Below are 72,089 nucleotides of genomic sequence, written 5' to 3'. Positions count from 1 at the left end.
TCCTCTGGCAGTTTGTGATTATGGAACTTTAGGACCAGCACCGGGAGCAAGAGGTAAGTTCATTACTTCTATTTATCTAAACCCCAGCCCAGCGTTTGGAGCTGCTGCATAGGGTTTTACCGTTTTTTATTTGTCCGTTCCTGTCTTTCATGGAAAGTTACACCAATATCACTTTCTTTTTTCTTGACATATTTGTAAATGGAAAGGGCGATACCTTGTTAACCAATAGAATAGATACAAAGTAAAAACAAATATTGTGGCCAACTATAACAATAAAAGATTCCTGAAAAATCATGGCTGAAGAAAAAAACTATAGCTTCCTGCATTATCAGTTAGATTGGGTGATGTTTATAGATATAAAACTACTGACAGCATCCCATTGCGTCTCTTGTTACTTTTCCTCCCCCAGTTTTTCCCCAGTATTTTCCATTTCAGGCTCAGATACAGTCTACAGTGATTCTATAATGTTGCACTCATTAAAACAACACAGGCACAATTATTTTCTTACAAGCATTCTTCCTACAAACAACCTGCAATTACCACAAAATGTGTCACCCTCGTACGGATCGCCTCGTCAAACTCTGAGAGGGCAGGGGCACACACTTGTGAGCACATAGGGTGTGATGCCACGATGAATGCCACTTGCTGCAATCTCCACTCACTCAGAGAACATGGTGCACAGGAAGGAGAGATGGCAGATAAAATACTGTCACACTGTCTAACTCTGTTACTGCATCCATATCACCAATGGCAGGGTATTATGTATTGCAGGCAGCCCCCAACCTTCCTTTGGGATCTTCATCCCACTGGGTGTTCAGAACCGGCTGTTTATTCTGCCCTCGATACTGAATACAAGGTGGAGGTTCGTGTTTCTGCTAGAAAAGTCATAGTTCAGGGTTTGCAGGAGGGGCAGATGTTTTACTGAGAGGAGATGACAGCTGATGAATGGAGAAAACATAAATATTTAACAGGGAAACAAGAAGGATCTGGGATAAGCAGTGATACCAGGGAAAGGCAGCATTAGTAAATATATATATACTCAGCTAACAGAAACATCTGTCTATCTATCTATCTATCTATCTATCTATCTATCTGTCTGTCTATCTATCTATCTATCTATCTATCTATCTGTCTTTCTATCTATCTATCTATCTATCTATCTATCTATCTATCTATCTATCTGTCTATCTATCTATCTATCTATCTATCTGTCTGTCTGTCTGTCTGTCTCTCTATCTATCACCTATCTATCCATTGTACAGCGCTACGGAATTTGCTGGTGCTATATAAATAATAAAATAATAATAATAACAATAATCCGTATATCCGTCTGTCTATCCGTATATTTATTCATCTATCCATCTATCTATCTATTTATCTATCTAGCTATCTGTCTGTCTATTAATCTGTCTAAAATCTACAGTTAATATAGTAAATATTCTGTTATCTTTAAAAGAAACAACCTTTACAGAGATGTTTTATTTTGACAAAAAAAAATATATACAACATACAAGTGTATGGGTACAGAGACTCCACCATTCAGTTCAAGTCTACAGATTATCCAGTAGGTGGCGCAGGCATTCCACTGACTTACATACTCATTTTTCAAAATGCTGTCTGACGTTAGGCGCCTACTGTCTATTCAATATTTACATGCGTGAATGAAACATGGTTCCATAATAACTGAATTACTTATTCTCTTTTTTTTATTCTTACTGTTTGGAAATACTAGAACATGTTTTAAATGATACAGCTAGAATTTTCGTGTGCTTATGTGTCATTTATTTTATAAAACTAGAATTGCAAAAAAACAGACAATTTGCCAATTTTAGGATAAAAAAAGAATGGATTTAAAAAAAAATATTGCCAATCTATTTATTTTATTCCAGCTTTGATATTTTAGTCTCAAGTTTGTAATATCCCTATCAACTCAACAATTCACCCCCGAAGTAGCCTACAATTTTATTTTACAATTTGATTTTGAAAGGGCTTATATTTTAGACATGCGAATTGGGTTTCATAAGGGTCCTTTAGAATTTAGAAAGATTACTGACATCCACTAAGTTTCACTATCAGGGTTATTTACCAAAGTGAAAATTCCAAGTGAATTCCAAGTGAATTTAAAATTTAAGGCCAGAGTAGCCGAACGAGTCGGAGAATTTTCCCAGTCCCAATTATTTTTTTTTAACTTTATATATGAAATTCCCATTTAATTCACTTTGAACTTTCATTTTTAGTAATAAGCCTTTATGTACCGTGAGCTTGCAATGACAGATGTTACCGAACTACTAAGATGCTGGAATTAATCAATGCTCTGCTAAAGAACCATCAGATGGTTAATGGTGGTGGTGGTGGTAGGGGGGAGAAAATATTCCACGTCCTGTGTGTTAGCATCAGGTGAAGTGAAGTTATTGGAAATATGGAGATCTGCCACTCCAGGGAATAGTCTGAAACTAACAATAGACCAAGGAAGGAAGCTTTTAATAAAGACAGAGATTCGGTCTGAAATAACATGTCTTGGAAGCCAGGTGGAACACGAACAGCAAGAAACAGGAAATACAGATTGGACAGCTCAATAATCCGCTCGTTAAAAGGCTTGGTTAATTATTATTGTTTTTTATTTATTTTTGTAAAAAATTTTAATGGGCTTCATTAATAAATTGGGAAAAGAAGAAAATCGACAAGTGAATGGCCAGGATATTAGATACGAAGCATAATAATTTTAGGGCAATTTTCAACATTAATGATTTTTTTCTACAAATTTTTTTAATTCCCTTGTCAGTTCCCCCAAACTAACCTGCTCAGTGAATAAACCACTTTGTGTAATACATTTTTTTTTAAATGTTACCTTTATCGATGATTCTGCCTTTCTTTCACCTCTTTGCTGCCAGTTATACATTCACCTCCATTCTTCAGAGTTTTTTTAAAGTTTGTTCGGCAGAAGGTCTTTCATTAATATTACGATAGTAAAATGAGGAGACAATAATCACTGGTATCTAATTAGCAGCAGTAATGAGGGCATCATGATGACAGATACCAATTTATATTAATCTTTCAGGAAATATAAAACGAAAATAGATTTACAAGGTAAGCATTTGGTTTACTTAGTACTTTACAGTTACAACACAGTCCGTGGCAGAACTAATGTAGAGAGGGCCCTAATACAAGACATTTTGGCCCCCCTTCTAGCACAAAAATGGTTTAAACGTAGATCTCCATCTATCATAACACTCCCACAATGCTATGCGAGCTGTGGATCTACCATTTGCCCATCCTTGCAGGGTTGTATTTGTGAGCAGTGTTTGTGCGTTTGAATGTGAGCATGTTTTTAAATGGAAAGAAGTGGTGTCCGTTGGAAAGAAGTGGTGTACTTGTGTGTAGTGTTTGCGTTTGAATGAAGGGGTGTGTTTGTATGTAGTGTTGTTGTTTTTTCAGTTTAGAAAGGATTTTATTTTTCATTTGTTCAGGAACAAAAGAAAGTACATTTCGTAGTGAAAAATAATAACATTGTAACATTGTAGTGCACAGTACATCTCAGTTATTTAATGACTTCAGTGGTTAACATACATCACATTGTTTTCCATATCGTGTGTCATGCAAAGTAGTGTTGGCTTTTAAGTGCAGGTTTGCTTTTGTGTGTGGTGTTGGTATGTGAATAAAGGGGTGTTTGCATATAATTTTGGCATTTTAATAAAGGTGTCTTTGTACGTACTGTTTGCTTTTGATTGCACGTTGGTGTTGGCATGTAGTTTTGATGTTTGATTGCTGGGATGTATGCACATACGCACATACACTGCCACATACACATTAGCCCTCACATAGATACACACATATAAACACACTGACACAGACATGCACACTGACATATACACATACACACAGATACACACCCTGACACACAGATACACACTTACACAGATACATACAATAACATGTACACACTAACACAAATATAGACACATACACACACTGACACACACATAGATACACACATATATGTCATATTTTTTACATTTTACCCACCCGCCTTTTAACATACTTTTTGTATGCAGGGGCATGGCCTGGATCTGATGAGAGTGTGGATCTGGAGATGCTTCTTCGTGCTTCTCCTGCTTCCTCCGTGCTTCTTCTGCATCCTCGTGTGCCTCACCTACCTCCCATGTGGCTCTCCCTGTAGCTGAGAGGAAGTGAACTGAACTCACTTCCTACCAGCATCGGCAATGTGAAACGTGCTCAGTCGCACCGTTAAAGGACCGGGGCGCCCAACCAGTCCCATGTTTAGCAATATTCATCATGTGGCAATAAGTGCATAGGCTGTCTGTAGCAGGTGTCGTTTCGCCACTGAATATAGTAGAAGAGAAGTGCAGTAAGTGCCGTAGGTATACAGTGTATGTATATTTTATTTATATAGTGCTAACAGGTGTCATACCTCCCAGTTCTTCCCATTTAGGTGGAACCATCCCTATTTTGGGCACAAATCCCTCTGTCCCTCATTTCTATCTTATTCTCACTCTTTTCTAAGAACTCTTTGTTGTGCGTCCTGCACTTAGCATTATACAATCTGCATGTTTATTGGTTATTTTCTGTTTGATTGCATATTTCTACCTTTGACCGAAGTCTGGCTTGCTACCAGCCAGGAATTTTCAAGAATGTTTGGACTTTTTGGACTTATTCGACCCATTATTTGGTGCAAACTGTTTTTGTGTTTTCTATTTTTATGTTGTTTTCTGTGTAGTAAGATGTTGAGGGTACCTCACGTTCAACGTTTGCAACCTATCCTTTTGTATACATAGTTCACTCTCGCTTATCCTACTTTGTCTGCCATACTGTTTATATGCCTGAGTGTAATAATACTCCCAGTAATGTGTCATTAAACTCCATTAAATGTGTTTAAATAAGATATATTGTTCTTGTTATACATTGCATTTTAGTTGTATAAATTGTTATTAGTAAGTCAACTAACATTTCTCAGAACAGCCCCGACCCTGGCCACACCCTGCTTACACCCCAAAAATTAAAGTGCCCCTCTCTGTGAAATTGAAATGTTGGATGTATATTTTCATTTATATAGCCCTGAATGGTGTACTCAGCACTTTACAGGTTACCTTACAGTAGAGGGAGGTACAACAAGCGAAGTAGGGATCATTGAAGTGATCATGGTGCTCAGTGGCGTACACATGACCTATGGGGCCCCGGTGCGAAAATTCTGCGCGGGCCGGGGCCACAACACATGGCAGCGGGCACCTGGTCGCAGGGGTTGCAGGGCTGCCAGGGCCAGCCTCGGGGGGCCCGGAGGTGGCTGGCTCCTGGGCCCCCCAGGAGAAGAGGCTGGCCAAGTGACATACATACCGGGTCGCAGGGGCGGCCGGGCCCCCTGGTGGGCGGGGCCCGGTCGCAGCCGCGACCCCTGCGACCCTGGTATGTACGCCACTGATGGTGCTTGGAGTAACCTTTTTTTTTTTTTTTGCAGTGCATATAGTAATGACAACTGGCTCTAGGTACCCCAACGGCAATCCTTGAGCTGCTTGGCATAGATAACAAGTAGGGTAATTGTTAGACAGTGCACATTTTTAGTATAATAGGTACAGGATAAGGTTACATGCGGGTAACACACTCTGTTTAAAATGTGTAAGCTTTGTATAAAATAAAGAAGCAGGTTCAAGATTTCCCTGTCCCATAGATTTTAACTGTAGGAACATGCTAATACAATTAACGATGTAGGGTCAAAAAAAAAAAAAAAATTACAGGCTACGAATTGAACAAGGCTGAGCTAGTATGTCCCTCTCAAGAAGTGGGGAGTAACAAACTATGCACACCTTATTGACTATGGACTACACCTCAGAGATCGCGCAGTTGCTAACTAGTAAATTAAGGCGGAGTAACCTTTTAAGTGCAGTAGGTATAGACTATGTATTATATTCATATTGCATTTAGTAAACCGGCTAAGAATTACTAAATAAAACTGGCTAAGGATTATAAAAAATGTATCTACTAAATTTGCAATGCCACATTTAGGAATTGCTAGTAGATGGTCAGCCAGAACATAATCACATACATACATACAAACATTATAATAAACACACACATACACTCTCTCTCTCTCTCTCTCTCTTAGTCACAAAGGCCTAGAACAGAAGACAAATGAATTAGTGAGCGTTCCTAGTTATTTGAGCCAGAACAAGAAGAAATGTACTTAACTGAATAAAAACTAAATATACTTATACTACCATAGAAATGGTTACCAAAGAAACAAGAATGCAATCGAAAGCGCTGGTCTTTGTTCACATTTCCATTCACTCTGAAAGCCTCGATCAGTGTATAATGTGTTTTATGGGAGCGTCCGTATTAAATACAGTAAATGGAGAGGACTCAATCGCTGATCCAAATTTAATGGAGTCCTTTAAAGACACAGCAGGCATGTCAAAGGGAATATTTTAAAATGATCTCTTACTGTTATTCACTCTATGGGTCACATTTATAATATTTATTTTAAGTCAGTATAATTTGCACGATTGCATAGCGCTTTGATAAAATAATACACTATTTTATTGTACTTGATATTACAGAGCTTTATTATTTTATATAATTCAAAGCAATGAGTATATCAGCGGCTGTATCCAGATCCAGATTCAAGGATATTTATAATGTAAAGTGTACATTACTGGCTGTATTCAGATATGGATTTAGAGGTTTGTGTAAGGAAAAGCATTGTGTATTTTACTGGCTGTATGTATTATGTAAAGTGCTATGTATCTCACTGCCTGTATTCAGATATGGATTGAGATATTCATAAAATGTAAAGCACTGTGTATCTTACAGGCAGCATCTATACATGGGATTTCTATAATGAAAAGTACTGTATATAGATTACCAGCTGTATCTAGATACTGATCCAGTGATTTGCATTATGTACAGCACTGTGCACATTCCTAGATCTATCCAGATACTGATCCAGTGATTTGCATTATGTACAGCACTGTGCACAATCCTCGATGTATCCAGATACAGATTCCGTGATTTGTACAATGTAAAGCACTGTGCACACTCCTCAATGTATCCAGATACAGATTCAGTGATTTGTACAATGTAAAGCACTGTGCACATTCCTAGATCTATCCAGATACAGATTCAGTGATTTGTACAATGTAAAGCACTGTGCACATTCCTCGATCTATCCAGATACAGATTCAATGATTTGTACAATGTAAAGCACTGTGCACATTCCTAGATCTATCCAGATACAGATTCAGTGATTTGTACAATGTAAAGCACTGTGCACATTCCTCGATGTATCCAGATACAGATTCAGTGATTTGTACAATGTAAAGCACTGTGCACATTCCTCGATCTATCCAGATACAGATTCAATGATTTGTACAATGTAAAGCACTGTGCACATTCCTAGATCTATCCAGATACTGATCCAGTGATTTGCATTATGTACAGCACTGTGCACAATCCTCGATGTATCCAGATACAGATTCCGTGATTTGTACAATGTAAAGCACTGTGCACATTCCTAGATCTATCCAGATACAGATTCAGTGATTTGTACAATGTAAAGCACTGTGCACATTCCTAGATGTATCCAGATACAGATTCAGTGATTTGTACAATGTAAAGCACTGTGCACATTTCTCGATGTATCCAGATACAGATTCAGTGATTTGTACAATGTAAAGCACTGTGCACATTCCTCGATGTATCCAGATACAGATTCAGTGATTTGTACAATGTAAAGCACTGTGCACATTCCTAGATGTATCCAGATACAGATTCAGTGATTTGTACAATGTAAAGCACTGTGCACATTCCTAGATCTATCCAGATACAGATTCAATGATTTGTACAATGTAAAGCACTGTGCACATTCCTAGATGTATCCAGATACAGATTCAGTGATTTGTACAATGTAAAGCACTGTGCACATTCCTCGATGTATCCAGATACAGATTCAGTGATTTGTACAATGTAAAGCACTGTGCACATTCCTCGATGTATCCAGATACGGATCTGGATCTAGATACAGATTCAATTACATGTATAATGACAAGTACTACTGAATCTGTTGGCGCTATATCAATGGCAATATTAATAATAATAAATAATAATCACTGTGCATAAGGCTATATTTTGGTGTGGATTCAATGATTTGTATAATGTCAATACCTGTGTATATTGCTGGCTGTATTCAGATACAGATTAAGTGATTTATATAATGTAAAGCACTGTGTATATTGCTGGCTGTATTCAGAACAGCATTAAGTGATTTGTATAATGTAAAGCACTGTGTATATTGCCGGCTGTATCCAGAACAGCATTAAGCGATTTGTATAATGTAAAGCACTGTGTATATTACTGGTTGTAACCAAATAAGGATCAGGATGTAGATACAGGTTAAATGACATGTATAATGGAGGCACTGTGCATATTGCTGGCTATATTTAGGTACAGGTCCAATGATTTGTACAATGTAAAGCACTGTGTATATTACTGGTTGTATCTACATTTTCTAAATCTTTATTTCTCTCTGTTTTGAGGACAGCACTATCTTACACATGTTTCTTGGCTCTGTGGCTTTCAAGTAACACACTAGTGGAGAAAGGGTTAACTCAGCGAAGCTCTAATTGACTGTAATTTTCGACCATTAAGTCTATTTACATTGTACTCACACAGCCAGTTAGAATCAGTCAAAGATCTCCAATCATGGCATAAAAAGGCATAAAGATGGCAACAATCTAGTTATTATTTATTCCACTTATCCACCAATTGTCCTATTTGGAGCTATTCAGGTTCCCATTGATCCTTGGCTTGTAATACGTTTACCCAGAAAGTGCTAAGTTCTGCACATCATTCACAAATTATCTGTTTATCCTTCAAGGTGCCATTTTTCACCAGTTCTTTCAAAAAACATCTCGGTGTCTGTCAGACTGGAGAGGCTGGAAAACCTCCCTTTACTACAGATTCTACAAATGATCACCATCCAAGAGGAACGTATCAAAAATACACGTTATTGTGAGTAGGGACAAAAAAAATAAAATGTTTATAAAATGTTTATTGAACTTGTCGGTAAAATGACATCACTTATAGCAAAACGAGTTGATACCAGAAAAAAATCTACATTGTATATTTTTTGTACTTTGGGTATATTTTTTTCTTTTGTGTGTATTTTTAACTGTCTCACCACAGTTTTATGTTTTATATCTGACATATTTCCACTGGCAGACTATGAGGATTGAAGAGTTCCATCCACACATGGCATCATGTAAAAATGAAATATTCTTGTTTTTAACTTTTAATATATATATTTTTTAAAGGTTATGGAAGACCCCATTCTATATAAAAAAAATGAATGGAATGTATGTAAAGAAGGAATAAATTCCACATGTGTTTACGGGTGGTTGCTCCAACCCTTTTCCCAACATTCTGTATTTTCATTTAAAATAATCTATTGGGCATTTGTCGATTTGTCCCCGATCCTGTATTTCTTTGCCAAAAACCTGTAAAACAAGCTTAAAACTAACCTCAAGTCCAGGATCAGCATCGTTCTTCCCTATCCTTTCAACACCTCACTTTTCACTCTGTGTCATCTTTTTTAATGAGAGTCATTGTTGGACCTTGGACATAAATTGAATCCAATGCTTCTCTATTAGTATCAGTGAACACTACACTGCACATGTGCACTGTGTGCACATTCCAGAGTGGCAAGATTAGCTTAATGACAGCTCATCTTGCTGTTAAAGCAATCCCACCTAACTATATCAGGAGGGAGTGTGGAGTGGACTGGTGGGCTTGACAAACGGAGGAGAAAAAAACTATATAAAAGATTACATGACGAGGCGTGAAATGCTGTGAGAGATGGAAGGGATAAAGAACCAATTATTTGGACTGTGTGCATGCGTGCTGCATGCGCAATCCTACAGGCTTCCCTGTGCAGATGCTGCCTGCAATGCAAGTAGCTGATTACGTCCACTGCCAGTGTTCAGTGTGTTCTGGCGACAGATGTAGTTTTTGCACAGAACATACATTAGTCAGCCTGGAACAGAGCTCTGGGCTAAGTCACGTGTCCAGGAGGTGTGAATTAAACCCGTCACAAAATCACAGTTTTCGCTGTATGGGCAGTCTTTCGAACCAAGATATTGAGCATACAGATTGTTTGCACCATGATCACTTCAAAAAACAGAAATGGTCATGGAGGTTGGAGTGACCCTTTAAGAATCTGTAGTGGGGGTGTTAACTTGCATTACGTGGGCAGGGCCACATGAGTATGTATAATATATGGTATCATGGAACTGGCCATCCACTGGCTTTCTCATTTATGAGCTTCTGTACTTGGGATGTCATATTTCCAAGGTTGAAGATAGCACTGAAAGTGTATTATCATTCATATGTACTAAGACTTTATCATTCCTAGCAGATTTTCTTTTCTTTAATCTCATTAAGGAATTTTCCTAGTTTGCTGGTTAAAAGACGAATGTGATTTATTTTTTTTCCATTTTTTTCCCCTTTTTTTTCATCACACATAACAACATTTCAATGAATAAAATAGAATATCTTTATTGCGATTAATTACTCATCAGACTTTTTATTTACCCGGCAATAGTTAAATTCCCCTGGAAAAAGACTATTTGTAACTTTGGTGAATAGTTGCATGAATCATGGCCTAAAATTAATACTTACCTTTCTGGTTCTGTGTAATTGTTTCAAATAGAGTTGGCTGCGAATGTAGAGAGGCTTCTTTTCCCACCAGAGATTCCTTCGGCGGTGTGTGGAGCAAATCCTTATTCCTACCTCGTCCTTCTAGGCTGCCAGAACCCATCAATTTCCATTAAAAAGGAGGAGACTTTATGTAGATCCAAACGAAAGCTGTATCTACTGGAATATCAGATGTAAAAGATTTTAAATGTGTATCATTGACTATATCTTGATCCCCAGATGTTTTAGAAATACAACTCTCATGATGCTTTGCATGCCTTAGAATAGCATCATGGAAGCTGTAGTTTTAAAACATCTGGGTATCTACCGTTTGGGCATCCCTGGTCTAAATCATGGACACTGCATTATTCATAAGGGGTGATTGCCCCTTGTTGCTCTATGCTGTGTATTCCCATGGAGGTACCGTTGAGGTCTATTTTAATAATTTATATTTTTCTTGTGCATAGCCTGAACTCAGAAAACGATTCCCGCTGTCAGTCTGATAACTGTACAGTGCGGTGGTTAATTTAATAAAACGAATCGCAGTAAATTATAATTATTCTTCAACAACATTTGTTACGTCATATACTATGTGTTTTTTTACAGCACTCTAATGAAATCATTGATGTCGAATCATAAATATTCGAAGTGATATTAATTATTTCGCCTACTGATGTTACAGGCATTGTGAGTGCCCCCTCCCCAGCCCACGCAATAATCAATACATTGTAAAGAAGTTATGTTAGTGGGAGAGGCACTTCATTCTCAGAATGCAGCCTTGATCTTCGGTCTGTGTAGCTATCAGAGTTCTTTATTCCTGCGTCTGCTGCCAAGCCTTGACATTTCTCGTTGCAGCCGCCAATCATTCATTGTTCATCATGAACCAAAAATTATCAGATATAACGGCAAAGATACAGGTCTTTCCTGGATGAGAGGTGATTTGGAAAAGGAGTAAAATACACTTTATTAGGATTACTTAGATCCTAATAAATAAAATATTTTACCAAGATACATTGAGATTTTTCTCATTTTCAAGTATGTACTGGGTCCACAAACACTGCATTGTTACACTAAGGCACACTAAAATAGCAAAAATAATTAATTTAAAATAGAACCGGTAAAACATATATAATCAATCAATGACAGGTGCATTCTGTTTTGAGATATATAGAGAGGGATCTCTTAAAAGATTTTAGGCTGGGGGAAGATTTGAAAGTGACTGGGAGGTTATTGCATAATTGCGGATATGACATACAATGTGTTCTATCACTAACAGGGTTATACTCTAAAGGGAAACTTATCAGGAATTCAAAGTGAATTTTACATTTAAGGCCAAAGTAGCCAAACTAGATGCATAGATGACATGGATATACTTTCCAGTTTGGCTATTTTGGTCTTAAATGTAAAATGAACATGGAATTCAAGATAATTCTCATGTTAGTGAATACCCCTGTTTACATTGATTAGAATATAAAATGTTGCTGATGTTTCCCCTGCAAGTGTAGCTAAGTGTAGTGTATTAACGCTCAATGTAACCATGACACTCTAAATATATTCTGCGATTTTACTGCTCCGGCACTAACATATAAATCCTTTCCTAGCAGTGACATTTATTGATGGTGCTAGTCCCATAAATCACTGGATATCTATCACTATTTTAGCTTTGCCTTAACATGCCTGTTTGGAATTTAGAGTATACTTGTGGCTTTGATGTATGTGAGGTTGGGGCATGGATTGGGCGGAAAATGCGTTGGGGCAATCATGCACACTGGGTTCCAACTAAAAATGTCAGTTTTATAGGTGGAGGAAAAAGCAATATCTTCTTACTCTATGTGCACCTAATATTAACAGGAAGACTTAATGTATAAAAAACACAAATAAACATGTGTTCTATGTTAAATCATTATTTTTTTTTCATATGTATGTATATATATATATATATATATTCTTTATTAAAATTTTCAGTTTATAAACATACATTAATTGACAAAGAAAAAAAAATAGATAGTTTAAACATAAATAGACAAAGACATACATGAATATGGTGCATCTTCTCGGATATATTACAGTCTATATCTCAGAAATCTAACTGTGTGCAATTACTAGTGATATGTCAGCCATCGTCGTCGTGTTGTCTCCTGCCTTGAGGACCGCTCAGATCTTCAATTAACCAATCCGTTTCTAGGAACGAGAGATACTGACGAAAACATCTGACCGATTAGAGAAAAAAAAAACGAGTTATTTTAAATAATGAGAAAAACCTCACAAAATACACTCTTCAGGACGTGAACGCTCCCTTCTCAGTGTGGTAGTCTAATAGAGTAATATATGGTGCCGATTCTGTTCAGCAATAAACCACACTCATTAACTGTAACACGGATACCCTCATTTCAATTTATGTTCTGTGTTAAATCATTAAGTCCCTATTAAGGACCTGCTCTATCACCATGGCAACATCCATTAGTCACAGGTGCGGTCGTCTGCAAATGCTTTTTTCCAAATTTCAGAGTAGGTTTTGATTTGTGCGTTTAATTATTTATTTATATTCTGACTTTTCGTTCATGGACAGAAACCAATGAGAAAGGTAGATAAAAATATTTCAGTAAAAGCAGTACTTTGCTCTCTCTCTCTCTCTCTCTCTCTCTCTCTGTCTCTCAATATATATTTATATTAAGGAACTACATTCTGCATCAAGAATGATCATGCAATGGAAATAAATGGCAACTGTGATCGTATTCAGGAATGTTCCCATTCTGTATATAATCTAGAACTGTGTGCAAGTATTCTGTACCATACATCCTCTTCTTTCAGTTCTTCATCATTGGTGGTCCCCTTCTGTGATTGATCAAGAGTAAGTGCAGCGATGATGGTGCCTGAAGTGCCCTGGCGCCTTCATTGTAAGATGTCAAACTGTATTAGAATGGTTTGCCTTATTAACTGGGCTGTATCCAATCCCTTCTCAGCCTTGAGGAGAGCTGGAACCTCTTACTCAGGAGTTTATATCAGATAATTTAAGCTAATCCCTGCAATGCTCGGCTAGCTCATTGGCTAAATGCTCTCCAACAATGGTAAATCATGCAGAGCTGTGCTTAGCTTAGGCAGAGAGCGTCCAGCTTGCATGGAGGCTGTTTTGGTGATGGGGAACTGTGCCCAGCCCCCTAGGTAAGAAGTGATATCATTCTAAAATGGTTTGATTACTTACATTGCTAGTTTTAGGCACTGCAAGCTGTAGTGGTTATGGTGCACGGAGTTTTCCTTTAACTCTAACCAATTTCTGTTTCAGGGATGAACCGCTCCTCTGTAAATGATCAGGAGTTACTTTATGTAGCAGGAAAGATCCCAACTGTGTAAATGATCAGGTGCCACATTCTGTTTTTGGAATGACCCCTCCTCTGTGATTAACCAGAAGCCATGGTCTGTTTGATTACCCCCCTGCCAGTGACCTTTTCCAGTCCACTGTTCGAACCCAGACTACTGGCTCTCACCTACAGGATTCCTCATTGGAAATTCAAATCCTGCAGAACAACCTACCTCGTCAGTATCTCTCGTTCCTAGAAACGGATTGGTTAATTGAAGATCTGAGCGGTCCTCAAGGCAGGGGACAACACGACGACGATGGCTGACATATCACTAGTAATTGCACACAGTTAGATTTCTGAGATATAGACTGTAATATATCCGAGAAGATGCACCATATTCATGTATGTCTTTGTCTATTTATGTTTAAACTATCTAAACTATCACATTTTACCCTAGTCTTCAACCCATTGTTAGGGTCTACGGCCTTCCTATGAAACGGTCGTTTTTTAAACCAGTTTTTCCCTTCTCTTGTAGTTCCTTCATCCACTTAATTCTCTTAACGTCCAACATTACTTTTTCATCTCATCCGCTATGCTGTTCCTTTGTTTTAACACCTCCCCTATCTAGACTGTAAGCTCGTTTGAGCAGAGTCCACCAATAACCGCTTATTTCATGCTAACATTTGTAATAGTTTGTTACATCCCCACAGTAAAATTGTAAAGCACTACAAAATCAACAATAATAATAAGAAGAATGTGGCTTTCATTAGTTTTAAGAGCATCCTGTAACATCCTGATGAATATTATTACCCAACTCAATGTACTCATTGTATTGATCTCATAAGGATCTTCAATTAACCAATCCGTTTCTAGGAACGAGAGATACTGACGAAAACATCTGACCGATTAGAGAAAAAAAAAACGAGTTATTTTAAATAATGAGAAAAACCTCACAAAATACACTCTTCAGGACGTGAACGCTCCCTTCTCAGTGTGGTAGTCTAATAGAGTAATATATGGTGCCGATTCTGTTCAGCAATAAACCACACTCATTAACTGTAACACGGATACCCTCATTTCAATTTCTTATTCTTTTATTCTTATATTGTGTGAATGATCATGTTGGTAAATGAGATAGTTCCATAGTTAGTATTTAAACTGCACCATTTCTGGTAGTCTGTTTGGATCTTTCAATTCAGACTTACATCCTTATGAGATCAATACAATGAGTACATTGAGTTGGGTAATAATATTCATCAGGATGTTCCAGGATGCTCTTAAAACTAATGAAAGCCACATTCTTCTTTTTTAAACCAGTTTTTCCCTTCTCTTGTAGTTCCTTCATCCACTTAATTCTCTTAACGTCCAACATTACTTTTTCATCTCATCCGCTATGCTGTTCCTTTGTTTTAACACCTCCCCTATCTAGACTGTAAGCTCGTTTGAGCAGAGTCCACCAATAACCGCTTATTTCATGCTAACATTTGTAATAGTTTGTTACATCCCCACAGTAAAATTGTAAAGCACTACAAAATCAACAATAATAATAAGAAGAATGTGGCTTTCATTAGTTTTAAGAGCCTCCTGTAACATCCTGATGAATATTATTACCCAACTAAAAGTACTCATTGTATTGATCTCATAAGGAGGTAAGTCCGAATTGAAAGATCCAAACAGACTACCAGAAATGGTGCAGTTTAAATACTAACTATGGAACTATCTAATTTACCAACATGATCATTCACACAATATAAGAATAACGGGAAGAAAAAAAAGACACAATATAGTGTAGTATATTTGTATTTTATTTTTTTATTTTTTTTACAAAAAGATAAATATAGCATTTTATTAACACTTTTTTTTTTCACTGACAAAAAAGGGACACTGTCCACACCTTTTCTTAAAACACAGTATTTCACATCACTTTGAAGCACAAAGCAAAAAATTATGTTTTTCATTTTTATTTTAATTTTTAGGCCAGTCTTGTATTTTTTTTTTGCTTTTGTTTTTCTTGAGATTGATATTGCAATAATTGGGCCTCTGTGCACTATCACGATACAATGGGCAGAAAGTCACTAACACACATATAGAAGAATCGGATGTCTGGAGGGGAATGGTTTGTGAAAAGTTTACTCTTACTCAAAAGAAGAGCTTTTTTTTTTACCTTTTATTTAAAGTTTAAAGCCCCAAATTAATTCCATTTCAGTTGATGCCTGTAACCAATTCAGTTGACTTTCTGTGTACTTATTGCTTGTCAGTTAGAACATTTTATTGAATGCAAAGTCTTTCATCTTTCTACCAATACACTGTGATATTTCTGATGGCTTGTGCATTCTTTTCAGATATATCACAAATAGTTAAGTGCTAACTATCTATGTATATTGTACACTCTTAGAGTAAGTCCTACTTATAATTCTTAAGCGCCATAATAAAAAAAATACTTTTGACATTTTTTAAAATAAATATTAACAATGTTATTCCAGAAATGTGTATTTTAGGGAATTAGATTAAAATGGGAACATTTGGGCTGAAATACCAAAAGTGTGTCTACAGCTGACCTAGAGAATTTGAACAAATCAGCTCTTTTACCCATTTTGCCATTAGATGTAATTCAGAAAAGAGGTTAGTGAATAACTAATTCTGCAATATTCTAATATTCAGATTTCATGCTTTAACTATATGTTCCATTATAACTCACATCCAGCCCAAACCATCACCCTAGGAATATTAAAGCACCTTTGACTTTCAGCCAATCCAAATTCTACTAATTATTTAAAGATATTATAGGACCATTCTAGCACGTTAACAACTTGATCGTAATTAAGTTGCTATGGTGCCAGGAAGTCCTAGATGCCAGGTTACCTTACGGGTTAAACTACTAACAAAAAGTTTAACCCTAAAGTCTTCTGTCCAGTATCTGTCAGCTCTACAACTTACACATCCATCGAAACAAGAAGACTCGGACTGGGTGCCGATGACAGGCTGAGACCATCAGCTGATGCTCTCAGCCTAGCAGTATCTCCACATTCACAAAATACCATGTTTCTTAAGCCAATCAGCAGCACCCGGTATGAGGCTTTCTATTTCAAGCATCAGACTTAAACGAATGTGGGGGAGGGGGCAGAGATGAACAGCGCCAGACTTTAGGGTTAAACCAATGGTTATTAGTTCATTCCAATGAAGTTGTTATGGTGCCAGGAGTGTTCTTTTAATTTAACCAGTTCTTGTTATGTGAATCCTTATTGAAAATATAATACAGATTTTTGTCTGTGTTTCATTACTTCCAACTCGGGAACATATAGCACATATAATTCTACAACCAGCTAAAATGCACTTTTTTTTAATGTAACGCCATGTGTATCTATCTAAAACACACTTTCTCCTCATTGACAGTGAACATAATACAAATCACAGGAGAAAGGCATAGACATTTTGGTACTGTTCGAAGGTTGGTGGTCATTAGCTTATATGAATATCAATATGATTTGATTGGCTCTTCATAATGTTGAGTTGTACAGACAGAAGCCTAATGCCACCATTATATGAAAATGTAAAGGCAAATAAATGGAATCAAATAATCATCATATAGAAAAGGTTTCTGTTGAAGGAAAGGCAAATTATATGGCAAACAGTGATTATTGTGTTTGTTTCTACTTCAGTGATAACATGTTAGATTTAGTTTAGAGTATAACATTCTCAATTTATCTATAAATAGGCTAAGAAGGAAATAATATGTATTATGACATTAAATAATTACTCTTTGAAAAAAAAAATCAATTTCTAGGTATTTTGTGTCCTTCCTGTACATGTACTATAAATAGATATTTGTTAGATTTATCTTATTTTAAACTATTCTTTAAATATCTAATGAGAATGTATTTATGAGATTATGCTCATACAGCTAGTTTTCTATAAATTCTTATTTGCAGTGTGTTACTAAAAATATTCCATACGAGACTATCTACAAAATGTCCCTGATCCACTCCACTGATGGGAACACTTTTGCAATGCATATTGTAGATTTGGCAGATTGAGTTTGGTGCTTGGCATGAAATGTTAGATTCTTTTTGATAGTTAATACAATTTCTAGTTCCATGGGGCAAAAGCCCAATCTTCACAGATCACTTAAGTAGCACTTCAGATGTCCACAGGCCATTACAGATGTTCACAGATCATTACTGCACTACACAGGCCACTACCAATGTCCACCGATCACTATTGATTTCCTCAAGTCACTACCGATGTCCACAGATAACTACTGATCTCCTCAGGTCACTACTGATGACCACATATTGCTATTGATCTACTCAGGTCACTACTGATGTCCACAGATAACTACTGATGTCCTCAGGGCACTACTGGTGTCCACAGATTGCTATTGATCTCCTCAGGTCACTACTGATGTCCACAGATAACTACTGATCTCGACAGGGCACTACAGATCACTATCATGATCCACAGACCAGTACTGATATCCACATACCATTCCCGAAATCCACAGCTCAACATTGAATGTATCTGCACAGCAGTTTGTAGATTTGGAATGTCTTTGTCCATGTGTGCTATTGAGTTAAACTCATGGTACTTTATTTACGGTTCTTACGGTAAACGTTTTCGGTAATACATCTAGAACCATTTCGACCTATAAATATTTTGTTATAATATCCCTTCAATAATCTAAGAACAATGTTGACATTTCTTCTCTTTACATGTCACATATCATTCAGTATCTTTCCTACAAAATAAATCCTTTAAGACTATCCCATGCATGACTTACTATCGGTAATTGTGCTTTCACAGAGGAGCATCCTCCATTGTGATGGTTTGTAAACTTTAATGTTCATTGTTTTAGAATGAAGATGACCCAATGGAATCCATGAATGGAATCTCACAACTCATACATATGGGGCTTTCCTTCAAGGCAAGATCTGCGTTGAAGATATGTGAAACACGTGTCACCACATATGTGCAAACAATCACAATGAAATTCATCACAGACACTACAAAAATATCTAGTTATGTGGAGTAATGTTAAGAATCCTTTCCTTCATCTGCACAATGGTACGAATCCTGATTTTCCTGCACAAACTCTTCTCTTTTATCCCAGCCATTTGGCCAGCCACTGTTAACCTGCGTTGTGGCTCCATACGACTTTGTGGTGCCATAATTTATGTAGTTTTGAGAAATGTCTCCACTTTCTTCAGCAAGTTCATCCTCATTGATAAAGCCACATTTCTCCTCACTGGTTTGTTCAGGGTCTGCCCACGGTTGTTTCTCACCAGAAGCAAATATTCCATAGAATATAACTCCACCGTAATGAACAAGTGCCGCAATCAGGAAGACATACTGCCATTCTTCACGTGACTGTGGAGGGAACATTTTTAGACAGTTACTTCACAGATGGTGCAACATTATGAGAACAAAATGCAGTATGAGGAAGGTTTAAGCAGTGAGAGGCTGAAAGCATCAGCTGAGCCTCTCAGTCTATCACTGGGCAGCCGTTAAGAGAAAGAGAAAAACAACTCCAGCCCCCAATCACAACTTAAAAGGACACTATAGACACTAAAACAATTTTAGCTTAATGAAGCAGTTTTGGTGTATAGATCATGCCACTGCACTCTCACTGCTTAATTCTCTGCCATTTAGGAGTTTAATCACTTTTTTAATGCAGCCCTAGGCACACTTCCCTGCATGTGACTTACACAGCCTTCCTAAACACTTCCTGAAAAGAATCATCTAATGTTTACACTTCCTTTATTGCAAATTCTGTTTCATTTAGAATTTATTATCTCCTGCTCTGTTAATTGCTTGCTAGACCCTGCAGGAGCCTCCTGTATGTAATTAAAGCTCAATTTACTGAGCAGGAGATAAACTATTTTAGAGAAAGTTACATCTGGCCATTTTGTTTACATGCAGGCTGTATCAGTCACAGATAAGGGAGGTGTGGCTAGGGCTGCATAAACAGAAACAAAACTGATTTAACTCCTAAGTGGCAGTGAATTGACCAGGGAAACGTTAGAGGCATGACACATACACCAAAACTGCTTCATTAAGCTAAAGTTGTTTTGGTGACTATAGTGTCCCTTTAAACAAGATTGGGTTGTTATGGGGTTAGGAGTATTCCTTTAATAGTAATTCATGGCACTGTATCCTGATCAGTCATTAAGATATCTTAGAGGTCCAACGAGAAAGTGAAACTTCTTTCCCTAAGCCATGCAATAACCTAGTATTTTGTACAATACAGGCAAACAATAAGTCTTGCTATAAGTCATACAATAAGCCATATAAAGTGCTGTACATTATGCCATACAACAGGCCAAACAATAAAGTCATATAACATGCCATATAATAAGCGATTTAATATGCTGTGCAATATGCCATGTAATAAGCCATACAATAAACCATATAGGTCATAGAATAAACCATGTAATATTCTGTACAATAAGGCATATAATAGGCTGTACAATAAGCGATAGATTAAGCAGTACAATAAGCTGTGCAATTAACTGTATAATATGCTGTAATACTATAAGCTGTAATGGTTAGAGCATTTGGCGCATCACGTTACGGTTGTCCGGGACAATAAAGCAGTCATTTTTTTTTTCCTTCAGATAATAAAGAATTTTGTACCCAAAGTTCACATTATGGCCTCTATTTAAGAAGCTTTCCAAATTATTCAGTAATGCTAGAAAAAGTTTCCAAAAGATTTTTCTACAAATATTACCGTAAACTTTAATGGCGACGTCTGTGGATAAATAATTTTCCAAATTTTTTGACAATATTGAATTGTTTGGAAAGCTTTTTAAATCGAGGCTGATGTGTGTTATATTTACTATTTGTTTAATAGACCAGTAAACTGGACAAGTTATTCTTCAGTCCACTACAACCCACTAAATATATAAAAATGATATACTTTGTTCTTTGTCATTGCGCCAACAATTAGAGGGCAAACCATCCCAGATAATGTGCCAACGCCATTCGATATTCCCATCAATATGCTGGCATAACGAGGAGCGATGTCTAGATGATTCACATTGAATCCTGGGGACAAAACAGAAACAATCTTTGAGAGCAGTGGAAGAGAGATATTTCGCGCAGCAAGGGTGGAGGGAAGTAAGATTTAAAATACATTTTAAAAGGCTTTTGTGCATATACTTTCTGTATGGGATTAGTGTAGGCTAGAGTAAGTGTCAAAATATTTAATTATTCTGTCTATAGAAATTATTAATATTTGACATGCTGAAAATATTTTCATTTTGTCTCTGGAACATCACCAAAATAACGAATGAATTCTCTTTTCTTTCCGTCATTTTTCTTTAAATCAGTTTAATATACTGCACAGCGATTAAGAACATGTTCATCATAAAAGATCCATGTTTGAGAAAAAAAATCTAAACATATATTCCGCAATTCAATGTTTTTGAAAATAGGGATAAGGTAAACGGTTAAAACATACCGAACGCTGTTAAATATCATCGGCCTCAATTTAACATTGTCCCCAACCTAATATTGTTTGATAAGATTTTTGGATAAACTTTTAAAATGATTCAATATAATGAAAAATATTAGAATGTTTTAACATTCGGATATTCTTAATATCTTTATATAACTTTTTATATATGATATATTTGTGATATTTTAATATTTTGAAAAAATGAGTTTCGAAGCTTACATAAAAATAATACGTTATTTGGAAAGATTTTACAACAATACTGAATTGAGACCGTAGTTTGCAGAGAATGAAGAAATATTTCAAGTACAAATGACTAAAAAAAAAAATTACCAGATATAGCAAATCCACTGAATCCAACGGCTAAGATAAGGAATGATATAGCCACTCCTTTACTATGAGAATATCCAACCACCAACAGAAGAGTTGCTTCCATACCAAATCCTAGAATGCGATAGAAAAAGTGCATTTGAATATGTGACATATTTACCAATCTAGAAGGCTTCTCATTTTGTAGATTTTGCTTTTAAAATATTAAGATTAACACAGTTTTCAGATGTTTAAAGGCTGTCTCTTTTTATGCATATTAAAATTAATAATTCAGAAAAAAAAAATCAAACACGATGGGGTACATTCACTAAACAGTAAAATGTAGCAAATTAAAACCCGAATTGCAAAACGCAGCCTAACATATATAAATCAGCACCTTTTGCTTACATTTAGCAATTTTATTTTTAATTCACTACTATTTCAGTGCTTAGTAAATACATTCAATAGTCATGTCTAGTAGACGTTCCCATTTTTTTTTTTACTTTCAAGCTAATTTACCGGGAATATCGTATTTTTCATATTATTCTTAAAATAAAAATATTAAACCAATGGCTGTGATTGGTTGATGTGATTAGATAATGCAGATGATCTGGTTTGATTTAATGAGGTGGTTGGATGACATTTTAGGTTTTGTGTTTAAATTTAAAGGGGGTTGTTAAGGGTATCGGGTGATTTGGTTTGATTTAATGGGGATATTTGGGTGATATACTAGACATGTTAAGATATAAAAGGGCTTGTTGTTCGATGTTAGATTAGATTAAAAGTGCGTGGTTTCTGTAATGTATTAAGGGTGTCTCGTGAGCTATTTAGATGAAAAAGGAATGGATTCATTAATATTGTCATCTAGTAATCTCACCTCCACAATTCATAATTTTCCTCACAGTCGTTGTCGATAGAATCTGCTTACTTCGCAGAAAATCAGCAATTTGTCCTCCAATAGGCACAATAATTGTCATGACCAAGTGTGGAACAGCAGACAGCAATCCCACCTAACACAATGCACACAGATTTTGGGCTAATAATAAATAAAAGTACCAGGAACATGCATTAGACATGTCTATAATAAAATATGAAACAATTGCAATAATGTAATTACCTTGCCGATTTCAAATCCAAAGACTTCTTTAAAGTATGCTGGCTGGCTAATTAGCAGCAGATAAAATGTCCAACTTCTGCAAAAGTTTGCCACAATAATTGCATAGACAGGCATCGAGGTAAAGAATTTTTTCCAAGGAGTCTTGAATTTCTGAAACATTGAGAAGGAGAGATGATTCATGGGTTTAAACATTTACAGAGTGATCTAGCATGTCCTAGAAGCATGATTAAACATGGAGATAATTATATCCTTTACTCAATAGTTTCATGAAAATAGCACAAATGTTTAATCCACTTTTTAACCATGAGTGACTCTTCCTGTGTCTGACGAGTACAGGTTACAATTATTTGGCCCAGGTTGATAGGTCAATATAAAATAAATCCAATATTACATTTAGTAATAAATAAGTGTTTCATGCCAAAGGCAATGTGCAATATATTTTAAAGAAACAAATGTAAAACTTATTACCAAAATATGTATTATCTTAGAATGGGAACTTTTACAAGTAAGTAAACACACTTGAGTTCTAGGGAAATGATTCCCAAATCCAGTCTGGAAGACACCACAGGATTTAGGCTTTTCCCTTATCTGTCTGAAAGATCGGAGGCCGATCATATGAAATATACACAAGACCAAATAATCTCCTACCTCTAAAGGACCCATAAGATTAGCACTTTCTCCGATGCTTTCCTCGATATAGATACGTTCTTCATCAGTTATGGTCGGATGCTTTGCTGGACTTTCATAGGATACCAGAATCCAAAACATGTACCAAACCAGACCAAAACTACCTACATAAAAATGTGAAGAGAGTCTCACAACTGATCAGCAGATCTCTATATTGGTTTTAGTATTAGTATTAATATACAAATTCCCCCCCTTCATACAATGCCCTCCAATAATACCTTGGCAAGTATGAGCAAAGAAGGCTGTGGAAAATTGTCTATATTGTTTAACCTTTTGATCTTTTGTTCAAAAAAATACACAACAATACGCTGCTCTCATGGATATCAAACAATTACAAACACAACAAAGGTTTATAATATATATACATATTAAATATATGTGTGACACAATTACTGGCACCCATTTAGTCAATACTTTGTAAACCCTCCCTTTGCCAAGATAACAGCTCTGAATCTTCTCCTATAATGCCTGATGAGGTTTGAAAATACATAGCAAGGGATCTGAGAGCATTCCTCCACACATAATCTCTCCTGATCCTTCAGGATTTAAATTTGAAGTCGACACTGGTAGACTCTCCTCTTCAGTGCACCCCGAAGATTTTCTATGTGGTTTAAGGTGAGGGACTGAAAAGGCCAAGGCAAGAACTTAATTTTGTGAGCAATAAAATATTCCTTCGTTGATTTTGAGGTATGCTTTAGATTGTCTTGCTGGATCCAACTACGGTCCATTTTAAGCTTTCAGGTAGAGGCAGTCAGGTGTTCATTTAATATCTGTTGATATTTAATAGAGTACATGATGCCATGTATCCTAAATTTTTTTTGAAATCCTCTGTCAGAAAAACAGCCTTAAAACATCAAAGAGCCACCACTCTATTTAACATCGGCATAAGGCACTTTTCCATATGGCTACCTTTCTGTGTGCACCAAAATGCTCTATTTTGGTTTCATCTGACCATAGAACCCAATCCCATTTGAAGTTCCACTTGTGATGTCAATGAGAGTATTTTGAATGAGAGTGGAGGCTTTTTTCTTAAAACCCTTTCAAAAACTTGTGGTGATGTACGTTATGTCGGATTGTAGTTTTGAATACTTTCTGACCCCAAGACGCAACTAACTTCTGCAATTTTCCTTGGAGTTTTTTTGGCCACTCAAGCCATCCTCTTCACAGTGCATTAAGACAACACAAACTCTTCCATGTTGATTCATAAAATTTCCAGTTGACTGGAACTTCTTAATTATTACCATGCTGCTATTTTCATACAGCCACCTCCTATTTTTGAAGCTCAGCAATCTTTTGCCGCACATCATTGTGATGAATAATTGATATTTATACCCTTGTGAAACAGGAAGTCGTGGTTGAACAATTTCCTATTCCTTGTCATCCAGGTGTACTAAAAATGTAGAATATCAATGGCAGTATACTTCAAATATTTTTTTCTCAAATGAATTAATAGGGGTGCCAATAAGTGTGCCACATATATATTTAACAAAGATTTTTTTTTTCTAAACCTGTGTTGTGTTTGCAATTGTTTGATATCTGTAGGAGCAGAGTTTTTTGTGTATTTGTTGACCAAGATCAAAAGGTTAAAGATTACATAGATTTTTTTCACAGCCTTCTTTGCTCATATTGCTCATATTTACCAAGGGTGCAAATAGTAGTGAAGAACACTGTATATATTAAGTGATAAGGATCATAGATGAAACAAGCAAAAGTTGGAAATTTAGATCAAACTGGTAAAAAAAAAAGAGAAAAGAAGCGGACTAGTAGAGCCACATTAGATACACACAAGGGTGGGGGGTAACCCCAAATAGATATAGAAAGAACAAGAGATGATGTATCTAATGTTTAACGTAAAGTATATACATCCAAGGGATGACAATATGGCCAGCGGAAAACTTATTGAGTATGCCCGTTGAAAATAGTATATTCATCCAAAGGATAACAATATGGCCAACGGGAAACTTATTGAGTATACCAGTTGTTATCAAATAAGCAAAAAAATAAAGTTTTATTAGACATTACTAAATAATAAAGGAAAAAATCGATCAGTGCCATACAATAAACCTCAAAAAATTGTGAATTAAAAATCTGGTACAAGATCAGTGCCAGTGTAATTAATGAATGCAAACCAATATAGCCAACAAATAGCTGTCAGTAGTGGCAGGTGGGTAATGCTATCGGACTAAAGAGGAACAGATACCAATCAAATAGCTCAGTGATTGATTAGTCAGTCTGTCTCATCGGATATCGGTTGATCACTGCAAAAAGTCTTATGCAGACCGGCCACATTAATGCCTTAGTAAATTATTCTGACATTAAATGCTGGGTCTGTCTAATAACAGTGTGATACTTAATGTATTTAAATATCCTCTATATTCTTTCTAAGATCAGTGTGACCGGCAACTGTCAGCAAATCGCTAAACTGTTGGTTACCCCAAGGACGAAAGAACCGTCACTATTCCGGGGTTAATCGAAAAAATAATAATATTAGTCTGGTAGCTTGATAATCTGTAAGGTAGTCCTGTTCAAAACGGCAGTCTAATATTTAATAAGTTGGACATAACCTCCATGTTACTGCCACATATCGATTTGGTAGGTAGATATAAAAATAGATAGTAGCAAGGAAGTGATACACAAAGTGATTGGACTGGCGTCTGAACTGACATACAAAGCGTTAGATAAGTATACCATACATCTGCCAACAGTAAAAACTGATAGTTATACAAATAGTGTGCAGCTAGACGATACAAGGGAAGGGGAGGGGGACAGAGTCTCAGTAGACAAAGATACAAAGTGTCCGTAAGCAATAACACTCTATGTGTTCTGAAGGCTGTTGACAATCTAACAACCCTCGTTGATAATGTGTCCCGTGCCTTCAAGGGCACCTAACCCCAACCACCAGAATATCTATCACTAAAATCAGTAGGTATCGTGAATTGGAAATGAAAGTAAAATGAAAATTATTGGTTGCAAATAGTTAGGTTAAATCGAAGAGCGCGGTCGCCGATCTGCGCGCTACACAATGGATCCAAAAGTGTAGTGCACCCTAATCCTCTGACGCGCGCGTTTCGCTACTCCTAGCTCGTCAGAGAGGAAACGATTGGTGCATTAGCACCGAGTTTAAAAATATACCGAAGACACTTGATTGGTCCGGTCATGGCAGTTCCTGATTGGTTAGTCAAGTGTGACGTGACGGAGACTATGGACGGAAACCGAAAAAGACCGTTCCACAGATTTGTTAACCATTCATGACCGGGTTTGAGTCCCAATATTAATTGGGAGAAAGAGCTAAATAGCTGCACCAATGTTATTCATGGCGGCATATAGAATATTGCATGTGTTTAGACTAAAAACGAAGGGTCCAAACAGATATATTTAGGGTAGAAATGCAATCTGTTGGGATGGATGCTACATTCTTGTTTCAAAGGTCCTTGTTAAAGAAGGAAGACAGAAGGTTTGTTTCATAAAGGGGGTACCTCAAGATTGAGCACTAAACCATAGTAGAATGGGATAGTTGCCATAAGCAATCAATGGGTTAGATAGAATCGCACGTTATATATTAGTTACTTAATAAAAAGTAGCATTATAACAACATACTGTATAATGAGTGGTACCCAAGGTCAGATGGTGGTATAGTATTGGAATCCTACTAATGATTTGAGGAAGATACTAAAGGTCCCACTGATCTTACATATTTGTCCGAGATAGTTTAGAGTGTATAAATTTTGAGTAGCAAATTTACTGGATTCTGCACTACAATAGTCTGAGTGGAGATCTTAAAAAAGGACAGTAGTAAGTTCAATTGAGGGGACAGATTCATCTGCCATTGAAAAGGAAAGGAAGAGATATAAACACCCAAAATGATCCATGATGACCATGGATATGAGTACACATATTCTGCAGGTATCTGAGACACTGCACCTATTACTGATTATGAATGTATGAAAGGGGTAAAATTGAATTCTTCATTCAGACCGTCTGGTGACAGTGTCTTTAGAGTGTATATCCATTTGGACTCTTTCATGAGTAGTATTTTATTGAAATTCCCCTTCCCAGTGTTTAGTGTAAGTTTTTCCAGAGCTTGGAAAGTTAGTTTGGTAGGGTCTGCTTCGTGATAGTTTCGCACATGATTGGCTACTGGGGTTGAGGTGTTCAGATTGGTAATAGAGCAGATATGTTGAAGTATCCTCCGTTTAAATTGCTGGTAGGTCTTCCCTACGTATTGTATACCGCAGCAGCAGGTGATTATGTATATCACCCGTGTGGAGCTGCAGTTGATGAACTCCTTTACCGTATATTCGTTTTTTGTTTTAGAACTCGTAATAATTTTTGTCGGTTTTATAAACTGGCATGCTTTGCAGTGCCCGCAGCGAAAAACTCCAGTGGTTTGTTTTAGCCATGTAGATTGAGATGGCTTTATAGGTTCCATATGACTGTGGACAAGAATATCTTTCAAATTTCTTGCTCTGCGGGCAGTCATCTGTGGAAATTTTTCAATGCTGTCACTCAAATCAATGTCATGTTGGAGGATGGGCCAGTTATGGGAGATTATTTTTCGTACTTCGTCCCAATAAAGGTCATACGTGCCAATACATCGGGTTGTTTTTGTTTCTGTCTTCGGTCTAATGTTTCTGAGGCTATCGCTTCTGTTGGTTAGTAGGGCCCGTTGGTAGGCTCGTTTGAGAACCCTATTGGGGTAACCCTTCTGTTTGAACATTGACCTTAGTTTATTGGCCTCCAGCTGAAAGGTTAGTTTGTTAGAGCAATTGCGTCTCGCACGGAGATAATACACGAATGGTATTCCGGATTTCAGTTTTGTTGGGTGATTACTTGTCCAATTTAATAGACTATTGGTCGCTGTATCTTTTCTGAAAAGTATAGTTTCAATTTTACCATCCTCTAGGATCTGGATATCTAAATCCAAAAAAACAAAATGCTCAGAGTCTATGACATGAGTGAGTTTAAGACCAATGTTATTGGTATTGAGTATAGTCACCAAATCTTGGAATTGTTGGACTGATCCTAACCAGAAGACCAGTATGTCATCAATGTATCTATGCCAACTATAGATACACGTGTCATACTGGTCCTTGGTGACAGCTGGTAGAATGGTCTCTTCCCACCAGCCTAAATATAGGTTTGCATAGCTCGGGGCACAAGCCGTGCCCATAGCTGTGCCCTTCAGTTGTAGGTAGTATCGGCCGTTAAATACAAAAAAATTATGAGTAAGAATATACTCCAATAGTTTGATGATAAAGTTGCTCTGTGCAGGTGTGAACTCCAATGATTTATTTAGAAAGTAAGAGGTAGCTTGTATGCCTATAGTATGTGGGATGTTGTTATAAAGGGCTACAACATCCAGACTGCCTAATAGGCAATATGGGGGAACCTCCAAATTTTCCACAAGTATCAGTGTCTGTTTTGTGTCCTGGAGGTAGGACTTTAGGTTCACCACTAGTGGATGTAATAGCTTTTCAAGAAATTTGCTGCCTCTCTCTGTAATTGACCCATTGTCCGACACTATTGGTCTTCCCGGTGGTTTTTCTAGATTTTTGTGAATTTTGGGAAGGCAGTAGAAGGTAATGCACCAATCGTTTCCTCTCTGACGAGCTAGGAGTAGCGAAGCGCGCGCGTCAGAGGATTAGGGTGCACTACACTTTTGGATCCATGGTGTAGCGCACAGATCGGCGACCGCGCTCTTCGATTTAACCTAACTATTTGCAACCAATAATTTTCATTTTACTTTCATTTCCAATTCACGATACCTACTGATTTTAGTGATAGATATTCTGGTGGTTGGGGTTAGGTGCCCTTGAAGGCACGGGACACATTATCAACGAGGGTTGTTAGATTGTCAACAGCCTTCAGAACACATAGAGTGTTATTGCTTACGGACACTTTGTATCTTTGTCTACTGAGACTCTGTCCCCCTCCCCTTCCCTTGTATCGTCTAGCTGCACACTATTTGTATAACTATCAGTTTTTACTGTTGGCAGATGTATGGTATACTTATCTAACGCTTTGTATGTCAGTTCAGACACCAGTCCAATCACTTTGTGTATCACTTCCCTGCTACTATCTATTTTTATATCTACCTACCAAATCGATATGTGGCAGTAACATGGAGGTTATGTCCAACGTATTAAATATTAGACTGCCGTTTTGAACAGGACTACCTTACAGATTATCAAGCTACCAGACTAATATTATTATTTTTTCGATTAACCCCGGAATAGTGACGGTTCTTTCGTCCTTAGGGTAACCAACAGTTTAGCGATTTGCTGACAGTTGCCGGTCCCACTGATCTTAGAAAGAATATAGAGGATATTTAAATACATTAAGTATCACACTGTTATTAGACAGACCCAGCATTTAATGTCAGAATAATTTACTAAGGCATTAATGTGGCCGGTCTGCATAAGATTTTTTGCAGTGATCAACCGATATCCGATGAGACAGACTGACTAATCAATCACTGAGCTATTTGATTGGTATCTGTTCCTCTTTAGTCCGATAGCATTACCCACCTGCCACTACTGACAGCTATTTGTTGGCTATATTGGTTTGCATTCATTAATTACACTGGCACTGATCTTGTACCAGATTTTTAATTCACAATTTTTTGAGGTTTATTGTATAGCACTGATCGATTTTTTCCTTTATTATTTAGTAATGTCTAATAAAATTTTATTATTTTTGCTTATTTGATAACAACTGGTATACTCAAAAGGTTTCCATATGGCAATATTGTTATCCTTTGGATGAATATACTATTTTCAACGGGCATACTCAATAAGTTTTCCGCTGGCCATATTGTCATCCCTTGGATGTATATACTTTACGTTAAACATTAGATACATCATCTCTTGGGTAAAAAAAAAAAATTCTCCTCAATCTCAGTTAATGGGAAATACCCAATAAAACCTTTCCTGATTTAGAACCTGTAAATTACATAAACCCTTCTACTTGAACCTGCCCTGCAGACGTTTAGATTCCTCTATCTGATAGCTGGGGAAACTTTCCATTCTAGTTTAGTTCCTAGACTTTAGTATACTCTTGAACTATGAGGAGCAGGCATTATATTTTAGACATTAGATATATAGTGATGTCGCGAACATAACATTTTCGGTTCGCGGGCTGCGAACGTGAATTTCCGCAAATGTTCGTGTACCGGGCGAACCGGGCGAACCGCCATAGACTTCAATAGGCAGGCGAATTTTAAAACCCACAGGGACTCTTTCTGGCCATAATAGCGATTGATAGGGGGGGGGGATCTACTCTCCTTCCCCCCCCCTGGCCCCCACCACTGGGCGGCGGGTGGGGCCCATAAAGATAATGAGGGCGGGGACCTACTGTCCTCCCCCTGGCCCCCACCCCTGGGCGGCGGGTGGGGGCCATAAAGATAATGAGGGGGGGACCTACTGTCCTCCCCCTCTCCGGCCCTCACCCCTGGGAGGCGGGTGGGGGCCATAATGATAATGAGGGGGGGGACCTACTGTCCTCCCCCCCAGCCACCACCCCTGGGCGGTGGGTGGGGGCCATAAAGATAATGAGGGGGTGATCTACTATCCTCCCCCTCTCCGGCCCCCACCCCTTGTGCGGCAGGTGGGGGCCCTAAAAAAAAACAATAAGATTTTTTGCAGTGATCAACCGATATCCGATGAGACAGACTGACTAATCAATCACTGAGCTATTTGATTGGTATCTGTTCCTCTTTAGTCCGATAGCATTACCCACCTGCCACTACTGACAGGTGGGTAATGCTATCTGACCTACTGTCCCCCCCCGGTCCCCACCCCTGAGCGGTGAGTGGGGGCCCTAAAAAAAACAATAAGGGGGGGACCTACTGTCTCCCCCCCAGCCCCCACCCCTGAGCGGTGGGTGGGGGCCCTAAAAATAACAATAAGGGGGGACCTACTGTCCCCCTCCGGCCCCCACCCCTGAGCAGTGGGTGGGGGCCCTAAAAAAAACAAAAGGGGGACCTACTGTCCCCCTCTGGCCCCCACCCCTGAGCGGTGGGTGGGGGCCCTAAATACTAATAAGGAGGGGGACCTAATATCCTACCCCTTGGCCCCTACCCCTGAGCGGTGGGTGGGGGCCCTAAATACAAATGGGGGGGCCCTAGTCACCCCCTCCCCCCAAAAACAAATTATCACCCTACCTACCCCCCTCACCCTAAAAATAATAAGGGGGGCCTTTAACTAAGAACCTGTAAAAAAAAAAAAAAAAAACTTATTTTTTTTGGAGGGTGAGGGGGTGACTAGGGTCCTCCCATTTGTATTTAGGGCCCCCACCCGCCACTCAGGGGTGGGGGCCAGGGTGGGAAAGCAGGTCCCCCCTTATTGTTTTTTTTAGGACCCCACCATCGCTCAGGGGTGGGGGCTGGGGGGGGAAAGTAGGTCCCTCCCATTGTGATTTATGGCCCCCACCCACCGCTCAGGGGTGGGGGCCAGGGGGGAGGACAGTAGGTCCCCCCCTCATTATTTTTATGGCCCCCACGCACCACGCAGGGGTGGGGGGGAGGACAGTAGGTCCCCCCATTGTGATTTATGGCCCCCACCCACCGCGCAAGGGTGAGGGCCGGGGGGGAGGACAGTAGGTCCCCGGGGCGGATCGAACATCGCATGTGTTCGCCCACGGTGGCGAACGCGAACATGCTATGTTCGCCAGGAACTATTCGCTGGCGAATAGTTCGGGACATCACTATAGATATATATTTTTTAAACATATCATTTTCATTGTACCCCTACCTGATCTTTAAGGTCTGGTGCACTCCACATTTTTATTATTATTAATTTTACTTTAATTTTCAGTGTCTCGGGGGAGAACACACATTATACTGTTCTGTATGTACATGTTTTGGTGCCACTCATTTCTTTACTGGTATTTTATTTAGTTTCGATTGGTTCAGTGTCTATCCTTGACAAATGATTTTAGTTCTTTGCTGAATGTGTATACTTGATATAATTTCTGGCTTTTAATTAATGTTTACCCCTTTAAGAGCTATTCTTATTCATCAAGACGTCATGATCTAACGTAATTGACATTCCTGAGTGATGGAACATATACTGAACTTGTACCCATTAGTCTTGATAAATTCTGAACTAAAGACGAAACGCAGAGACCACGGGTTCATTGCCTATCTGTACTCCTACTCCAGTGCAATCTCTTCGACCCTGTTCACGGTTCCCTGTTATCAGAACTTTAGGCTGAGGTGGGCTGACGCACGTTTTATTTTTGGCGGGTCCATTGGTGTGCTCCCTCAGCTTGGCGTGTGGTGTGGCGAACAGGGTAAATTGCTCCTGGCTACTCTCAGAGGTTTTCCAACTTGGGAGCCCCCGTGCAGCACCCTTAGCCCAGTCATATTAGCCTGGTGGGTTTTAGAGCTCCATGTCCCTTTTGCTTCACGTGCCCATTTATCTCCGTTTACCATCACGGACATTCTAGCTGTTCTATTTTTTATATTTGTGATTACTCCAGTGAAGGGGCCCCTCACTGGAGATATATATAGATATAAATGCTTTTTATCCAATATATTGAGTTTTGATTGTTGATTTAATACTTTTATGTTTTAGACTTATTTATTGTTTTTACAAACTATATTCCTGCTTTTTTGATTGATGTTTCTACACATGACATATTGTTGTGTTGTCTCTTGCAGGATTATACTCTGAGACGTATACCTTCTTATATTTTATAAATAAAAGGCACCTTGTATTTTGCCAAATACAGTTTAGTGGATTGTGCTTCTACTTGTGTTTTTGCACTTAGCTCTTATAAATATCAGGGACCTTTTTATGTTCATCATTAGACCTAAGAGTCTTTTATGTAATTTCTCTAATTGGAGCGCTTACACACCTATATATTTTTTATGTACCATTTATTGACCAGTCGCTCTAATTCGTTGTGAAGCAGCCCATTTTATGGATAGGGATATCTGATTCTTATAGATAAAAATAATGATTTCTTCCTTATTCAGCTACCCATTAGATGTTTATTTATTTTCACTAATTTAATGAGACCATATGTGTTGTCTCACTAGATGTAGCATTTATGCCATAAAGAATGTTGACGTTTTTTTTCAGCCTGTTAAACTGTGACACCACTTGCTAAATAGTAAATGGTGTTGCAGTTTCAGTAGTTACCTAATGGGAGCTTGGTAGAATCATTTTACAAATTAGCGGAACAGCAAAGTTACATCAATTAGTAAATTGCATTTTTTATATAACATTGCTGAGAAGCTAATTAGTACAGCATTGGGTGCGAGTGAATTAACATGGATGTTTAGAAAAATAAAAGAGGATACTATTACATTGCTTTGTTAAATAATTACGTATACCTTAATTTCAAACTGCGGTAAATTTAGTGAAATACTGGCAGCTGCTCTGTGACCCAATGATACTGGGGGATCAATCGTTTATGTATTTTTAATGTATAGGGAATTTTGATTAGCATCTAATCTAGTCATTAATTATCTTTCAGGTCCTCATCAATGTTAAATTAAGCTGCAGTACTTATGGAATTATATATCAATAACAATGTTGGTCTAGAGTTCTAAAAGTAGTTCAGTGAACAGAAACATTCTATGGGTTTCCATAGTGATTGCTCAACTTGTAGAATTTTGATCCATAACTCTTTTTAAGACACCCCCTTACTAATGGAATAATTTGATAAATATCTTTCTTTTTTTAGTTTGGATAAGTATACATTCTAAAAAAAGGATCTCCCAATATGAATACCTCTCCATACTATTGCTGATATAAGGGTCAATAAATCTAAGTATTTCCATGGAAATGTAGCAGACGCTATCAATTATTGAGTGATTACACTGTCATCTTTTTAGTTAAAATGCACTCTTTGATTATTGTGCAAAAAGCAGCCCTGTGTTTAGTTTTTGGTTGTTTTTCTCAACCCAATTGCCAACTGAAAATAACACACATAAGATATTACAGGTTACAGCAGAAAATAAATTCTGATCAGATGAGTGATGTGAAGCACTGTACTAAACCAATTACCTGGTGCAACTGTCTAAAAAGGAAGGCAGCCCGGAGGTGCCAAAGTAGTATAAAATGTTTAACCCCTTAAGGACCAAACTTCTGGAATAAAAGGGAATCATGACATGTCACACATGTCATGTGTCCTTAAGGCGTTAAAGACCAACATTAATCCTCTCAATACTATAAAGACATAGAATAAAGTAGCAGTAAATATATTTACCAGCCTAGCAACACATGCTAAGTTTGTGTAAAATTACAGTGTCTCAAATTAAAATAAAATCGATATCACTGGAAAACGTTAAAGTCGATACAAGTAAAGAAAATTGGCGAGTTACACATATTTTGAATTGTAAGACCTTATCAACAACCCACAAATAAACCTCTATCTTCCACTCTCCAGTCACAATCACTATCCTTAATGGCTTGATGAAGCAAGATATCCAGCTTTATACAGATGACCGATTACCCAAGTTTAATATGTGTATAAACTCTGCATTTTCTCATGAGTTACTCTTTCGATGACCACATTGACCATGACTGACCACACGTATCATGTCCTGTTCAGAGCTAATATAGGCCTCTGTCTAATATTTCTGGATAAACTTTTCCAACTATTTAATATTTTTGGATAAACTTTTAAAATAATTAAATATTTTGAAAATGTTTATAATTTTAATATTTGTTTTTTTAAGTTTATATATTTTTTTATATATGATATATTTTTGATATTTTAAAGGGACACTATAGTCACCATAACAACTACAGCTTATTGAATTTGTTCTGGTGAGTAGAATCATTACCTTCAGGCTTTTTGCTGTATACACTGTCTTTTCAGAGAAAATGCAGTGTTTTCATCACAGCCTAGTGATAACTTCACTAGCCACTCCTAAGATTGCTGTTAGAGATGCTTCCTGGGTTATGGCTGCCTAAAATGCATCCAAACAGTCAGTGTCTCCACCATCTGCATGCAGACACTGAACATTCCTCATAGAGATTCATTGATTCAATTTATCTCTATGAGGAGATGCTGATTGGCCAGGGCTGTGTTTGAATTGTGCTGGCTCTGCCCCTGATCTGCCTCTTTGTCAGTCTCAGCCAATCCTATGGGTAAGCACTGTGATTGGATCAGGCTACCACTTCTGATGATGTCAGCAGACTGCTTGTTTTTTTTAGGCAAACAGCATGCAGAGTTACAGCTTCTGGCTTGAATACAGTAAGATTTTGCTATATTTATGGAGGCATGAGGGGCCCAGGGGGGCTAGATGGTGGTTTTAACACTATAGGGTCAGGAATACATGTTTATGTTCCTGACCCTATAGTGATCCTTTAATATTTTGGAAAAATCATTATCTAAAAACATTAAATAATTTGAAAAACCTATTCAAAAATATTAAATCGAGGACATGATTGTTGAGTTAACGTTTGACATTTAAAAATTGAACTTACAAAATGTCTACATTTTTAATAGAGCTGACCCTAAAATTGTTCCTGCTTCCCCTGAAATCATGACTGTTCTGCTAGAGACCACTGCATATAGTGACAAAATATCCATGAGTCTTACTCACCATACACATAAAAAACAGATGACCATCCTGTGTATTGCACTAAAATCCCTGCGAGAGGCATTGCGACAACTGCTCCTGCATAGGACCCTGAAAACAAGAGGATAAAATGAGGTTATGATGGCCACAACTTCTGGATTAATGAACTAGTAACATTTTAATTACCGCAAAAAGAGGTGGTTGCCAGTCTACTTCTTTCTAACGGTGGCGCCCACTTGCTCCATATGCCATGGCACGCAGGATAAGTCACACCCTGGAATAATTTAATATAGTTATAGAAAAGGAAGAGTTACTAACATTATATATCGCAAACAGTTTAGAACAGCAAATGCCAGAATTTAGATATTAGTTATCCTTCCTCTTAATTTAGGTCGTTGTATTTGCTAATTTGTGATGACAGGTGTTTCTTCATATTTATCTTTAAATCTATTTTAGAAAATTCCATTTTTATTTAAATGTTTTTACTGATGTTTATTGTCTTCTTATACGACAAGACCAAAACCAGGGGTGTCAAAAAAAGGTAGATCGCCCAGATGTTTAAAAAAACCACAACTGCCACAATGCTTTGTCATTCTAAAGGCAAAGCATGCATAGCATCATGTGTGTTGCAGTTGTACAACATCCAGGGATCTACCTTTTGGGCACCCCCTGACCTAAACAAATTACTAGTACTAACATCATCATTTCAAGTATGAATTCCCAAAACTTATAACGTGTTCTGGGAATTGATACTGCAAATTATTTGTGAGATTTCCCTTCATATTCCACAATGATGGACATGAGGCACTCAGCAGGATCTCAAACGTACTTCAAAATTTACAGGTTCAAAAACTTTTATCATCTAATAAAATCAAAACGTTCATCATACAATAAAATAAAACCCTTCATCATGCAATAAAATATGCATCACTTGCTGATATTTGCATTCATTTTTTATTTGTGCTTGATTTTTTGTGCCTTCTAATTAAATATATACTATTCTAATTAAAACAATGTTTCCAATGTTAGTCCTAGTGTAAGTATTTTGCTTCTTTCTTTTTTCCCTTCCTAGCCTGGGAATACATTGTGTATATTTACCCAAACCTATATTGATATAAACTATACATTTAATATTCCCATTCAATCACAGTCTATTTTAGCTGATAATATCGTCCACATTTTATCTTTTTATTTTATGACTTCTGAAGGAAATTATTAAAACATACACAGGGTTATTTACTAACATTGTATAGGATCCAGAAAATTTACAATGTGCCAATGTTAAAATAAATTGAGACAAAATACATCCAGTAGGATGCATGTTTGCAAATTTTGGTTCATTCGGTTTTTCTGAAATTGAATAATAATTTGAAGTACTATTTGCCTGCCTGCAAAGCCAGCAGACAAACGATAAAAAAAAAACACGTGTTTGTTAGCCTAAAATAAGAGAAACACAGGCAGCACTCCATGATGTAGAAGGTAAATTTATTTGTGGGTTCACCACCTCACCAAAATAAGTGAGGCGCTTCGGCTCCTCAGAGCCTAAATCATGCATGATATGTATTTTGGTGAGGTGGTGAACCCACGAATAAATTTACCTTCTATATCCTGGAGTTTTGCTTGTGCTTCTCTTCTTTGATACTACATTGGTGGATTCAGCGGTGTCCATCCTACACACAGAACGCCCTTTGGTGGAAGGCCAGAGCATATATGTGGAAAGTGAGTGCAGGGTATGCTGTTTTTGCTGGAGTGTTTGTTAGCCAGCCACCACACTAAAATACAAAACACTTTTTTAAAAGCCTAGTAGAATATTTCCTTTTTACCCCCACCTACCATGCCACAGGTAGGAGCATGCCTACTAAAATGTGAGCAGCCAGTGGCTGCTCACTGTAATTAAATCTAGTAGGGATGTGCATGGGCAAAAATATTTGGTTCGGTTCGGCACTTCCGAAAGTCAGGACTTCAGCAATTCAGGACTTCGGCAATTCGGCACGGCACTTCCGAAAATCGTGACTTCGGCAATTCGGCACTTCCGAAATTCGGGACTTTGGCAATTTGGGAATTCTGCAGTTTGGGACTTCGGTACTTTGGGAACTCTGGACTTTTGGCTATTCCTTGACTACACGTTTTCTACCTATATTAAACCCGACCATTCTAAGGTTCGGTAATAGGTGCTTGGGTTTTCTGTGGGTTTACATACTGCATGTTCGGTTATCACACGACCGTGACAGCCCCATAGCAAAAATACACAGCAGTCCTTCTTTTCTCACCCAATCTCTAAATATACAGGGTATGGAGGGTCTATAAAGGATTCTAGTGGATCCTTATCCCATTCATTGTTAGGGATGTAATTGCAACCTAATTTAAAAAATATATTCAGACGTTTTTGCAATTACATGGATTACAACTACTGGAGGGAGATAAAAAGTGAGGACAGTAATCCTGGCATTTGACATACTATGATTGTTTGGCTGCTCACTGTAACGTATAATATGTTTTCTTTGGTTTAATAGATACATGTTTGGGGGAATAAAATTTAATGATTTGTTTTTTATGTTGCAGAAGCGCAAAAAGAAAGAGTGAAGAATAGCTTGATGCCCTTTCCAAGATCTCTGATTGTCCATAAACATTACAATCTCTAAACATACATACAATCACAGACACAAAAACACACATACAAACATATACACACAGAAACGCTCATTCTTACAGACAGACACATATACACACAGACTTAAACATGCAGAGAAATACAAACATATGCATACACAGACATATGTGCACAAACACATGCTCAAATACACCTCAAGACATACACAAACACTCACACCTACATAGGAAAAACACACAGACATGCAAACATGCACACACTCCACTGGATTTTAGCCTGAAGTTTTGCAAATCCTTTGACAGTTAACTTTCCTTTGTATGTATTCATCCATTTGTACTAAACTAAGAACTGGGCATAACTTAAAAAGAATCACAAAAATTAGGCTCGTAATATGAGTTTTAAAAAGATCTCTAAAGAAAACTCTCCATCTTCATTCTGTCTCAAACTCAGCTGCCTTTTTTAAAAAAAAAAAAAATGTATTTCTTGAGAATAAATTAAGCACCCCCACAATGCTCTCAGTTCATTTAAATTATGCTTTAGCGAAGAAAGCACATATTTAGGACTATCTGCTCCGCATGTATTTTAAATATGTTATATTTTCAAACAGAGGGTCATTGTCATGACAACAAGAATCTCTGAAGACCAGAACAAAGGTAAGATAAATTCATTCCTACCTCAACAAGCCCTTGTAAAATCCTCACAAATATTACACAGCCGTAGTGTACCCGGGCTGCAGACGGAATGAGCATGTTCAGAGTAGAAGTCAGGACAATGGCCGCACCAAAGACCCTACAATATCAACCAAAAACATGTTTTTAGCCAGAAGGTTTCCACAAAGTATTCAGGATTTCTCAACAAACAAAACTATTATTAGGAGAAATAATTTAAGATTGATTGGATTTATTCTGAATATTTTAACAAAAGAAAAACTGAAAAGAAAAACTGTTAAGTAAACATATCATAATTTGATCAATATCAAAGTAAAATTATCATTATTATCATAATAAACACATTGTATAAAAGTACTTGCTTCCCAGAACATAGAATTAAAATATAGCACGACGTGTTAAATACACATTCCAGAGATTAATGTTTTAGACAATTTAATGAAATTATTTAATTCTTCAGATACAGTGCGTGTTACAAATGTAGAAATTAATCATAGGTAAAATTACATGCAGAGTAATAAGTAACAAGATAAACACATACAATGGATTAAGGAACCTAGTCCCTGGGCTTTCATCTAATATTTGCTACCCTTTTCAGTAAAGTTTGAAATTTTTAGGCAAAAAAATCCAAAATGATGACTTTTAAAATTGTAATTTCCATTTGAATTTCTGGCGCTTCAGCCAGTGAAGTGTTATGTGAGGAGGCCTGTGAACTTGAAATTATTGAGATATCTTTTCTATGTAGATTCCTATCACGTTGATTAACAATCCTCCCAACAGTCATGGATTGAGTAGGACAGTCCTGATTCATGAATCCAGTCTACCCATACTGTGTTTTTCTCCTTTATTCCTCTTCGTGAAATAACAGAGGAAGGCCCCCAAACAGTGCTTTGTGATGCCTAATGTTTGCACCTTTTCTGTATGAGGTCATTACGGAACATTTTGACCTGTGCAAGGGCATCGGCTCTGTGCTTCGTCAGCCTGGCTAATTAGCAGATCCTCCCATCATGGTGTGTGCGTTTGCCACTTTATCTCACCAGTTCCATCCATACACTGTTTCCCATGCACTACCCCACCCTAGTCTCTCATACCACTAAATGTGTTTACATGAGATGTGCCAGTTTGTCATCATTTATCACATTTTGTAGGAGAGTCAGTTGTAATTAACATTATCACAGAAATACTGAGAAAACAGCTATTTATTTGCTAAATAAATTCACAAACCTATAGCGACAACCTTTTAAAGAGATACTTTGTCTGCCTCCACCCCGCTCCCCCTTTCAAGAGTTTACAAGGTACATCTTACTTACTTTACATCCTGCAGAACACTGGTCTATGTGCGGGTTCTCCACCTCCCTGGATTACTCACGTCTAACAGGGAAGCTAGTTTGCATGTGCAGCAAAACACAGCCCTCTGACAATCAAACACTCTCAATGAGAGTCATTTGAACTATAACTGAGTTAAACTTGATTAGAGATCCAGAAGTGCTTCCTGGCAACCATATGGGGGAGTTAACCCTGCAAAAAAAACATTGCCTTTCTGGCGAAACGGTAATATTGTCAGTTGCAGGGTTAAACGGACGAGGACATAGTACCCAGAACACTTAATTGTGATAAAATGGCCTGGGTGCTTGTAAAGTCCCTTAAAGTGCCTCAAGGCTGTCTTATGTACACCATGGTGGAAACCTGGACCACCACCTGCAGTGATCTGAGTTTAGACCACCTTTCTTTTAAAAGGGAACTGAGACTTCTCAGGATTTTTAATATTATGTTTACTTATCTTATATTATTTATATTTACTTATGCCAAATACGTATTTGTGAGGTGTAAAAAAAATATAACTAAATGTAAAACCTATTTGTCCTCTTAAAATTGCTATAAGTTCTGTCCTTTGCACTTGGCAGTCAGTATAGAAAGAACATACAGAGAAGAGGAGAAATTAAACGTTTCTTCACTGCATGCCCTGGCTTTACTAGTCTGAACTGGATTGTGATATTACTTGCTTAATTTTTAATGTGAATGTAAAAGAAAAGGAACATCCCATGAAAAAAACATTCACAAGTTAGAGGTGATTTTCAAAGTTTTATTCAATGGTGTAAATTCGGGGAAGCGACATTTGCCTTTTAAACACTGTATCAGGGAGATGCTAAGTTCATTTAGTATATAGCACAGAATAAGCCTCAATCTTCCATAAATTAGAAACAAATAAATGTATAAATTACATGTTCCTGGCTAGATCCATGATGGCGCCACAATAGGGATAGCTCCCCCCACTTGGCTGTGTAGGACAGGAAGTAAAAGCTACAAATACTACTCCTACCAGATAGGCTCTCCGGACTTTTTTTTCCTGTCCAACTGGCTGTGGACAGGTTCTCCTTTTTTAAGCTTTACTGTTCTATTTTATGATCACCAGGTCCCTTTTTTTTTTTTTTTTTTTTAAAAAGGCCCAGCCAGGAGAGAGCCAGTGCATGCTGGATAGGATGGAGGGGTCTGACCTAGACTCCATCCTGAAGGAGATGACAATGGTCTATGGGGTTATGCAGTTATGCACAAGGAAGCCTCTAGATTAAGTACATTAGATTTTCAGGTTTTCAAAACCCCATTTGCCAGTGGAACATAGACCTGCAGTGTTTAATTTATCTCAGCTGCTAAGTTTATTTTTGTCATTTTTCAGGTAAGTGTATCAATAATGTAGATTACTGGCTAATATAAGTATGGAGGTCTACTGTTATTTCAGTTAATCATGTTACCTAGTATGTGGTTTCCTTATTACAAGTGGGTCACATTTAGGAGGTTTATTGATGATCATCTAGGTAAGGTTTATACGCCTTATGTTGGCATTCTAGAAAATAATGCTGTTGATGGCTGTCCTGACTATATAGAGTCTGCCTGTATTCTACAGTCAGGTACATCTTCAGAAGTCTGATACTACATCCACGCTGGCCCTTGTTTGTAACACGATATGTGGTATTGATTATTAGTATCTATTCATTTTAGCATATAAACAGGCCTTGCTTCATGAGGATATCCTATTTATTTTGTGACAGAATTAATGGTTCTGAGGGCGTCACAGGAATTAAGGTTTCATGCCCTCTGCTATGAACTAGGCTTTAAATGTTACTTGCCACTGCAAGACTGGAAGGTCAATGGCACATTCACAAGAGTCAAATTTCTCCATGCCAGAGCTAAATATTCACTCTCTAGTGGCAAGTGGGAACTTTGAACCTTGAGTTAATAATTTGTTTTCTAGTAAAGCATTCACATTGATATTCCTATTTCATTTTCTGTTAAGAAGTTCATCATAGTCATACATAGGATCCCTTATTGTATAAAACAAAGTGATATTTTATCAGTACTGCCCGTTTTACTGACTGTTTTGTAATTTACTAGCGGTATTATCCTGTTGGGCGAACCCATATCACATACCCATAGCACATACCGTACGAATGTCTGTATTCCAGGTATAGGAGATCCAACATCATAGTATCTCGAATATAATGTCTAGAGAAGTATCCAACTAAAAGTTCTTGATATGTACAGTATCTGATAGAATTATGTATCTGTTGTCTATGCACTTGGTATTGGGATTTATTATGTCTCACACCAATACATGTTACCACTGTTTTGATGATCTTCTCGTTGTTTTAAGAATTCACTATCTATATCACCTTCTACCTATTACAATACAATAATACTGTGATGTTACTGTTTAATTATGTTTCCTATAGCTACCAGTCAGTATCTCAGAGCCAGAGAGAATGTTTTAATTAAATTAGCTATATTCCTTTAGGGAAGTTCTATTCCAGTCTCCAGAACTCTGAGAAGCATGGATATTTAGCAGTTTCATAGGCTGATATCTATTCCTGTTTTAGCTGTTATTTTCACTCCCTGTTGGTCAGTTCCACTGCTTTGCTACCATTTTACATATGCACCCTCTATAATGAACTTAAAAGAAAATTATCGGGTCAGGAACATGTATTTCTGACCCTATAGTGTTAAAAACATGTTAAACCCCTCACCCCCCTTAAATAACTTAAAAAACTCACCTTATTTCTAATGCCGCATGTGTCTGCCAGCTATAGCTCTGCCCCTGATCTGCCTCCTTGGCTGACATCATCAGAATTGATGATCTCATCTAATCACAATACTTTCCCAATGCATCTTTATGGGGTCTCCACTGAACATTAGTGGCCATCTGGGGAGTGGCCGTCAGAGGTGTTCGTTGGCTGTTATTTAAACGTCTTTTCTCTGCAGGGAAAGGCTATAAACATGAGAACAACTTCAATAAGCCGCAGTTGTTTTGGTGACTATAGTGTCCCTTTAACACACAGGTTGCAGTTTCAAGGATGTCAATATTTTCTTTGGGTTAGAGAATGCATTCGCCTGTTGTCCTTGCCTACATTTATTTTCTTTTTTTGAGACCAAAAATACTTAAACGTGTTAACCACGTACTATGTTGTAGCATTACTGTCATTTTAAGTCTGTTATTCTCTTTTATAATTCTTCTCCCATTCCTTCTGTTGAGCACCATTTTGGGCAACTTCCGCAGTAGACTGGGATTGGATGGAGGTTTATCTTTTAATACCTTGACATCTTTTCATACAGTGAATGATATGGTGAAATTAGTTTTCTAACCTGGTTATCATGGGCTATTTATCCTGCTCTTTGTTTGGCTTATCTTTCAGGCCTGTATAATTGAGTGCTATGGTCTTGCCCAGGAGTGGATGAGTGTTGGATTCCTAGGTGTTGTAGAGTTGCTGCTTTGCCATTCTAAAAGCTGGTAACTTATTCTTTAGCGGCTATGGTTTTGCGGCATCTAGGGTCCTACTGTTTACACAACCTTGATCTAGATATTTTTTGAGAGCACTACATAGTTGTAACAGATATTTTTTTCCCTAGTCACATATCTCACGATTTGTATACACTATGATTTAAGCCTTATTGTCCATTTAGGAAAGTTTCCATACATTATACAGGACAGAGGCTGTCTTTCCTTTCTGATTTACTAAATATTCATGGTTGCTTGTCATATTTCCCTCTAATCGGATGTTTAGCGTGGGTATTACCTTATTGTGATGCTGCCATGGATTAGCAAGGAACCAGAAACAATGTATCCATACTTACCGTAATTTTATTTTCCTGGATATATCCATGGCAGCATGGCATCCCTCTCTTATTTATTATTTATTTTTAGGAGCTTTGTACATAGATGGGAGATCCTATCTAGTAGGAGTGGTATTTATAGCTTTTATTTCCTGTCCTAAACATCTAAGTGGTGTCACATTTTATTTAAAGTGATTTTAAGGGATTCCACAGGACACACACAAAAAAATATATATAGATTTAGTAGATACAACCCCAATGAAAAACATATATACATTTAATGATGCATTCTGTCTGCCATCTTTGCCTGCTCAGACATTGTGGATGTCCATTGCAGCTCAATGAGAAGTCTTTGCAAGGCAGGTGTTCTGGGTAATTACTGCCTCTTGAGTTTAGCTCCACTGAGCTAACCAAACCAGGAAGTAACAGGACCTGTTATCTGATTGACAGCCATGGACGTGCAACAAAGTTAATTTGTAAAAGTGTACATTTCTATTGCATTTTGCACGTTTTGTAAAATCTAAAAAGAGGACACACTCTTCACACATAAAGCACCCAAGCAATCTGTAGTGTTTTGTGGATCTGGACATCTCATAATTTGTGTTTCATTTAATTTTCATTGAATTTTGTGTGACTAACTTTTTCTGGAGGAAACATTAGTTTAATAAACTATGTAATTAATTGTTGTGCACTGAGTGCTATGATTAATTATATAGAAATTTAGAATAATTATTATTTTGTTAACGGAACACCATACTTTAAAGATAAGCAAATAAGATTAAAAGGCTGGTATTAATCTTTTCACTAAACTCACAATTTTAGCAAATTGAAATCCCAATTGCAAAATTTAGTGAAAAAAGGCCCTAGATTTAATAATTTTTGGATTCACTTTCCAAATAATTTAATATTTTTCAATGAACTTTTCAAATGTATTTTTAAAAATATTCAAATGTACAAAAATATAAATCATATATAAAAAAATATTAAAATATTGGAAACATTTTTTTTAAATATAAAATCATTTTAAATGTTCATCCAAAAATATAAAAGCATTTGAAAAGCTTATTCAATAATATTAAATCGAGGCCAATATCAGAATTTTTGGTAAAATGTTATTCACAATTCAAGTAGCCACAATTCAGAATTTAGCAAATAAAAAACCCTTTGAATTACAAGTAGTTAAGTCTTTTGGATCAAATTTCACTCACATGAAAGCAAGATTTGTGTTTATAGGATATCTAGCCAACTCTTTACCCAGTCATTAATAACTGAAATTGTCCCACTTGATTGGATAATTGCAGATGTTGTGACACTTCATAAAATAGCTTCTAACAAGGTAATTAGAGGCTGGTGAGCCTCACGTGTATAGTGACAAAACTAATAGTATTGCTGCTGAGAAAAGGAATAATGTTCTACCTTTAGAATTTATTTAGTATTTTTTTTAATACACTGTGTCCCTACAATTTAATGGTGTTTAGTGAATATATGATATCTACATTTAAATACATATTTTATAATCTTAGGGCTATTTACTAAACAGGTCTATGTACTGAAGTGTAAATTTGAAATTTTAGGCTAACATAACAGATTTGGAAGAATTTTCCACCTGCACTGTGAATGTTTACATGGTGTGTTCAATAAAAACATGGCAACATTTCATTCTTTGTGTTTTATTAGTTTAAGCAGACTGTGATTGTCTATTGTTGTGACTTGAGATGATGATCAGATCACATTTTATGACCAATTTGTGCAGAAATCCATATAATTCCAAAGGGTTCACATACTTTTTCTTGCAACTGTACTACACAGAAGCTTTTTGCTTTCCTCTGTTTTATTGTTGCCATTTTTTTTATCTACCCAAATTAAAGACAAGAGGAAGGATAGGGTCACCATAAAACACAACTGCTGAAGTGATCTGAGCCTATCCCATTTGGCTCTACACTTGTGAGTGAGACACCACTTATCACTTTGTCAGATTTTAGTCTTAAGACCTTATTGCACCATATAGTGCTCTCTTTTGTATTATAGTTATTTATCTGGCATCCCTTATTGTATAAGGGTAAGTGTACTGGTATTTATATCACTTTAGCGCTCCACTATATGCACTGGTGGTCGTATAACCACTTAGTTCATTTGTTCATATTATCTTATGCTGTGTGTAGTTTGGGAGGAACTCACATAAGTGCGGTAGCAGCTTGTACATTTATATTATTCATCCTAAGCACAAGAATAGACAGATTTACCTTTTTTAAATCTTTCATTGCTTTGCTTGAGATAATCTGTTTGAGGCTTTTATGGTGCTTTTCAAAGCTAACTTCTACAAGCCTTGCGGGGGCCTCAATCCTGGTCTTCATTCCCCCCTTTGGCCATTTGGGGGTTACCTGCCCATTTTGTCTTGTTTACACTGACTAGCTCCATAGTCTACCTACCTAGTGGTTAACTCTAAATTCTCCCCTGGGCTGATCACACAAACATTTGTCCTCTGAGTCTGATTCCATGGTGGTGGAAATTGATCAACCCAATAATTTCCTTGCACATTACACAGCGCACCATTGTGATGTCAATAAACCCCTTATCCTACCTGAACTGTCTGAGAGATTGCTACCTGTGGCTGGCCGGGAGAACCACGGAGGGAGTAATTGAAGACACAAAATGCTAAAAGTGTTACTTCATTTGGTTTTACATTACTCTAGATCTCAGTAACCCGAAAGGATCATTTTCAGCACAGATATATAGCTCAACAAGAAATCAAACCAGAGACTCCAAGGACTTAAAGTGCTACACAACTTGAGAAATGGGTTCCTACTTCCTACCTAAATTAAAACACGGTGCCGCATGGCGCTGAAACTATGTAGAAATCAAAAACAATGAGAGTACTTGCTGGATTTAGTGAAAAATAAAATATGTATAAATTCAACCGTTTCGACCAGAAAAGGTCTTTATCGAGACGCTGAAATCAATCAAGTGCAATATACTTACAAGAAAAGATTCTTGCTCACTTATTTTTCTGATGTTTTGGGTCACCGTGACAATAGGACGCCATTCACTCTGGTGTGTCCTGACACCTTATGCGATCACGTTTGCACATCATCACGCACGCAAGGGTTTCCTGATCAGTAGATCGAAGTGAGGGACTGGAGGCTTGTAGAATCACCGGTACCTGGTAAGCCTTTTTACATTATTTACAAATATATTGCACTTGATTGATTTCAGCATCTTGACTGAATTTATGAAAATTTGAATACACAGATTTGATTTTCTTCACTATATCCAGTGAGTTCTCTCCTGTTTTTTGATACATATATATATATATAAAATTAAAAACTTTCCTCCCAGATCCTGAAATTGCACACATTCAAGAAGCAGAATGAAATCAAACAAGCAGACTCCTCCCTCACTAAGAAGAGACTCTACCAATCAGGAGCTTTGCATTCAAGTCTATGCGGTCTATTCTTATGGTATTCCCTTATAGCAGGGGTTTATGGGATCAACTATATATCCTCCAGTAACAGTTCCACTCATCACATAGGAGTTTGTTTTTTCTAGAAGCCGTTAGCAGCCATGAAGCATGTGCATGGTCGCTGCTCAGCTCTTTGGCGTTGAGTTAACATTTTTGCATACGATTTTTGGATGATTTCATATTTTTGATAAACTTTTTTTTTTAAAAAAGCATTTTTCAAAATATTAAAATAAAAAGATATAATATATATATTTTAAAAAAATCAGTTTATAAAAAAAAAAAAATTGTTCAATTATTAAAATATGTTTTAAAGTATTAAACCATTTTAAAAGCTTATTCAAACATATTAAATCATTTGGAAGGTTTCTCCGAAGTTTTAAATCACGGCTTTTAGTAGGCACCACTATTATTTCACCTGATACAAATTTTATTGTAGTATTTTCAGGCTCCCATGATATGTATTAAGGGTGCTTACTGGCTTTTCTATATCAAGGTTTAAAGATTAAAAAATACAAATGTAAATGACAATCTGAAGCCTATTTGGCTGTTTGTAATGATTACCCGGTAAGTTTTTTTTTTTTTTATTGCTATTTCATCCCCATTAATTATATAATTACCTTACAGCTGACGCCCGCTACCCCTGGGACTGCGCTGATTGTCATGTTATCCTCCCCAAAGTGAGGTGGGTTAAATGAACATACAATATTGCTAAATATTGCTAAATGCTAAATATTGCTAAATGAGTCAAATGTCAGTTGTAGGGGTTTATTTACTAACCATAAATTGTAGTGAGTATACAAGTTGAAAATTGAGTCTCGATAACAAGAAAGAGACTCTAAACTGGTTTTACAATACAATTAATAGGACAATTAATAATTGTGGTGACCACATCAGAAGGCACTGTTCCATTTAGACCTAAAAAATGCATCCGATGGTATATAGCATGATATAAAGAATTACATAGCTCCAAAAAATGGCTCAATAAAAATAAAAATTACTTTATTGGTAAATAAACAGGAGAGAGGACACTTTAGATGGAGTGTAAATAAATAAGGCTAAATACAATATATCAATATAGAGGCTAAATACCACTGTGCAAAAAGAAGGTAATTAACAGTTTAGCAGAGGAGCAATCCCCAGAGTATTCAAAGGCGGCTCAATCTACTAACTCCTAGATAGGGAGCCCCAGGAAATAACCCTGTTGAATCTTAATTTTCTGGACCTCACGTTGATTCCAAGCACAAAAGGCACCATTAAAACTGACCTCTTCAGAAAAAATACGGCTACCAATAGCCTACTTAACTGGGGAAGTCACCACCCTACCCCTCTGAAGAAAGGGATACCAACTGGACAGTATTTACGCCTTAGACGTAACTGCTCTGATGTTCAAGATTTTAAAGTGAGAGCCAGTGAATTGCGCGCGATGTTTCGAGCCAAGGGTTACCCACATAAATGTCTTAAACGGGCTTACCATAGAGCCCTCATGACTGATCGGAAAGATTTAATTAAAGATGCATCGGTATCCCCAAGTAAAAACACGTTCAACTCCAAACACTTAAGAGTAATTGCTACATTTGACGCAGGTTGGGAGCAAGTCAAATCTATTTTAAATAGATACTGGCCCCTACTTAAACAAGATGAACATCTTAAAGAAGTCCTCCCTGCAAATGTGGCCCTTATAGCACGAAGGGGTAGGAATATCAAAGACACCCTTGTACATAGCCACTTCAAACAGTCTAAAAAGACTACCACTCATTGGCTATCTAACAAACTGCTAGGGACCTACAAATGCGGCAGATGTAAAGCCTGTAATTTCATCTGCAAAGACTCTAAGAGTTTCCCAAACAGTATACAGTCTGATACCTTCTATCCCAATTCATTTTTTAATTGTAATTCTAAGGGTCTGGTCTACTTGATAAAATGCCAATGCAACAAATTATATGTGGGCAAGACCTTCAGACAATTTAAAAGACGGATTTTGGAACATATAAATTCTATCAAAAGCAGTAGACATATTGAAACCACAGTATCCAGACATGTTAAGAATTTTCACCAAGGTGACCACACTGTACTCCAATTTTTGGGTATAGAATTGGTCAAACTTGATAAAAGGAAGGGGAATTTGGACAAAATCCTTAGGAGGCGAGAGTGTTTTTGGATTTATCGCCTTAATACACTGTCCCCTAAGGGATTGAATGAAGGTTTTTCCTACTCCCCCTTCATTAGTGATCTCTGATTATAATAACATCATCTATACTTTTATAGGATTTCCACTTAATAAATTTCATGACACTTTAATCACACCATTTCTAATCATCACTATTTGTCACCACGTTTATTACCTTTTAATATTACCTCTAGAATTCAATGTGGAATCATCTCCTATTTCAGTCACATCACATGGAAATCAAAGTTAATTCTAGATTCCTATGACCACATATGACATACATATGAAATATGTGAAGTATGGGTTCACCCTTTGTCTCAAATAAGAATATTTGGTTAATCACCATCTGCTACAGAGATTCAGTTTAACCCTCACAATATACTTTCTTTACATATCTGTATGCAGCATTTTAGCCCTGGATATATGACACTTTGTCTATAAGGGCTAAATATCTGACTCTGGGTGTATATACTTTTATCTATTCCGCATTCATGATTCCTTGGATTGACGCTTTGAACTCTCGGCATAATATATTGTAATTTGCCAGAGTCTTTCATATCGGTATTTTGGTCCCCACCTCCCCCCGTACGCCCATTACTTCGGCACACTCGAGCCGGATTGGAGTAAGGGAGGAGCGAACCCTTCCTTTCGCCGCCCCTAGCTCCGCCCTTGGATACCCACGTGGGTTGTGACGCTCACTTCGGCGTACTGTTCATCAGAGGTAACTGATGACGGCCGTTTGCTCCTCCCACAATACGCTCCGTGCATACACCGGCTGATACTTACGGGGTGATGGGACTGCGCATATGATTGGCCATTTAGGATTTAAAAGCTTCCACACTAACAGAGGTATTTTTAGCCCCTGACGAAGGTGCAGTAGACGCACCGAAACGCGCGTCGGGTTTAATCTTATCACGCTTTCTACACTAATGGTAGCACTAGCTGTTTGATTTATTTTTTGAAAGCACTGTTCTATTTACTTTAAAGGTGATTTCAGCTGCAGTCAGTCTGCCTTTTTTTCTCCGTTCTCCCATGTAGGGACAGCACAGAACACCCTTGAAGGTGTTTTATTTAGGAGCTACAGGGATACCAGTTCTTTTTATTTATTTTCCTCTGTGGCAGACTGTCTTGCTTTACTGGAGCTATGGGGTTATCTCCTTAGGCTCTCTACTTAGGAGTTATTTGGTGGAGCTGCTTGTGTCAATCTCCTTTCTGTTTTCTCATATAGGGACAGTATAGAACACCCTCGAAGGTGTTTCTAGGAGTTACAGGGATTATTGCTCTTTATATTTACTCTACTCCTGTCACTGGCTGCCTTGCTTCATCTGGGGACTTCTCTCCCCCATTATATAGCAACAAGGGCAGCTTAGCGCACCCTGGAAGGTGCCGTACATAGGAGCCAACAGGGTTATTTCCTGGGGCTCCCTATCTAGGAGTTAGTAGATTGAGCCGCCTTTGAATACTCTGGGGATTGCTCCTCTGCTAAACTGTTAATTACCTTCTTTTTGCACAGTGGTATTTAGCCTCTATATTGATATATTGTATTTAGCCTTATTTATTTACACTCCATCTAAAGTGTCCTCTCTCCTGTTTATTTACCAATAAAGTAATTTTTATTTTTATTGAGCCATTTTTTGGAGCTATGTAATTCTTTATATCATGCTATATACCATCGGATGCATTTTTCAGGTCTAAATGGAACAGTGCCTTCTGATGTGGTCACCACAATTATTAATTGTCCTATTAATTGTATTGTAAAACCAGTTTAGAGTCTCTTTCTTGTTATCGAGACTCAATTTTTTTTTTCTTTTTTCAAATACTTTAATCCGGGTAAAAGCCCTTTATTGGTGGATCTGGAACCACCACTCTGACCCTGGGTGTTTCAACACTCTCACTTTTAGTGGGAGTCATTGATACACTCTTATGTTTTTCTCGAGTATACAAGTTATATCTTGGAATAAGTAATGTTTGAGAAAAATTACTAATACAACTGGAGAGAGAGTATTTTCAAAGCTCAGTTATTTCCTTTAATTTTCTGAGTAGCTTGTCAAAGCACTAAAGATCGTACTCCCTTCAATTTGATATGAGTTGTGAACTTCAGCAATTCTGAACTGTGCAAATTACGACATATAGTATAGTCTACATCAGGTGTTTGCAACCTTCAGCACTCTACATGTTTTGGACTACATATCTCCTGATGCTTTGCCAGCATTATGGCTATAGGGTAGAGAATCATAGGAGATGTAGTTCACAACACCTGGAATGCCGAATGTTGCCTAACCTTGGTCTACGTCATCTTCGTCATCTAACAGTATGTCCCTAATAACCCTAATATCTCCCCTACCAATGTTCCCTCAAACCCTCTACTCAAACCTGTCATGTGTTCCCGTTATACCATAATGGAAGGTACATAAAGTCCTGCCTGAAAATCATTTTTAACAGTGCACACCTATGTGCCAATACATGCACCCATCTCACTGCACATGCATCCATCAAATTACCCATTCAGATTTGGGAACTGTTATTTCTTTTGGATTGTATTTGTTACTTTCTGACTGTTTGATGCTTTTCAATTAAAGGAACACTATAGTGTCAGGAATACAAACATATATTTCAGATACTACCGGTGTAAAATACCATTAAGCTCTCTGGCCCTCCTTCCCCCCAATAAAAAAAAGTAGTTTACTTACCATTTTCCAGCACCACGTGGGTCTCGTAGCCGCTGGTTTTGCCCCTGATCTGCCTCTTTGTTTAAGATCATCAAAATTGACAATCTCAGTCAATTGGATGCTTTCCCATAGGAAAACATTGGTAGGCTAATTCGCACGCGCATCAAGATGCAGTGGTGCACCAATCAGCATCTCCTCATTGAGATGCATTGAATCCATGCATTTCTATGAGGAACATTCATGCAGTGTGTGGAGATGCTGTACATCATCACTGACCCAGGAAGCACCTCTAGTGGCTGTCTGAATGACTGCCACTAGAGGTGTTCCAAGGCAGTAATGTAAACACTGCATTTTCTTTGAATTGGCAGTGCTTACATTAACATATCTGCAGGGACAGGCTATAGATACCATAACCACTTCATTAAGTTGTAGTTGTCCTGGTGACCATAGCGTCCCTTTAAGCATTACAATCAAAATTGTATATACACCTTAACACTCAAACACAATGCAATATTGCTTTGGTGGCTACATAAAATATCAGGCTTGAACAAAAACCATATACAAGCAACCTGGGTGGTGTTATATAAAACTTATAAAACGTTTACAGAATAAGTTAACAAGTTTCACATCACACTGTACCTTTCTTGGCAGGTCAACTTGCTACTGAGTTTGAGAGCAAATATGTATATATATATATATATATATATATATATATATATATATATATATATATATTATTTTTTTATTTTTTTATATTATTTTTCTTTTCTATCAATTTTTTTTTCGTTGGATTGCCTGAAAGAAAGAAACCTGCATCACTAGACACAAGAGCCACAACATAACTGCAAGTTATCCCAAGTTAAGGGTTCAATATAATTGTATTTCATGGTTAAAATCCAAGTAGCTGCATATCATTAAATTCATACATTACAACTCTAGTACCATTCTATTCTAAGAAAATGTGCCCAGGAAATTACACTAATTTCTTCATACCATTTCTTTCTATTTGACGCAACTCCATATGATTAATTCCCAATGTACATCTCTATAACCATACACTAAGCATGAATGGGGCTTCAGTAAATCAGTGATATTTAATGTTCTTCTCATAATATAACTGTTGAAAGAACTAGGAGTTTCGTTATTCACTACTACTGGATAAGAAGTTATATATTCAAATGTCTTCCATGTACTGTGCTAGGCGTAAATTATTTAAATAACAGAGAAATGTCCACCTTCCATCAGTCTGTGCTAACCAACACCAATTCTTGGCATTAAAAAAAACAAACATAGAAATTCCCAAATAATCTTTTTAACCAAAAAGTACAGCTAGAGCCACCAGGAAACATAGGAATCTTCCATTTCCCTGGTCACGGTTCAAGTGCTGGTGGCACCACAATTTCAGCCAGTTCCCCATAAATTTTTTTTTTTTTTTAATACACATTAACATTTCCTCCTGGACTATTCTCCAAAAAATTAACTCCCCTTGTCCTCAGGGAAATGGAAACTCTCTTCAAAGTCTCTCTTCCTATCTCTTCCTCCTTACCAGTTTCTCTCATTGATAAACCCATGCCTCCCTTTTTCTCTCAGTCACCATTTTTTGCCTATCTATCCTTGTCTCATTCTACAGTTGACTCTGTTCATAACTCTTTGTGACAAACTCCCCTTTCCAAGTAAGTTTGCCATGAGTTCCTGGAGGAGCCTGCTTGCCAGCCTCCTGCCCACAGACTATGGACCCTGTAAAATGTGATGTAAAAGTCTCTGTTCGTGTATTTGGACTATGTGCTTCGGGAACCGAACAGCCGCATGAACTGGAGATCACCCTGGAACTTCTTAAGCCTTATTGATGCTTTGTAGCAATTTCCACCGCAGTGTTCTAAGCGTTCGTCTGGGTGGAAGCATTTCCTATGGACGACCACAAGGTGGCAGCCATCTTGTTCGCATGAACACAGGCAGCAGTGTTTTGTCGTCGAGTTCATGGAACTATTTTCGGACATTGAAACTCCCAAACACCGCTGGACTTCCATGATCACCTGTGTTAGTTTCTAAAACACTTAGAAAGACACTGTTCAGTGGAAATGTTCCCACAAACAAGGGAAACAAGCTCCAGGATAAGAACATTGACTATGTCCGGTAGTTTGTTGGGTTTTTAACTACCGAACTAGACCGGCCGCAAGCCCTGATTCTCTGGAACTGTTTTGGGCATGGGACCATGCGTGTGGTCGGTCAAATAATGACTCTCAGGAAATTCCTGAATCCCTGAACTGATCTGAGTGATTTTTGGATATGTTGGCCACGCAGATCGGGGCTATCAGGTGATGTAACTTTTGTGGGGTTTTATGTATTTTTAAGGTACTTTTGGGGTGTTTGGGAAATGTTTACTTTTTCTACCTGGAGATAATTGAGTTTAATTCAGTGCAATTATCTCCCAGGCACAGGTGAGGGATTATCTTGTTTTGCATGGGAGTGTCCTGGACCTGAGAGCCAATGTAATTGTGTGTATGTTTTTACTGTAGTCTACTCTCAGGTCCATTGGGGGGTTGCCCCTTGCATGGGCACCTGCATATAAAGCCAGTTGTGGCTGCCAATAAACATATTCCAGCTTTTACTCTAAAAACTATGTGTCGTCTGGTTACTGGGAGGGGGAAGGGCTATTCTTTAATTACTGTTCCAGTGTGGAGGATTCAACAGGGAAAGTCATTGTAAGGACTAGAGCTACCAGGACTGAGTGTCGTCCAGTGCCTGGGAGTGTCTAGAGCAAATTCCCCATTAGGTTCCAGGAGGGAGCGGTTCCAGGAACCCAGTCAAGCCACGGCAACTGTGAGCAGAAGTGCTGTGGTTTGTCCCCTGATAGAACTAGGAAGCGGTCTTGGTGGAGGTACCCAGCCGGGGTACAGGGAGCTCTGTTACACTCTTCATGAGAATTTTTTACTTTGTTCTCTCCATCAATCTCTGTTTGTCAACCTTTAAATCCTAGTTTAATTTGACCATCTTTTTGTCCTCTAATTCTCGGTTGTTTTGATACTAATGGCCCCTAAAATAACATACCACTAGCATTTTCCTGTCTGCCCATCAATTTTGTTTCTCTCACCAGCCACAATATTTCCCCATTTTTGTTTATCTTTTCTCTGTATCGACAATCATCTTTTCTTTCTTCTTCTCTACAGCCTATTGTCTTACCTAGTCTTATCCATGTTGCACTCTCTCCAGTCTATTTTTATTGTCTCTCCATCAGCTCCCCAACCAGTCTCTACTTTGCCTATTCATTATTCTTCAGCATGTCCTAGTATCTCTATCCCATGGTCACATCCCTTGCTCCCTTTGATAACCAGTCTCTTGCGTCCATTCTTTTATGGACTTTCTCATCCTCTACCTCTCCTGTTTTGTGTGTCTTCCGCATATGTCTCCCTACTTCCTAAATCTTTCCTAATTCTTTTTTTTGCCACTTGTGTTGAACATAGCTTTTACTATTCTTGACTATTCTGACTTAAGTTTTGCTGTTTTGCTTACAGTATACCACAACCACTGTTAAGTGAATATACCCCAGAATATTTTCCTTTCCAGCTGCCAACTAATACTGCAAGATTTAACCAGTCATCTTTGAGATGTGGTATTAGATATAAAAAATTTAATAACAGAACTGTATGGAGAGACAACATGAATGAAAAATGTATCACTAGATGCTAATACTCTCAGGCACTCCCTCAGTGCCCCAACAATACTAAATATAACAAAATGCAATTGCACACTAGAACCACTACTAAGAGTTATAGAAATGCTTTAATTAAACCAAAAAAGATAAATATAAAGCAAAAGGTACAGTGACAACACTTAGGCAAATAAGTTAACAATAATAATTACCACAATTTTCACAAGCCTACTATGGCAGAAACACGAGCCACTAATACCCAACGTTTCAGCACCTCCTGACTTCCTTTCTCATTATTGTTATTACAATAACATGTTATTGTATAAAAATCCAATCCTGTATATTTTTCTTTTCAAGGGTGCTTTGGTGTGGATCCTTTTGACATAATATTAACAATGTTAATATTAATTAATTATTGACTACTCATTATTAGGGGTGTCAGTTTGTTTAGCACTGAGCTACAATTATCATGCTAACTTAAAATCTTTCTTTTTGTGCAATGAAACTAATTTTCAAATTGTCTAAATTTTCTGACATATTTTCTGCTTAGGCTATTTTGACCTAAAATTTGCAATTTTCTTGTCCATTCTACCCAATTCCTGTTTTATACAATAAAGTCAGTGCGGTTTATCCATCAAATAGTGAATTGTGGAGAATTGAAAATAAAATTGCAAAATTCAGGTCAAAATACACAGGGTTAGGAAATTCTATAGCCCAGCTTGGCTATTTTAATTGGACTAAAAGTCCACTTTTAGTGAATAAACCCTTATATATCTATATTTGACCATTTTTTGAGATGCGAGCATATTTTAGCAAAGGGAACGAATGGATTAGCTGCATAAACTTTGTTTTTAAGGCTCCGGAGATCTGCACTTTGTTCTCGTAGATTCATTATTCAGAATAGAGACGTGTGTCAGGAGTGGTGTGAGATTTTATCTGCTAAAGCGTGGCTTATCTATTTATCTATCATGTAATCATCCCTATCCCTTCCTTCATCCTGGAGTGTTAATATGCTAAAACAGATCTTTGGCCTTCCAATCTAATAATAAAAAAATACAAAAAACAACCTTTCAGTCATTATAGAAAAACATCTGAGGCTCACTTATATTAGACACAATTCCTGGGTGAATCATTAAATTGTGGAAATGTCTATATTACTAGACAGACAATGAATCTGGTGCGGAGCATATGGTAAATAGAAGTCTGGGAGTCTGCTTCCAAGCTCGTGTTAATCCCATAAAACGGAAGCCCTTTCTCTTGCTGCTCGCTCAGGACAAAGCAATCGCCTTCACGGTCATCGCAGCTGAAGAGACGGCTATTCAAAGGGGTTGTTTATTGATCAGTCAGTTTACTTAGCTTGTATTGAGGACTGCATTATTCTGGAGTAACTGCAAATTCCTTCTTCAAACAGACTTTTATTAACCAGATGAAAATTAGTGACAGAACTGATTTGCATTCCAGGAGGTTTAAGCTTTAATGAATCGTGTGCGGTGGATGGTGTTATACTACCTTCCTGTGATCTGGGGGACATTTAGCCTGATATGATGAGCAAACTACTTAAACTGGGTTCTCCAAACACCATAACAACGTCATCTTACTAAATTAAAAATATTTCATTCCTGAGAATTAAATAACTTTATTTCTGTATGTAGGGCAGCCTCCTTGGGCTGTCAATCATCCAACTGGAATGCTCACTTCCTGACTACAAGTATGAGGTGTGTGTAATGTTTGTGTCTGGTGTCAGCACACACAGCATGCTATGAAACCCAGTTTTATCAGGCTGTCCATGGTTGGGTGAGTTACACAAGGTGTTATAGATCCTACTGCCTGTCTCTCACTTAATATGAATTTCCTTGATAATGTTAAAAAAAACAACGTATATTGGTTCTCATTTTATACTTCGGCTCTAGTCTAGATATCAGAGAAAAAAAACTATGACTAGTTGAACATGGTTAGAAAACGGACACATTAAAATTAAAGGTTTCATATAAAAATCAAACTTTGGACGCTTTGGATTGGAGATTTTTTTGTATTAGTTCTTCTGAGGAGTATTTGATTGGACAATGCCATGCACTAACAAAAACATAAATTCTGGGTTAAAATGGGGTGAATCTACGTTAACTGCAGAAGCCAAATCTGCAGTTTACAATATGTATGTTTTAAGGTTTTAGAAATATTTGTGTAAGTTTTGGTAAATGGATATTTTTCTACAATTATTAATTATATGCATTGAAAAACATATGCACTTTTGACAATACCCTAATGTCTCTTCATCCCTCTATTTGCCCATCGTTCCTTGTATCTGCCCCAATCTCACATCTTTTGTGAGGGAGATTTATTAAAATAAATGGTAGAAACAAAGGTTCATTGCTTGTTCTATGTTTAAAAATAATCTAGCAATGGCTTATTCCATTTTAGACTTTTGCATTGTTTGAAATAAAATATTCACTCACATCTCTAACCCTGGAGTCAGACTCACTACATCAATAAAAAATAATAATGATATAGAGATGAGTTGAAAAGGAAGGGGGTTAATGCTACCCTTGCCGATTCTAAAACCCAAGATGTTATAATATGACCCGGGACCTACAAGCAATGTTATTGTGTATATAAGCAGGTGCGTGACAAGTACATTTGTGTGGCGCGTAATTTAATTTGTTCTACCTCCTTAATCCTGACTCGTGGTTATTGGCCAAAGTCACACCCCCTGTGACAATATTACGAGACACCCATTTATTATCAGCTGATGCAACGTCTGCTGCCAATATCTCATGGTTAGTAATTAAACTCCGTCCTTGCAACATTTACATAATTCTCATGTTAAATTCACCAATGTGTTCCACTCATCCCCTAGAGAAACAGGGAATATGGGTCAGAAACAAAATTACATTTCGTTATTCCTCAGGGAAAATACAGCAAAAAGGCTATCAAACATGGAATACAAAAACATTTTACTCAATAAAATTGTTGTTTTTTTATTTTTGTTTTTTGTTTTTTACAAACATCTAAAATGCAATATACCACAACATATACAAATATATACACTTGAATAACTTGAGTCTGTGAAAAAATTGCATTTTACAAAAAACTTTTTTTTTTTACAACAATGAATTAAAATCTAAATAATCAGTATATTTAAGAAGGATGAGTTGTGTAATGTAGTTGAAAAATATATTATTATTCTGCAGGTTGGATAAATGAATATTCCTACTTAACTCATATATTCTCATATATTCTTCTGCTTTGATTTTGAAGGTTGAGAAGACTTTTTCAGTCCGATATAGTTTTAGATCTTTTGCTAAACGTATTTAAAGGCGAATTATTATTGTTATTAACATTAATTTATTCTAGTTATTGTTATGATAGTACAAGAACAAATCCCTGCAGTGCTAGATAAGTTGAATTAATATATATCATTATTATTATTATTATTATTATTATTATTGGTTGCAATAATTAAACATTAGGAATTTTTTCAACAAAATGTCCTATTTCTACATCTCCTCATAATCAGACTGAAATTATATCTTAAAGCTGAAAATACTCGGAGCGTATGACAATCATGGAGAAAAAAGAGAAAGAATGATACAGGATAATTCAGATATTTTTTTCTCTATCCATAGTAATATGTTTTATTGGCTATGAATTAAAATAAAGAAAATAAGGTGAATACAGTGCAATAGAAATATTTACAATTCTAAAAACATAGAGAGACTTGTTTAGAAAAACGTATTTTTATTTCTCTGATCCCCATCCCATAGTAAATAGTGATTCTAAGATCAATAAACGAAATTCGGGACAAATGGATTCATTAGCTGAATACTCTTGGCAAAGATCTCAAGACATGGATACAAAACAACATTGGTGCTCTATGACCAGATTGAAATGGGGCCCGGATATTACTAGACAGACCAAAAATACAGTGATGGTGGAAAGACAACTATCTATTACTAGATAGACCAATAAAACTCTGATCATGGGTGAAGGACCAGATATTCTTAGATAGACCAATAAATACACTGAGAATGGATAAAGGACCAGCTATTACTTAATGTATCAACTGTATTCTTATAATGGATAAAGGGCCACCTATTATTAGATACACCAATAATACACAGAGCATAGACCTGCTATTAATAATTAGTCCAATAATACCCAGAGAATAGACCAGCTATTACTAGACAGTCCAATAATACACAGAGCATAGACCAGCTATTACTAGATAGTCCAATAATACCCAGAGCATAGACCAGCTATTACTAGATAGTCCAATAATACCCAGAGCATAGACCAGCTATTACTAGATAGTCCAATAATACCCAGAGAATAGACCAGCTATTACTAGATAGTCCAATAATACCCAGAGAATAGACCCGCTATTACTAGATAGTCCAATAATACACAGAGCATAGACCAGCTATTACTAGATAGTCCAATAATACCCAGAGCATAGACCAGCTATTACCAGATAGTCCAATAATACCCAGAGAATAGACCAGCTATTACTAGATAGTCCAATAATACCCAGAGAATAGACCAGCTATTACTAGATAGTCCAATAATACACAGAGCATAGACCAGCTATTACTAGATAGTCCAATAATACCCAGAGCATAGACCAGCTATTACTAGATAGTCCAATAATACCCAGAGAAAAGGCCAGCTATTACTAGATAGTCCAATAATAGCCAGAGAATAGACCAGCTATTACTAGATAGTCCAATAATACCCAAAGAATAGACCAGCTATTACCAGATAGTCCAATAATACCCAGAGAATAGACCAGCTATTACTAGACAGTCCAATAATACACAGAGCATAGACCAGCTATTACTAGATAGTCCAATAATACACAGAGAATATACCAGCTATTACCAGATAGTCCAATAATACCCAGAGAATAGACCAGCTATTACTAGACAGTCCAATAATACCCAGAGCATAGACCAGCTATTACTAGATAGTCCAATAATACCCAGAGCATAGACCAGCTATTACTAGATAGTCCAATAATACCCAGAGAATAGACCAGCTATTACCAGATAGTCCAATAATACCCAGAGAATAGGCCAGCTATTACTAGATAGTCCAATAATACCCAGAGAATAGACCAGCTATTACCAGATAGTCCAATAATACCCAGAGAATAGGCCAGCTATTACTAGATAGTCCAATAATAGCCAGAGAATAGACCAGCTATTACTAGATAGTCCAATAATACCCAGAGAATAGACCAGCTATTACCAGATAGTCCAATAATACCCAGAGAATAGGCCAGCTATTACTAGATAGTCCAATAATAGCCAGAGAATAGACCAGCTATTACTAGATAGTCCAATAATACCCAAAGAATAGACCAGCTATTACCAGATAGTCCAATAATACCCAGAGAATAGACCAGCTGTTACTAAATAGTCCAATAATACACAGAGCATAGACCAGCTATTACTAGATAGTCCAATAATACCCAGAGAATAGACCAGCTATTACTAAATAGTCCAATAATAAACCCGAGAATAGACCAGCTATTACCAGATAATCCAATAATACATTTAGAATAGACCAGATATTAGTAGATAGGCTAATAATACCCTGAGGATAGGCCAGCTATTACCAGATAGTTCAATAATACCATGAGAATACACCAGTAATAATTATATAGTTCAATTTAATGCCCTGAAAACAGACCAGCTGTTGCCAGATAATACCCCAAGATTTGACCACCTATTCCTAGATAGTCCAATAATACAATGAGAATAGATCTATTACTAGTTTGTCGAAAAATACAATGAAAATATGCCAGATATGATTAGGTGGTCCAATATAATACCCTGAAAACAGACCAGTTGTTGCTCCATAGACCAATAATACACTGATAATAGACGAGATATTACTAGATTGCCCAAAATACCACGAGAATCGAGCAGCTATTACAATATTGATCAATAATACCCCAAGAATAGACCAGCTATTACCAGATAGTCCAATAATACCCAGAGAATAGACCAGCTGTTACTAAATAGTCCAATAATACACAGAGCATAGACCAGCTATTACTAGATAGTCCAATAATACCCAGAGAATAGACCAGCTATTACTAAATAGTCCAATAATAAACCCGAGAATAGACCAGCTATTACCAGATAATCCAATAATACATTTAGAATAGACCAGATATTAGTAGATAGGCTAATAATACCCTGAGGATAGGCCAGCTATTACCAGATAGTTCAATAATACCATGAGAATACACCAGTAATAATTATATAGTTCAATTTAATGCCCTGAAAACAGACCAGCTGTTGCCAGATAATACCCCAAGATTTGACCACCTATTCCTAGATAGTCCAATAATACAATGAGAATAGATCTATTACTAGTTTGTCGAAAAATACAATGAAAATATGCCAGATATGATTAGGTGGTCCAATATAATACCCTGAAAACAGACCAGTTGTTGCTCCATAGACCAATAATACACTGATAATAGACGAGATATTACTAGATTGCCCAAAATACCACGAGAATCGAGCAGCTATTACAATATTGATCAATAATACCCCAAGAATAGACCAGCTATTACCAGATAGTCCAATAATACCCAGAGAATAGACCAGCTGTTACTAAATAGTCCAATAATACACAGAGCATAGACCAGCTATTACTAGATAGTCCAATAATACCCAGAGAATAGACCAGCTATTACTAAATAGTCCAATAATAAACCCGAGAATAGACCAGCTATTACCAGATAATCCAATAATACATTTAGAATAGACCAGATATTAGTAGATAGGCTAATAATACCCTGAGGATAGGCCAGCTATTACCAGATAGTTCAATAATACCATGAGAATACACCAGTAATAATTATATAGTTCAATTTAATGCCCTGAAAACAGACCAGCTGTTGCCAGATAATACCCCAAGATTTGACCACCTATTCCTAGATAGTCCAATAATACAATGAGAATAGATCTATTACTAGTTTGTCGAAAAATACAATGAAAATATGCCAGATATGATTAGGTGGTCCAATATAATACCCTGAAAACAGACCAGTTGTTGCTCCATAGACCAATAATACACTGATAATAGACGAGATATTACTAGATTGCCCAAAATACCACGAGAATCGAGCAGCTATTACAATATTGATCAATAATACCCCAAGAATAGACCAGCTATTACTCGATTTCCCAAAATACCATGACAATACACCATTGCAAGATTGACCGATTATACTATGGAAATAAACCAGCTATTACAAGACAGTCCATAATACAATGAGAAATGACCACCTATTACTAGGTAGACCAATTATACCCTGAGAAAGACCAGCTATTACTAGATTGACCAATAATACCCTGAGAATAAACCAGCTACTACTAAAATACTAGATTGACAGATAATACTCTGAAATTATATCACCTACTACTAGATCGACCAATAATACCATGATAACAGACTAGCTATTATTAGATAGTCTAATAATACTCTGAGAATTGACCAGCGAATACTATATAATCCAGTAATAAATTGGGAATAGACCAGTTAGTACTAGATAGACCAACATTAAGCTGAGAATATGCCAGCTATTACTAAACAGTCCTATAATAACATGAGAATAAGCCAGCTATTACTAAACAGTCCTATAATAGAAACATAGAAACATAGAAACATAGAATGTGACGGCAGATAAGAACCATTCGGCCCATCTAGTCTGCCCAGTTTTCTAAATACTTTCATTAGTCCCTGGCCTTATCTTATAGTTAGGATAGCCTTATGCCTATCCCACGCATGCTTAAACTCCTTTACTGTGTTAACCTCTACCACTTCAGCTGGAAGGCTATTCCATGCATCCACTACCCTCTCAGTAAAGTAATACTTCCTGATATTATTTTTAAACCTTTGTCCATCTAATTTAAGACTATGTCCTCTTGTTGTGGTAGTTTTTCTTCTTTTAAATATAGTCTCCTCCTTTACTGTGTTGATTCCCTTTATGTATTTAAATGTTTCTATCATATCCCCCCTGTCTCGTCTTTCCTCCATGCTATACATGTTAAGATCCTTTAACCTAATAACATGATAATAAACCAGGTATACCAGATAGACCATTAATACCACGAGAAGGGACCACCATTGCTAGGCAGGCCATGTGTTACCCATTCCGTGTGTACACATGCTCTTCAATTGTTCTATAATAACTTTAACCCCTTAACGCCGTTACGGCGTTCCATGCCGTCGCGCTTTAAATGGGCTTTAAAGCCGTTGCGGCGGCATGGAACGCCGTAACGGTTTAAGCCCCCAGGAGCCAGCAACTACTCACCTCCGCCACGATCCTCTTCTGGGGGGCTGCCTGAGAGCCCAGGCAGCCCCCCTCCGGCAAATGAGGCCCCCGGGGGCCATGTGATCGCTCTCAAAGAGCGATCACATGGCCCCCTATAGCTGGCTATGGATCTGCCAGCAGGGGGACTGTTTGAAATATCAGACAGTCCCCCTGCTGGTAGGAGGTGTAAAAAAAATAAAATAAACATGTTTAAAAATAAATTAAATATATTTTAATATATATATAATATGTATATATATTATATATATAATATATATACATATTATATATATGTAACGTCATGCAACGTGTATTTTAATATTAATATAAGTATATAAATTAATATTAAAATACACTTAGAATGACGTTACATATATATAATATGTATATATATTATATATATAATAGATGTACATATATATATTATATATAAATACGTATAATTAAAATAATAAATAAATAAAATAATAAAATAAATAAATAAAATATTGAAACAAAATTTAATATAAATTATATATACATATGTAATTTCATTCTAACTGTATTTTGTTATTAATATATATATATCGGTAACAAAATACACTTAGAATGACATTCTATATATATCTATCGTTGTATAAAATACAAATAACCGCAAATATATATATATAGATAAATACATATAATTACAGAAAAGATTACATTAGTATACACGTATAATTTAAATACCTATAAATGCATATATATTAAAATTCTATGTGTATATTTAAATAATCTTTTAACGTAATTATGTGATTTGATTAATTAAAATTTGATTGACATGCCTGACAACACAGGGAGAAAGTGCAGAGAATTTAATTCGCAAGCACTATATTTGACCCTGTAACTCTCCAAGACACCATAAAACCTGTACATAGGGGGTACTGTTTTTCTCGGGAGACTTCACTGAACTCAAATATTAGTGTTTCAAACTGGTAAATTGTATTACAATAATGATATTTTAAGTAAAAGTGAAGTTTTTCGCATTTTTTACAAGCGAACGGCACTTTTATGGTCTATATTATTGTTGTAATATGTTTTACGGTTTTGAAACACTAATATTTGTGTTTAGTGAAGTCTCCCGAGAATAACAGTACCCCCCATGTACAGGTTTTATGGTGTTTTGGAAAGTTAGAGAGTCACATATAAGGCTTGCATTTCATTTTTTTCACATTGAAATTTGCCAGATTGGTTATGTTGCCTTTGAGAGCGTATGGTAGCCCAGGAATGAGAATTACCCCCATGATGGCATACCATTTGCAAAAGTAGACAACCCGAGGTATTGCAAGTGGGGTATGTCCAGTCTTTCTTAGTAGCCACTTAGTCACAAACACTGGCCAAATATTAGTTTTTTGCTTTTTTCACACAAAAACAAATATGAACGCTAATTTTGGCCAGTGTTTGTGACTAAGTGGCTACTAAAAAAGACTAAACATACCCCACTTTCAATACCTTTGGTTGTCTAATTTTTCAAATGGTATGCCATTATGGGGGTAATTCTCTTTCCTGGGCTACCACACTGTCTCAAAGGTAACATTACTAATCTGGAAAATTTCAATTTGAAAATGGAACGTTCTATATTTGACCCTGTAACTTTCCAAAACACCATAAAACCTGTTAATGGGGGGTACTGTTGTACTCGTGAGACATCGCTGATTACAAATATGCACATTTTTTTGCAGTAAAACCTAACAGTATTATGACATTCACAGCTAAAATGGCAGACGGAAATACAAATTAAAAAAAAAATCTTATTTTCTCACCTTTTTTTTTATTTTATTCATAATAAATTATGTTCCATATATGAATAGTTAATGATAGATTAAAGCCCTGTTTCTCCTGAACAAAATGATATATAATAAGTGTGGGTGCATATAATTTGAAAGAGGGGAACTACGGTTGAACAGACATATAGCGCAAATTCCAGTTTTTGTTTACATTTTGTTTTGATCAGAACGTGCACTATTGACTCCGTCCTGAAGGGGTTAAGCTCATCTTTCATGTTTATTTTTGTTATCTGAATATAATCCCATGACTTTGGATTTTCAAGGATGACTGGCAGTATGACATGTACAAGAAAAGCATTATGTATGAAAGGAATATATAACATTTAATTTAATTCAACAAAGGGCTTTTACAGTTAAAAACCTCAACCTCTACTAAAAATCCGGAGAACATGGTATTTTCAAATTGAAATACCAATGGTATACCCTTGAAAAAGAGGGCAATAATTGGATGTGGATATTGGAGATGGATTAGAATACTGTAATTTACACACCTGTTACTAAAATCAGTCTACTATAACTTCCTCGACTGAATGCCTTTAGCTTTTGAATTCTACTATGATAAACAATCCATTCACTAGTTAACCCTTTTTAGTTCCCGCAGTCATGCATACCATCTGTCAAACCCTTGTAAAATATACAGCCAACGACCACACCATTAAAATCACGCCAAGATATAATTGTACATCTGTAACAATTAGACAGAGAATGGCAGAAATAGATTGCTTTGTGGTGATAAGTTGGAGTGGTATGGCTCTATCTCTGTTATCAGACTGACAGTTCTGTTATAACAAGTGGCAGCATCTCAAATCCCTTATCTTTTCTTGTAACCACAGAATAGAGAGCTAAAGGATCACAGTACTGACTGCATGCTCAATCCTCAGTAGATCTAATTAACAGGTAGACTCACACCCAGGGTGCCTGGGATATTAGCAGACACCATAGAAACCGAGGTGCGAGCTCAGCCCTCACCATCTGTGCCCGCTTCTTTATTCAGCCAAGACAGCACTCTCTCTGTTTTATTGCAATAAGCTTAGCATGATAAACATTCTAACACATGAATTTTCTAAAAAAAAAAAAAATAATAGTATTAATAACAACAATTATTGAGCAAATGTTAATATCGAATACATTCTACAATGACAAACACTGACACCTCAGCAGATCGTGAAATATGGAATAAGTAAATAATATACAATTTGATCCTTTGGAATAATTAAGCTTTTCGACCATCTTCAAATGGATATTAAATGTATACATCTCATATTCGTTTTGTAATTGTTTGTTTCTTATAGAAATCCTAGACAGTGTTTACCACTAATTGTTTACATGTCAACATATGAAATAAAATTTAAAATAGAATTTTTCATGTAAAATTCTATGATGTATTTTTTTTCTATTAATCATTTTTAACCATTTGTCTGCTTCTTATTCCTGGTCTGGGATCTTCATTTTTTTTTTTTTTTTTAGAGTTGAATTGGGTTCACAGTACCTGTTAGCTGCTAATCTGGATGCTATATATCCTCCGGGAATTTGAGTGACAATGTAACCCCAAAAGAAAGAACCATGTATCATTCCAACTACTTCTGAGTTCCAATCAAATTCTGCTTTCTGCAGAGAAAAAAAAAAAGCAAAGTTCTTAATAAACAAGCCTGTCCTAATTGTTTCCTGATTTAATTCCCTCATCATCTTTGTCATTATATAAAACAGATTCTGCATCACCTTGCATTTTTTTTATTTATATAGCAAGATGGCTGCCATGGAAAGTTTAAACAAAATGGCTGAACTGATATGACTTTTTTTTTTTTTTTTAAAAGGTCACCTCATAAAATTGTATAAAATCGTATTTCTATCTTCCTGATATATTTCTTGATGGACTTGTAGGTTTTCTCAGTAATGCACAGTTGATAAATGGAGAAACCACCTCAGACAGAAATTTATTTTAATTATAATCTGTTTCTCTGTATAATTTATAAATATTGATAACTACTCAATGCCAAATTGGCTAAACATTCAGGCAGCAGCAGATGGCTTAGAAAATATTGGATTCTACCATTTTGACAAACTGAAGGGAAGAAGGATGAATGAATGTATTTGCTCACATGTTTGATAATTGTTCCTCCATGAATGGTGCTATTAGTAACCATATCCACGATAGCCATTCCAAGATTGCAACGAATCCCAAACGAGATACAGAAGCCTATACCACTCATAATGGCAATAATATACCTCCGGGGTAAACCAAAACAGGTGCAGTCACATAAAGGGGCTTTTTTCTCAGATGTTCTGAGTGGTTTCCCATCTTCGGTTAACTCAATATTTTCACCTGATTTGGGTTTTTTCTCCAGAACCCTTTGAAAAAAACAAAATAATTTATATGGTTATCAAAAAAACGACATTGTAAAAATGATGCAGTGTAAATTAAAAATAACAATTTTATGTTGCATTATAGCACAATAAAATATAAAATTTTAAGGTAGAATCGTAAATTTTGCACAAATAATAAAACGTATTGAATTCCTTTTGAAATGGTTAATTTGATAAATATCATTTATTTATTTATTGTTTTAAGGAAAAGAATAGTTTTCATACAGTTTTTGTTTGAACCTGTCATCTGAATTATTAATGAATAAATATTTAACACGTCATTTTAACCTGTAGTCTTTATTTTTTTTTTAAACTGAAAGGAGTAAATAAACTAATAGCCAAAAATGTATATGAAATGCTTATTGAAATTTTTGATCAAAATAATACATTGTGTGAGGGGAAAAAGAGACGAAAAATGTGAAACAACAATGTATGAGATAGCTAATCAATTTAAATGTTATAAATTGTAAATGCTAAAAAAAAAAAAAAACAATAGTTGCAATCAGTATTATTTTAAGAGACATATGTTGTTTTTACAAAAAAAAAAAAAATTTGGTAATGTAAATTGAAAAGGGCAGTTTTTATATGTATGCTTTACACGAATTATTTATGTTTATACATTTCAAAAGTAACAATTTGTATGTATTAATATGTATTTTAGAAGTAAATTTGAAATGTGATATGGCAATATTTGCTAAAATAGCAGAAAATAAGGAATTGCTTGATTGTGACATTTCTACAGAATAGTCTTAAGACTACACTGGCAAAACATCTTTGGGAAAATATAAAATTGACTATTACTTAAAAATGATAAAAATGACTAATTGAGAAGAAATATGTACTTAGACATTTTTGTATTGTTAGTTAAGATTTAGTATTACTCCGCAGCAAAATACACACATATTAAAACATTATTTTAACAGCCCTTAGTCAATTTAATTTTAAACACACGGTTTGAATGTTAAATATTTATTTTCTTTCTTGACATATTTCCCAATAGAACTTAAACATACTTATAAGTCTGCTAGATCTTATGTGGATTTTACATTGCAGTACTTGACATTTATTTTGTATAAAATATGTCTAAGACACGAAGCTGTCTGCTTATTTATAATTTACTTAAAACATCACATAAAATGTGTGGTTGTATGTGTGTGTGTGTGTGTGTGTGTGAAAAAAAATAAACATATATATATATATATATATATATATATATATATATACATACATACATACATATACACACACATACACATACACACATACACATACACACACACACATCTGTATATAGATATGTGTGTCTATCTATCTATCTATCTATGTATCCACACCCATATACATGCGTATCACTATAAATATGAATATTTATGTTCGTTGTAGATACGTGAGTTGTTCATCATGTTACTACACACAAATATGAAGAGTATATGAGGTTTAATTATGAGAATTGTATAAATATAAAAAACCAGCCATTTCTGACATAATTTCCTCAAATATGAAAATTTGATCAGAATGTTGTAGTATATTGTCCATGCAAAAAAAGTGAGTTTTAAAAAAAAATTTAATATAGTAACTGTTGTCTATCGAATGATGCTTATATATTCCCCCCCTTTTTATAAACACTTTGTTTATGCCTTTATTTGCACACCTACTATAAAAATAAATAAAAATAATTTTTAGAGAAAACTATATAGTGAATTTCTTTAATAGAGAGCAGAAAAATAGACCTTGGTAATGTTGTGTAATGTGAAACATGTTTAATTGTCACCATGGTTGAAATTGGGCGCACACTAATATTAAATATTTATAGGTACAGGGGAAATATTGCTCAGGGGATTCTACTAATCGGATACATGTCTCATTATCTTGGCAGATTTTAGGCTGATACAATATTTAAAATAAGCCACAGTAATAAAACATTTAAACATTAACACGTATGGTATAACTTACTATCTCCAATATATGCAGCTATATTCAACTGTTCTCAAAAGATGATATTGTTTTCTAAGTATTCCCTACATATATTGCATATCCTCATTAATCATTTATTAAAGTTTATGGACACTAGCAGCAATGTTCAAACAAACTGTCCAACAATACATACCTGTGTAGGTGACCAAGAGATTTTCCTGCAAAATTCTTCAGCCCTTCTTTACCAGGAGTTAAAATCCTTTGTTTTATTGAATCCATTATTGCTTCAGTGAATCTTGTGATTAATTGTTTAATTGTTAAGAGATAGAAAGTGGCAGATTCTCATATTGGTTATATCCCAGGGATACAGTAGGTGGCTAGCAGCAGCAATAGGTACAAGGTGAATGAGCCAAAGAACCAGCAGACACAGTTACAAGATGCTTCTAGCAGTGAGGAGGATTGTTGCTTTTCTTAGTGCAAGTAATGTCATTATAACACCACAGTGTGCAAACCTCCTCTCTCCTAGTACTTAGTCCTCCTCAAAGCTCCTTCACCATCAGCACCAGAATAAATCCCAATTTAAAGAAGATACAGTATCTCAGAACAGAGGAACAATGACTTCAAATATAAAAAGCTCCACTATTATTCTGGATACTGACTTGCATGACTTCGTGGCATTAATGAGCTGCTCAGTGTTGTTTAATTGACTAATTAAAGGATTTTCATGTTACTGAGAGGCCAGTTCATTGTATCTGTTCTGTCAGTACCATGGACAAGTCCAGACAGGAGGTCTTTGCCTCCCCTCCTGATGCTCCCTCTAACTTTCCAAGGGATTTTGGGGCGGGTCAGTGACTGCAAACCAGTTTCAGCATCTTCTGGGCTGGTACTATGGAAACCAGGGCATAGAAGGCTCTATCTCAGAGGAGGCTGCTATGCTAGCTTATTAAAAATTGAAGACTTGCACTTCTAGAGTGGAGATCTCACCCAAATAATTCTCATCCTCTGTTAGCAAGAAAACAGAATGAGCAGAGCAGCCATGGAGACAGGACACATAATGCATGGGAGCAAAAACTGGCAAATTCTAAATCAAACCTTGGATACAGAACCATTTTGAATTTAACAGAATGTTCTGCAACTGTATATATAGATTTGTAAATAATAATAATAATAATTAAAAAAATATTGTATTTTTTTTTCTTTGAATGTTTTCTGTTTGTGATAAACTGTCTCTCTTTATAATATATGATACATAGAT

The 72,089-nt window shown here is 36.6% G+C and overlaps 1 protein-coding gene across 1 annotated transcript; it reads right to left on the bottom strand.

Annotated features, from left to right (window-relative positions):
- Positions 1-17,791: 17,791 nt before the first annotated feature.
- SLC17A6 (solute carrier family 17 member 6) lies at positions 17,792-71,729 on the bottom strand. Its single transcript, XM_063437358.1, has 12 exons — positions 71,028-71,729; positions 68,656-68,905; positions 68,046-68,164; positions 39,381-39,495; positions 36,282-36,369; positions 36,120-36,206; positions 23,519-23,661; positions 22,871-23,020; positions 22,631-22,763; positions 21,778-21,888; positions 20,908-21,035; positions 17,792-19,358 (listed from the first exon to the last, which is right to left on the bottom strand). The coding sequence occupies exons 1-12, from the start codon at positions 71,111-71,113 to the stop codon at positions 19,026-19,028; spliced, it is 1,743 nt and encodes a 580-aa protein (XP_063293428.1). The 5' UTR covers positions 71,114-71,729; the 3' UTR covers positions 17,792-19,025.
- Positions 71,730-72,089: the final 360 nt, after the last annotated feature.

Source organism: Pelobates fuscus, chromosome 12, assembly GCF_036172605.1.
Source record: "Pelobates fuscus isolate aPelFus1 chromosome 12, aPelFus1.pri, whole genome shotgun sequence".
In the NCBI taxonomy this organism is placed as follows: Eukaryota; Metazoa; Chordata; class Amphibia; order Anura; family Pelobatidae; genus Pelobates; species Pelobates fuscus.
The sequence above is the reverse complement of the archived record's forward strand: the minus strand, read 5'-3'. Positions and strand labels throughout refer to the sequence as shown.

Bases quoted from the DNA above. Each gene is read 5' to 3' on its own strand.
- SLC17A6 (XM_063437358.1), bottom strand. From the start codon at position 71,113: ATGGATTCAATAAAACAAAGGATTTTAACTCCTGGTAAAGAAGGGCTG. The intron at 68,906-71,027 runs GTATGTATTGTT...TTTTTTTCAAAG, and splicing joins TCTCTTGGTCACCTACACAG to GGTTCTGGAGAAAAAACCCA. The intron at 21,036-21,777 runs GTAATTTTTTTT...TTTTGTCCCCAG, and splicing joins CAGTGGATTTGCTATATCTG to GATTCAATGTGAATCATCTA.